General features: G+C 46.4%; 4 protein-coding genes across 4 annotated transcripts; all 4 read right to left on the reverse strand.

Annotated features, from left to right (window-relative positions):
• Nucleotides 1-8,374: 8,374 nt before the first annotated feature.
• LOC102268277 (keratin, type I microfibrillar 48 kDa, component 8C-1) lies at nt 8,375-11,838 on the reverse strand. The gene is made up of 7 exons (XM_005903481.3): nt 11,491-11,838; nt 11,211-11,293; nt 10,721-10,877; nt 9,785-9,946; nt 9,565-9,690; nt 9,173-9,393; nt 8,375-8,528 (listed from the first exon to the last, which is right to left on the reverse strand). The coding sequence occupies exons 1-7, from the start codon at nt 11,836-11,838 to the stop codon at nt 8,375-8,377; spliced, it is 1,251 nt and encodes a 416-aa protein (XP_005903543.2).
• Nucleotides 11,839-20,313: 8,475 nt separating this feature from the next.
• On the reverse strand, nt 20,314-27,454 carry LOC102271459 (keratin, type I cuticular Ha8). The gene is made up of 7 exons (XM_005903493.2): nt 27,026-27,454; nt 24,746-24,828; nt 23,615-23,771; nt 23,140-23,301; nt 22,926-23,051; nt 22,015-22,235; nt 20,314-20,434 (listed from the first exon to the last, which is right to left on the reverse strand). Exons 1-7 carry the CDS (start codon nt 27,452-27,454, stop codon nt 20,314-20,316), a joined length of 1,299 nt encoding a protein of 432 aa, XP_005903555.2.
• Nucleotides 27,455-39,281: 11,827 nt separating this feature from the next.
• LOC102271741 (keratin, type I cuticular Ha8) lies at nt 39,282-43,508 on the reverse strand. The gene is given in 8 exon segments (XM_014480708.2): nt 39,282-39,477; nt 39,479-39,514; nt 40,117-40,337; nt 40,805-40,930; nt 41,019-41,180; nt 41,545-41,701; nt 42,737-42,819; nt 43,017-43,508. Coding segments are annotated over 8 exon segments (1,473 nt in total).
• Nucleotides 43,509-59,519: 16,011 nt separating this feature from the next.
• KRT32 (keratin 32) lies at nt 59,520-67,460 on the reverse strand. The gene is given in 7 exon segments (XM_005903482.3): nt 59,520-59,649; nt 62,299-62,519; nt 64,107-64,232; nt 64,313-64,474; nt 65,993-66,149; nt 66,334-66,416; nt 66,978-67,460. Coding segments are annotated over 7 exon segments (1,362 nt in total).
• Nucleotides 67,461-70,855: the final 3,395 nt, after the last annotated feature.

Consider the following 70,855-nt stretch of genomic DNA (forward strand, 5'->3'; position numbering starts at 1 on the left):
GCAGTTCGTGAGATTGCAAAGAGTTGGACATGACTTAGTGACGGAACTACAACGGAAGATTCCTCATGCCTCAGAGTAACTAAGTCCATGCACCGCAACTACTGAGCCCATGCTCTCGAGCCTGTGCTCAGCAAGTACTGAAGCCACTGCAATGAGAAGCCCTTGCTCCAAACCTAGAGAGCAGCCCCCACTCGCCAAAACGTAGAGAAAGCTCATGTGCAGCAACAAAGACCCAGAGCAATCAGCCATAAAACAGAACGAATCTGAGTCAGTTCTAGTGAAGTGGATGAACCTAGAACCTGTTTTATAGAGCAAAGTGAGTCAAAAAGAGAAAAATAATTATCATATATTAACACCTATTTATGAAATCTAGAAAAAATGGTATTAATGAACCTTTGCAGAAAAGAGGAGAAGGCAATGGCACCCCACTCTAGTACTTTTGCCTGGAAAACCCCATGGATAGAGGAGCCTGGTGGGCTGCAGTCCATGGGGTCGCTAAGAGTCGGACACGACTGAGCGACTTCACTTTCACTTTTCACTGTCATGCATTGGAGAAGGAAACGGCAACCCACTCCAGTGTTCTTGCCTGGAGAATCCCAGGGACGGGGAGCCTGGTGGGCTGCCGTCTATGGGGTCGCACAGAGTCGGACACGACTGAAGCGACTTAGCAGCAGCAGTTGCAGAAAAGAATGGAAGCACAGATATAGAAAATAGACTTGTGGACACAGTAGGAGAAAGAAAGAGTGGGAAGAAGGAAGAAAGTAGCACTGACATATATACATTACTTTGTATTAAATAGATAGCTGGTGAGAAGTTGCTATATAACACAGGAAGCCCAGCTTGGCACTCTGTGATGACCTAGAGGGGTAGGGTCGGAGGAGGGGAGGGATGTCAGGGAATGTTTAACAGGAGGATTCCTACGTGCTGTTTCTCATAAATCCTCTGTTCCTTATCAGTTTCTGTTACCAGAAGCCGGTGGAACGGCATGCCGCTTCCAGGACTGAGGTCATAGGATGAAAGAGGCTCGAATCTCCTTCAGTAAACATTCTCCTTACGACAAAACGGCTTAGTCTCGATCCTCTTTCTTGAGATATGGATTGTCTCCTGACCTTGTGACCATTATTAATCCCTTATTCCCTTGGTAACGGTTGCTGTATGTTTGGTTTTCTGATCTTTATCATTGTCAAAGAAATTTCTTGTATACCAGCCTATATATACTCACAGAAAGATCATTAAAGCACCTTTGCTCCATAAGAGCTTGGGTCCCCATGTCTTTCTTTCTTTCTCTCTCTCTCTCCCTCCCTCCCTCCCTCTGGCTCTCTCTATAACTTTCCTACCACTGACTCCGAACCACCAGATTCCGGTCCATTCAGTTCAGTTCAGTTCAGTTCAGTTGCTCAGTCGTGTCCGACTCTTTGTGACCCGTGAATCACAGCACGCCAGGCCTCCCTATCCATCATCAACTCCCTGAGTTCACTCAGACTCACGTCCATTGAGTCTGTGACGCCATCCAGCCATCTCATCCTCTGTCGTCCCCTTTTCCTCCTGCCCCCAATCCCTCCCAGCATCAGAGTCTTTTCCAATGAGTCAACTCTTCACATGAGGTGGCCAAAGTACTGGAGTTTCAGCTTTAGCATCATTCCTTCCAAAGAAAGCCCAGGGCTGATCTCCTTCAGAATGGACTGGTTGGATCTCCTTGCAGTCCAAGGGACTCTCAAGAGTCTTCTCCAACACCACAGTTCAAAAGCATCAATTCTTTGGCGCTCAGCCTTCTTCACAGTCCAACTCTCACATCCATACATGACCACAGGAAAAACCATAGCCTTGACTAGACGGACTTTTGTTGGCAAAGTAATGTCTCTGCTTTTGAATACGCTATTTAGGTTGGTCATAACTTTCCTTCCAAGGAGTAAGCGTCTTTTAATTTCATGGCTGCAGTCACCATCTGCAGTGATTTTGGAGCCCAAAAAAATAAAGTCTGACACTGTTTCCACTGTTTCCCCATCTATTTCCCATGAAGTGATGGGACCAGATGCCATGATCTTCATTTTCTGAATGTTGAGCTTGAAGCCAACTTCTTCACTCTCCTCTTTCACTTTCATCAAGAGGCTTTTTAGTTCCTCTTCACTTTCTGCCATAAGGGTGGTGTCATCTGCATATCTGAGGTTATTGATATTTCTCCCGGCAATCTTGATTCCAGCTTGTGTTTCTTCCAGTCCAGCGTTTCTCATGATGTACTCTGCATATAAGTTAAATAAGCAGGGTGACAGTATACAGCCTTGATGTACTCCTTTTCCTATTTGGAACCAGTCTGTTGTTCCATGTCCAGTTCTAACTGTTGCTTCCTGATCTGCATACAGATTTCTCAAGAGGCAGGTCAGGTGGTCTGGTATTCAAGTGGGCCTTAGAAAGCATCACTACAAACAAAGCTAGTGGAGGTGATGGAATTCCAGTTGAGCTATTCCAAATCCTGAAAGATGATGCTGTGAAAGTGCTGCACTCAATATGCCAGCAAATTTGGAAAACTCCGCAGTGGCCACAGGACTGGAAAAGGTCAGTTTTCATTCCAATCCCAAAGAAAGGCAATGCCAAAGAATGCTCAAACTACCGCACAATTGCACTCATCTCACATGCTAGTAAAGTAATGCTCAAAATTCTCCAAGCCAGGCTTCAGCAATACGTGAACCGTGAACTTCCTGATGTTCAAGCTGGTTTTAGAAAAGGCAGAGGAACCAGAGATCAAATTGCCAACATCCACTGGATCATCGAAAAAGCAAGAGAGTTCCAGAAAAACATCTATTTCTGCTGTATTGACTATGCCAAAGCCTTTGACTGTGTGAATCACAATGAACTGTGGAAAATTCTGAAAGAGATGGGAATACGAGACCACCTGCCCTGCCTCTTGAGAAATCCGGTCCATTAAAAGACCGCAACAGAGAGACATTCAAGAGAAAGGTGATATATGTATAAATATGGCTGATATGCGTTGTTGTATGGCAGAAACCAACACAATATTGTAATTTTCCCCCAACTGAAAAATAAATTAAGAAAAAAAACAGTGCAGCCATTAAGTAAATAAATCTTTAAAAAGAGAAAAGGAAAAGAATGAAAAGGAAACCCACAGAATGGGAGAATGATATTTTCACCAATCATATATCTAATAAACGATTAATGTCAAGAATTTATAATGAAGTTCTACAACTTAAAAAAAAAACAGAAAATGAGTATTGGGGAGAAATTGGAATCTTTGCACATTGTTTCTGGGAATATTAAATGGTGCAGCTACCGTGGAAAAGAGTCTTAGGTTTTCTCAATTAAATATAGAATTACTGAGAAGTGAAGTGAAGTCGCTCAGTCATGCCTGACTCTTTGCAACCCCATGGACAAGTAGCCTGCACCAAGCTCCTCCATCCATGGGATTTTCAAGGCAAGACTACTGGAGTGGGTTGCCATTTCCTTCTCCAAGGAATCTTCCCAATGCAGGGATCGAACCCAGGCCTCTCACATTGTAGACAGACGCTTTACCTTCTGAGCCACCAGAGAAGTCCTGTATGACCCAGTAATTCCACATCTAGGTATACACACACACACACACACAAAATGGAAAGCAGGGACTTGAACAGAAGACATATGTTCACCAATGTTCATAGCAGCATTAGTCACAACCAAAAGTGAGAAAGACACAAAATACCATTGGTGGATGAACAAACAAACAAAAAGTTTTAGATATATAAAATGAAATCCTTATTCGCTCTTTAAAAGAACTCGGAGGTGATGGTGGCAACTATGGCAGTGGTCCTGGTTAAAGTAGTGGAGAAGGCTGTGGTGGTAGTGGATGAGAATATGGTAACCAAGGTGGGGGGTATGGTGGCGGTGGTGGAGGATATGCTGATTACAATGAAGGAGGAAAGTTTGAAGGTAATTATGTGGTGGTGGAAACTATAATGATTTTGAAAATTATCATGGACAACAGCAATGAAAGTATGGACCCATGAAAGGGGGAAGTTTTGGTGGAAGAAGCTCATCCAGTCCCTATGGTGGTGGTTATGGATCTGGTGGTGGAAGTGGTGGATATGGTAGCAGAAGGTTCTAAATACTCAGAAGAAAAGGGCTACAGTTCTTAGCTGGAGAGAGAGCGAGAAGTTGTCAGGAAAACTGCAGGTTAGTTTGAGACAGTCGTCCCAAATGTGTTACAGGAACTTTAAAAATCTGCCACAGAAGGAACCATAGTCAGAAAAGTTACTGCAGCTTAAACAGGAAACACTTCTTGTTCGGGACTGCCATGGCAACAGTTTGCAAAAAGTGCAGCTATTGATTAATGCGATGTAGTGTCCACTAGATGTACATTCCTGAGGTCTTTTATTTGTTGTAGCTTTGTCTTTTTCTTTTTCTTTTCATTATATCAGGTATATTGCCCTGTAAACTGTGGTAGTGGTACCAGGAATTAAAAAATGAAGGAATTTTTAACTTTAAAAACACAAAAGAGAAAAATTTCAGTACATGTTACAACATGAATGAACCTGAAACAGTATACAATGAAAAAAGCCAGATATGAAAGAACAAATAATGTACAATTCCATTTTTTTATACAAGGTACCCAAAAGAGTCAAATTCTTATGGACAGAAAATAGAATAGACATTACCAGGGGCTTGGGGCAGGGGAGTATGGGGAGTTATTGTTCAGTAAGTCCAGAGTTTCAATTTGGGATGATGAAAAATTTCTAGAGATGGATAGAGGTGATGGTTGCACCACAATGTAAGTATATGTTATGCCACTGAGTTGTACACTAAACCGGTTAAAATGGTAAATTTTATGTCATCTGTATTTTACCAAAAATGTGTTAAAAGTTGGGATGGTGGCAGGACTGTGTTCCTTTCTGGAGGCTCTCCATTAGAGTTAAATCAAGATATCCATTCTTGTTGAATACTGATGTCACGGTCAGCATTCTGAGATTTCCCTGCAGTGCCAGCCTGAGTATTCACAGTACCAGGGACTAATTTATAATAGCAGTAATTGGGGATTAGATTTAAATTAAAAATTAGATAAAAGATCCCTTTTAAGACTTTATAAACAATCTGCAAATAGATGGGGAAACAGTGGCAGACTATTTGGAGGTGGGGAGGGAGCGGGGTTCCAAAATCACTGCAGATGGTGACTGCAATCATGAAATTAAAAGACACTTGCTCCTTGGAAGAAAAGTTATGACCAACCTAGACAGCATATTAAAAAGCAGAGACATTACTTTGCCAACAAAGGTCCGTCTAGTCAAGGCTACAGTTTTTCCAGTGGTCATGTATGGATGTGAGAGTTGGACTGTAAGGAAAGCTGAGCACCGAAGAATTGATGCTTTTGAACTGTGGTGTTGGAGAAGACTCTTGAGAATCCCTTGGACTGCAAGGAGATCCAACCAGTCCATCCTAAAGGAAATCAGTCCTGAATATTCATTGGAAGGACTGATGTTGAAGCTGAAACTCCAATACTTTGGCCACCTGATGCAAAGAAATGACTCATTTGAAAAGACCGTGATGCTGGGAAAGATTGAGGGTGGGTGGAAAAGGGGACGACAGAGGATGAGGTGGTTGGATGGCATCACTGACTCAATGGATATGAGTTTGAGTAGACTCCAGAGTTGGTGATGGAGAGGGAGGCCTGGCGTGCTGCAGTCCATGGGGCTGCAAAGAGTTGATCACAACTGAGCGACTGAACTGAACTGAACTGAAAACAACCTGCAGTCAGGACTGTATCTTTCATAATGTGTCTCCCCTTCCCCACCATCCAGGGTCTACATAGAGTAGGTATCCAACAGGTACTGGTTGGATTGGATAGAGAAAGATAGGAGTATAAACAGAAAACCTGGTGGGGCCTCTGAGCCCCAGAGCCCGAGAGGAGGGGAAGCAAGCTGCTGGAGCCCAGGCTGATTATGATCCCCGGGAAGGAGATCAGGAGGAAGAAGGAAGTCCAGGGCACAGTAGGCAAGCCAGGGGGTCCCTTTATTGTGTGATCCTGAGGCTGCCTGGACCACCAGTAACACAGATAATACAGTGCTAGATCTAAAACTTCCTGCTGAGTACAGAGTAAAGTAAGTCAGAAAGAAAAAAACAAATATTGTACATTAATGCATATATATGGAATATAGAAAATGATGCCAATGAACCTATTTGCCAGGCAGGAATAGAGACGCAGATGTAGAAAACACACTTGTGGACATGGCCAGGGGGAGAAGGTGGGATTAACTGAGTAACATTATCATATATACACTACCATGTGTTAAAAAAAAAAAAATACACAGCTAGTGGGAAGCTGCTGCATAGCACAGGAAGCTCAGCTCGGTGCTCTGTGATGACCTTGAGGGGTGGGATAAGGGGTGTGGTGGGAGGGAGGCTCAAGAGGGAAGGGCTGTATGTGTACATGCAGCTGATTCACCTTGTTATTCAGCAAAAATTAACTACCGCACTCATCTCACACGCTAGTAAAGTAATGCTCAAAATTCTCCAAGCCAGGCTTCAGCAATATGTGAACTGTGAACTTCCAGATGTTCAAGCTGGTTTTAGAAAAGGCAGAGGAACTAGAGATCAAATTGCCAACATCCACTGGATCATCGAAAAAGCAAGAGAGTTCCAGAAAAACATCTATTTCTGCTTTATTGACTATGCCAAAGCCTTTGACTGTGTGGATCACAATAAACTGTGGAAAATTCTGAAAGAGATGGGAATACCAGACCACCTGACCTGCCTCTTGAGAAACCTATATGCAGGTCAAGAAGCAACAGTTAGAACTGGACATGGAACAACAGACTGGTTCCAAATAGGAAAAGGAGTACGTCAACGCTGTATATTGTCACCCTGCTTATTTAACTTATATGCAGAGTACATCATGAGAAACACTGGGCTGGTAGAAGCACAAGCTGGAATCAAGATTGCCAGGAGAAATAACAATAACCTCATGTATGCAGAAGACACCACCCTTATGGCAGAAAGTGAAGAGGAACTAAAAAGCCTCTTGATGAAAGTGAAAGAGGAGAGTGAAGAAGTTGGCTTAAAGCTCAACATTCAGAAAACGAAGATCATGGCATCTGGTCCCATCACTTCATGGGAAATAGATGGGGAAACAGTGGTAACAGTGTCAGACTTTATTTTGGGGGGCTCCAATCACTGCAGATGGTGACTGCAGCCATGAAATTAAAAGATGCTTACTCCTTGGAAGGAAAGTTATGACCAACCTAGACAGCATATTCAAAAGCACAGACATTACTTTGCCAACAAAGGTCCGTCTAATCAAGGCTATGGTTTTTCCAGTAGTCATGTATGGATGTGAGAGTTGGACTGTGAAGAAGGCTGAGCGCCAAAGAATTGATGCTTTTGAACTGTGGTGTTGGAGAAGACTCTTGAGAGTCCCTTGGACTGCAAGGAAATCCAACCAGTCCATTCTAAAGGACATCAGCCCTGGGCTTTCTTTGGAAGGAATGATGCTAAAGCTGAAACTCCAGTACTTTGGCCACCTCATGCGAAGAGTTGACTCATTGGAAAAGACTCTGATGCTGGGAGGGATTGGGGGCAGGAGGAAAAGGGGACGACAGAGGATGAGATGGCTTGATGGTATCACCAACTCGATGGACGTGAGTTTGAGTGAACTCCAGGAGTTGATGATGGACAGAGAGGCCTGGCATGCTGCGATTCATGGGGTCACAAAGAGTTGGACACGACTGAGCAACTGAACTGAACTGAATAAATAAATAAAACTTCCAGCTTAGAAAAGATGAGCTTTGCATAGCCTCTTTCCAGCCCCCAGCTCATGCCTCTTCATTTTAGTTTCAGATACAATCAACTCTAGGAGATATCCTGGTCAACAGGGGTGAAGGAGTAAACCCAAGAATGGCTGAGGGGAGATGGAGCCACACTTCAGTTGTCCTGCCCTCTTTCCTGCCCACCCCCACTCACCCACGGGACCGGCCATCTGCCTACCAGGCCTGGAGCAGCTTTCCTATCCAAGACTCAAGCCATTATATGTAAGGTTCTGCTTTCAAATGGCCTTTTATAGAATGCTCAAGCAACAGGCGTGGTGAGACAAATGAATACCAATGAGAAAGGCATGTACTTTGCCAAGGAAATTGAGTTTATTAGAAGGTTACAAGGGAGGGTTGCTGACACGTGGGCAGGCTCTCTGGACAAGCCAAGAAGAAACAGTCCCAAGGGAAGGAAACTGTGGGCAGGGATCATCTTGAGGAGGTTGCGTGAGCTTCTGGATTCCCCCCCTGGGGCAGCTCCAGGCATGCACATTGTGTTTTCTAACCCGTTTGTTGGAAAGAACCAGGGCCAAGTCACAGCTCCAGAACCCTGGGCCCTGTCTCCTTGCTCCTTGGGCAACCACTGGACTCTAGCGCACATAGGAGTTGCAAGGCCCACAGCGGGAGCGGGGGACACAGGGCGTGCAGGGGGCAGCAGGAGCACAGGGGGTACAGGGACTGGAGATGCAGGGTGTGATGGTCTTGCCGCAGGCATTCGTCGTGGCACAGGGATTGCAGGGCAGCCTGGAGAAAGGGAAAGATATAAATTGAGGGAGGCTTGTGATGTAACCAGAGAGACCCCGAGAGTGGACTGCCCACTGAGACTTGACCTGACCTATAATAGAGAAGGTCACAGGCTCACCTGATACAAAGCTCACTATCAATGCTAGTGGTCTCCCTGTCATATGCTATCAAAAGTGCTGGACAGAGACTCAGAAACTCTGGTCTCAGCTCCCAACACTGTCCATTCCTAGCTGGTGACCTTGGATAAGTCACTAAACTTCTTCAAGCCCCGATCCCTTCACCCACAGAATGACGAGAATACTGATCCTGTCGACCTCGTGGTAACTCTAGCGGCAGATGAGGTAGTATGTGGAAATGTACCCTCTACACAGTATGGTATTACAACATGTAAGAAATGTCATTGATCGCATATCAATATCATCACAGTAGACTGCAGAGTTGGCTGTACAATTTTAGTTTGTCCCTCAAGCAATTCGTGCCACTTTATTTTTTAATGTTAACCACATTGCTTTCTGTGCTCTGTTTGAGCATGTCTGGTGTGAAGGTATAATTTCCTCTCCAAGGTATGCAGTCTTTGCCTGGAGTCCAACTAAGAAGTATGCCTATGTGCACAAGGCTTCACCAAACACCTGCTCAGTACTCACTTGCAGTCCTCGCTGTCCAGCAGCCCACGGTACGTGTTGATCTCACACTCCAGCCGGGCCCGCACGTCCAGCAGCACCTGGTACTCCTGGTTCTGCCGCTCCAGGTCACTCCTGATCTCCGCCAGCTGTGACTCCACGTTGCCGATCAGGCCCTGCACCTGGGCCAGCTGGCAGCTGTAGCGGGCCTCCGTCTCCGTCAGGGTGTTCTCCAGGGAGTCTCTCTGTCAGAGGGAAGGGGAGGAAGGTCACAGAGCTGCTCCTTCAGGGACTTCTCCATCGCTTCCAAACAAGTCACAAGCTCCAAGAATTCAGGAGAGGGTGGTCTGGAGGGCAAACCAGTACCCCTGACTCCCCAACCTCACCTCCTCACCAGGAGTCTCATCAATACCCACCAGGTTGTGCTGGGCCTGAAGCTCCACCTCCAGGGCGTTGACTGTGCGTCTCAGCTCAATGATCTCTGTCTGGCAGGACTGCAGCTGCTCTGAGCTGGACACCACCTGCTTGTTCAGCTCCTCAGTCTGAAACACCAAAATGCGGAAGGCAGGATCAGACCCCACCTGAAGGGCCCCAAGGGGCTGAGGGTCCTGAGACACCACGTGCTCATGTACTCACCTGCCTGATGTACCATTCCTCCACGTCCCTGCGGTTGGTCTCCACCAAGGCCTCGTACTGAGCCCTGGTCTCATTGAGCACACGGTTGAGGTCCACAGTGGGGGCAGCGTCCACCTCCACGTTGAGGCGATCTCCCAGCTGGCTCCGCAGGGTGTTGACTTCCTGTGGACGCAGAAAATGCAAGAGCGACTATCCTCAATGAAGAGTGGAACCTAAGAAATGGCACTGCTTGTTGACATCCTATTCATCTATTTCCTTGGAAAAGGAACGTCTAGTGAAACAGCTATGACAGAAGGTAAAGTGGTCTGTGTTCCATGTGTTCAACTCCTTCCCACCATGACTGTGTCATGATCCTTGGATTAAAAAAAAATTTTCCAGGGGTTTGCCTGGGGGCTATTCAAGGATGTATAAATGCCCAAATTTCCCAGGTTGTAGACTGGCTGCAGACAACCCCATAAATAAAAAGAATTGGCTGTATAATTTCAGATTGTATATCAAACCATTCTTGTCATCAAGTAAGATATTGTCATGACCCCTCCCAGGAGAGAGAAGGAACCCTGGATCATTTTTCATCAAGACTTTGAAAGAATAGAGATGTTGATTCACCAAGACTGATATTTTGGCTTTGGGGAAGAGAGATGGCTTCAAACGGCATGATCAGAGCAGTGCTGGGACTTCTACAAATCAGCAGCCAATCACAAGCCCAGGGAGGTGCCCTGGGAAACAAAAGTGATGCCCCAATTTTGAGTGAAAGATACACCTTATCTGGGAACATGGATAGGTTTCATCTCACAATGTTTTCTTTCATCATGAAGTTTTGGTGTTTTCGAAGAAATCTGAAAGATTCTTATCCCTGATTCTACCACCCCAAGTCACTAAAGCCACCCTAGGCCTGAGGCTGAGTCAGATTTCTTCATTTCTCATCTCTGGTCTCACCTCCTCATGGTTGCTCTTGAGGCAGATCAGCTCCTCCTTCAGGGACTCCACCTGGGCCTCCAGGTCGGACTTGCACAGGGTCAGCTCATCCAGGATCCTACGCAGGCCGTTGATGTCTGACTCCACCAGCTGCCGCAAGCCCAGCTCCGTCTCATACCTGCACAAGGAGAGGGTCAGAGCAGTAACTGGCAGACCCTGAAGACTCACAGGAATGATCTTGGATAACCCCAATCACCTTGCCTTCCCCCTTTGGCAGTGAGTAGACCCAGGAGACAAAGGCAGGGTGCTAGAGGCTCAGTCAAGACCCAATATTAATCCCAAAATTGACTTGAGTCCTCATCTACTTTTGTGACTCCTTTGTTTGGTCCCCCCAATCCTCTGCAGAATCCTTCATGATTGATGGTTGACTGCTGTTCAGTCAGCCATGGAAAACCCTCTTCTTTCACTGAACAAAAGGAGCGGGCACCCATGCGAAATCTGAACCACTTACTTGGTCCTGAAGTCATCTGCGGCCAGCTTGGCATTATCGATCTGCACCACCAGCCTGGCATTCTCTGACTTGGCACACAGGATCTGGGGAATGAGAGGTTTCTGGGTCAGGACTGAAAATAACTATGAAATCATTAACTTCTTTAAAAATGCTTAAAAAGCCATTTTGAAGGTAAAAGGAGGAATCAAGATGGCCTAGATGCAAGAAACACAGTTCTCTCCCCCAGACTGAGAATCCTGAGACACTCCCCCTGCTTAGAGAGGACAGCAAGGCCCCTCACCTTCTGCTGGAGCTCCTCGATGGTCCGGAAGTAGGATTGGTAGTTGGGGCACAAGAGGGGCTCCTGCTGCTGGCTCCGCTCCAGGATGCGGCTCTCCAGCTCCGCGTTCTCCCGCTCCAGCTGCCGCACCTTCTCCAGGTAGCTGGCCAGCCGGTCATTCAGGAACTGCATGGTCTCCTTCTCGTTGCCATTGAAGGAGCCCTCGCAGAACCAGTTGCAGCTGCCCACGTTGGCGGGGATGTTGCAGGCCCCGGGCAGGGTGGTGCCACAGCAGCTGGGGGGCACACAGGGCCTGGAGGAGCAGCTGGAGCGGAAGCTCAGGTTGGGCAGGCAGAAGTTGTAAGACATGGTGCTGGAGGGAGTGAGGTGCCCGACTGAACACAGAGTCCAAGTTCTCCAAGGAGCTTGTGGGCCTTCTGCCTCTGTCGAGCATTTATACCCCATCCCCAGAGGGTGTGGACACAGTATGTAATGTCTTTTTTCTTTTTATTTTTTCACTGCTCTTCAAATGCCCTTCCCTTCAATCTGTTATAGGTCTTCCTCAGAAGAGTCCCTTGTGCCATAAATTTTTTTACTTGGCTTCTTGTTAAGTCAGGACTACTCTTCACGCTGTGCACCCATGAAATCATTGTCCTGCGGTAGACCTTCAAAGAAGCCACATGGTCTAGCCCGAGGATCTGCCCTTGTTAATTGGGAGTTAGTCCATCCAATGACATTCTTTTGTGTTACGTGATCTGGTAAAACCATGATCAAATTCACCTCCTGGCCCACCTGGCATTTCCAGGGAGGGACTAGGATTGAATCAAGGAACAAGTTGCATTAAGTCAGAAGTGTGTTCCCTTTCCATCTGCTTTGAGACAGAATCCTTCAATGATACAGAATCCTTCAATGATGTAGAATCCAAGCCTTAGAAGACGAGAGGTGGATAAGAATTGACTCGGGCCACAGCCAAGAAGGATGGACATCTATTTGTGTAATGCCACCTGTCTATCACTCAGAAGGACTGTAAAAGGAAAAGAATCTAAAAAAGAGTGGATGTATGTATGTGTGCAGGCATGTTCAATCACTTCAGTAGTGTCCACCTCTTTGTGACCCTAAGGACTGTAGCCTACCAGGCTCCTCTGTCCATGGGATTCACCTGGCAAGAATACTGGAGTGGGTAGCCTTGCCCTCCTTCAGGGGATCTTCCCAACCAGGGATCAAACCCAGGCCTCCCACATTGCAGGCAGATTCTTTACAGCTGAGCCACTGGGGAAACCCAGATATATGTATGTGCATAACTGATTCAATTTGCTGTACAGCAGAAACTGATATAACATCATAAAACAATTTTCCTTCAATTAAAAAAAAATTTTTTTAAGTAATGTTTTAATTAATTAAAAAAATTAAATTTAAAAAGGTCTGTAGAGAAGGGACTCCCCTGGTGGTCCAGTGGTTAAGACACCACATTTCCATTGCAGGGGCCATGGTCAGGGAACTAAAATCCTATATGCTTCCAGGTGCGGCAAAAGAAAAAGGAATGTAGAGGAATTTTAAAGATAGAGGCTTTGATAATTAGTTTGAGAATGAGAACAAGGAAGATTCTGGAAGAAGAGATCATTTAGAAAGAAGGTTGAGAAAATGCAAGCTGAGAAATCCATATAAATGCATTAAAATTAAGGAAGTCTCTGGAAGTGGGTGTGAGAAAGGAATACTGCTAGGCTTGCAAAACTTTTCCAGTGAGGTATCTAGCCATCGTGTTAGAATAGAGTGAGTGGTAAGTCTAGGAGATAGTCCAAAGGAGCCCCCTCAAGCATGAAAATTGCATGTTGGGTTTAACAGAAACTGTTTTTAAATTTCCAGTTAGAATTTCTAACATTTTGCCCAATTCTCCAAGTATAATTGTCACACCAGGAAGATGCATCATACCCTGTCCCAGGCTCCCACCATCAGCCTTAATGGGTTACCTGCTACCTGGTTTAAGAATCAAAGATTGAAAGATGCCAAGGGAGGGGGCTCCATGGTCATGTCATTGAATCCAAGGACCTCAGTGCCCAGGAGAGAAAATGAGGAAACACGGCTAAAGGGGATTTTGCAAGACAATCTTGGAGTCACTGAAGGCACTAGAAGGTCTGAGGAAGGGGTGACCAAAGTTCTGAACATATAAATATTGCACCACCAGGTACCACCTGCCCCTTGGGGAGCAGCACCCCAGCCTCTGCTGTGGTTTTGGCTGCCCTCCAGAGGCAGTTTTATTGACAGCTTATTGAAGTCCTTCCCCCCAGCAAGCTTTCATGATGGTATTCACGCAGCACTCCGCTTTGTCTCAGATGAAAGGTCCTTCATCTACCCTCTCCAAGGCCATTATCGCCACTTACTATAACGCCATTGACCAAAAGCTCCAGACTTATAATAAAATCAAAATCTCTTTGTTTTCCTCCAAGGCAATTAAAAGGGGAGAAATAGGTGGGTCCTAAGGCAAGCATCACTGAGACTTCCCAGAGGAAAGACTCAAGGCCAGGAGCTCCTGTCTCACTCATCCAGGCTTGGGACAAATGGAAAGCCCTGTGAATCAGACTGATGGGCATTTGCTCCTAGGGAACAGCACAAGCCTGCTTCCCAACTCTTGTCAGCCTGCTTTAAAACACTGGCTTTCCAGCAAGGCACCACAATCCTGCCTTCTTCCCCACCTGGGGAGCTCAGACTAAATGCCAGCAGCATCCTTCATGATCTTTGGTCTTATCTACTGATTGGCCAGCGTAGCATCATGGAGGCTTTACACAAAGGAGAATGCTTAGGTTCTAAGTATGAGAAGATTCAAGGATTGGGACAAAAAAAAGCAGACATATCTTGCATACAATGCAGAAAGAGCCAAGAAATGGGAAAAGAGGGAAGCAGGGAGAGATGTGTTTAATAAGAAAGATAAGAATGCAAAGAAGAGGCAAGGAGGGAACCTGGAAGGAATCCTCTGAACCACAACGGGTAATGTTGATCAGACGAAGCTAGCCCATCTTCAAGTGAGGGAACCTGGAGGATGGAAAGATGAGAAGTAACCAAGACAACCTAAATGAAGGTACGGAAGAGTGGTCCACCCTGATGAGTATCCTGAGAGATGTAAACGGAGACTCAGAAGAGATCTACAGACATGGGACCATAGTTTCTGAGGCCTCAGACAGAAGTGACATTGTTCCAAGGTGTCCAGACCACAGCATCAGCTCCATGATCCAGTCTGAGATTTGTTTGTGGCTGAGAAATTCACTGTTGTCTACATCCAGGCTGCAAAATGTCAAAAGGGGCCCTGCTACCTGTTTCTGAATGATAGGAGTGTGTAGAAGAGAAAGGAAGAAAGGAGCTGGGGTAGTCACACCTGTACATCTTCAAGGCACAGTCAATCAGCAACCACAAAGATGCAGCAAAGAACAGGTTACACCTGTTACCTGCTGGCTTCTCCTGGAGATTCCTTTTTTCCCTGCAGAAGGTGAAATGGCACAAGAATTCAGGAGAGAGACAGTGGACTGAGGAGCTGGTAAGTAAACAATAATGCTACCATCCCTTTTAAATCTAGCTTCTTTCTTGCAATGCTTTCAAAATATCAATAGGCTTATGTGAATTTACTTCTTGAATTAGTGGGAAAGATGGGACTCCAGGGGCTTCCCTGGTAGATCAGACAGTAAAGAATCTGCCTGCAATGCAGGAGACCTGGGTTTGATCCCTGGACTAGGAAGATACCCTGGAGAAGGGAATTGCTACCCACTTCAGTATTTTTTCCTGGAGAATTCCGTGGACAGCCTGATGGGCTACAGTCCATGAGGTTGCAAAGAGTTGGATATGACTGAGAAACTAACAATTTCATGGGATTCCAAGATTATAAGGTCTCCATGGCCTCACACAGATTAGCAGTAGACTTCATGTACTCTCTTGATCTCCTAATTGAAGTACTTGCAGAGTTTATTCACTCAGAGAGAAACTGAGCAGTCCAGGACTATCAAACCCACAATTTTACTTAGTTAAGTTTTTTCAAAGCACGTTTAAAGAGCAGCTTCTCCATGCTGGGCATGGGATGAAACTGAAATGGAATAATCACAGTTCCTGTAGCAAATTATCATTTTATGAAAAACTCAAACTAACATGGGTTCCCCAAATATATGAGAAATGACAAGAAGATGAGGAGAGGAGATATTTTAAAGGTATACGGACATTTGGAAATTTATTTGTATTTAATGGATTTAGAAGACTGTATATATGATGTTAAAGACAGTAATCACTTTTTGAACTTCTACCAAGTGCCTGGCATAGTCCCAGGACTGTGGGATTGGGGGTTGAGGGCCAGGGTGGGTGGAGAGGGGATACTTGTGGGGGACAAGCAAATGATGTGGTCTCAGTCCCGCTGAGCAGGCAGTCAAGCCTATAACTAACTCTAATGTACGGTAATATAATTGAGCCCTTCACCTCCTCTCCAAAAAAAAAACAATTCCTTCCTTCCCCCTCCCTCTTTTCCCACACTTGTTCCTGCCCCAAACTCCAGTCAGGCCATTTCAACCCAGTTCATGATTCTCAGCCAAGAGGTGACGGATGCAGCCATTTCAGATTATCTCCTTGTCCCCTAAAGGAAATTTATTGGTGACTCTACTCTCTAGGTGACTCAGAGGTTGGTTTCAAACAACTGATCTCACTAATCCCTAATCCCTTTAAGAATCTTTTCTTCAACCAGGCCTGGTAATGAGTTATTTTATTTTAATATCAGTTCTCATTTCTTGGTGGTTCTGAAGCATCCCTGTAGAATCTGTGGTCATTGAGATGAGTTTCAAAGCAGGTGAAGGAGGCTTCAAGGGATGGGGCATGGGACAGAAGATAGAAAAGAGGCAATGCTGAGTCAAGCAAGTGTAAGAGCTTCCTCTTTCTAGAAAAGGGAACAATATTAGCAGGGAGAAATAGAGGTGATGGGTGACCCTGCTGGTAGGTGGACACAGTGGCCACCCTCAGAATCAGAGAGAGATACTGGTGGTGGAGGCCTCTTGGCAGAGGGCCTTGAAGCTAATGTGAATGAACAAACCACATGTTTAGGATGTCTGACAAGCTGGGGGAGGAAAGGGGAAGGAAGGCAAGAGAAGTGTGGGTACAAAAACTAGCCTAAAGTGGGAGCCTCAGCTGAAGGAGGCCAGGAGACTCAGCCTGCAATGTGGTGGGCAGGGAGGACATTGCAGGGTGAGAGGATGCACTGGGAAGATTATCCTTTGGGGGATTCCCAGGCCCTGCAAAATCCATCTCAGCCAGCTCCCCCCAGACTTATTGCTGTTGTTCAGTCCCTCAGTCATATCCGACTCTTTGTGACCCCATGGACTGCAGCACACCAGGCTTCCCTGTCCTTCACCATCTCCTGGAGCTTGCTCAAACTCAAGTCCATTGAGCCAGTGATGCCATCCAACCATCTAACCATCCCCCCAGCCTTGGAGAGAGTCTAAATCTAAAGTTTTATCCAGAGGTACCTCAGTAAAATGCTTGGCAGTTTGGTTCAGGGTAATGCGCCAGGAAGGAGAAGACTTGGGCTTGAGTGCATCCCTAACTTTGAACTTCTTCTGCTGCAAAATGCAGATTGCGGAACCTGTTCTGTCTCTCTCAGGGTTTGGGGGTGGGGGCTCCAGTTGGATAACAGATGTGAAAGCACTTTGTAAATGGTACAATGATGAACATACATACAGGGTTCTATTTCTCTTCTCCTTCTCTACCTCAATGGACAAAGTGGTCCTAGTAATGGCGGAGAGTGACTAGCCTTCTTTGATGATTTCCCACCATCACAATTGCCAGGCTCCTCATGCTATTTTCATTTTATGGCATAAGTTCTCAGATATGAAAGGATTCTCAAGCATAAACACTGTCTTATTGCCTTCAAGGAAAACAAATCAAAACATTGGTGCGATTACGGTTCTGTTGTTCTGCTGACACAAACTGAGACTTGGCCTCTGTACAGCACAATGGTTGGAAGAACAGTTGCTGGAGTAAGACTACCTGGATCTGAACCCTGGCTTCCCCACTGAGTAGCTGTGTGTCCTTGGGCCTTTAGCCTTTCTGTTATTTAGGCTTTCAGCTGTTATTTAGCCTTTCTGAGCTTTGGTTCCTCATCTGCAAAATGGGGATAACAATAATATTGGCTTCATAGGATTGCTATAGGGTTAAATGAGTGTATGTATGTAAACTTATCCCTAACTTAAATTAGTGCCTGGCTAATTAGTAAGAGCTCAGAGAGTGTAAGCATCACTGATGATGATAATGATGAAGATACGTAATGATGATGATGATGGTAGCGATGGTGATGATGGTGATGGTGATGATGAAAAAGATAATTGTGGTGGTGGTGATGGTAGTGATGATGGTAATAAAGGATTGTTTGGTTTCCAGGGAAGCTCTTCACACCTTCCCAAGCATAATTATCTCCTTTACCCAGCATTTCTTCCCAAACCACTTCACACATTCACACACAGACACACACACAGACACACAATGTCTCATCAAAGCTAATATTTTAATTATAGATGACAAGGCATTGTATATGAACTTAAGAAACACAGGTCAGTCACCTTGAGGCCCCACTGACTCATTTCATGTCACCAGAAGAATCTTTCCACCACTGAATGACTCACCTCCTCTCCATCTCCTTACATGGGAAGAACAATGCTTCCCTCCTCTCTCATGGTGCGAGAGTAAGTGGCTTTATTTTGTTAAATGGCTTTGAACTTGTTGGATGAAAGGAGCTATATAAGTACAAAGGAAGAAGCAAAGGTGTTTGGGCTGGGGAGCTAAATTAAGACTGATTGAGATTGCTCTTTCTTATTGGGACCCACTCTTGGATATGTGTCTCAGGGATGTATCGCCTGTGCCCACACAGCTCTACACTTGGGAAAAGAGCAGAGGCACAGGGGAGGGGAGGGGAGGGGAGGGAAGGGTGAACAGCCTCTGACCTTCCAGAGCTTCCTACGAAGCAAGTCCTGATGGCTCCCAAGCAAATCAGTCCTGTTTGCAGAGACAGTGGCCAATAGGTAGGTTTCCAGGCTTGAGAGCAGTTGGAGGCACAGCAGCCAGGTTCTGACTTAAAACCATGGAGATCCCTGAGACTTGGGACTGTGGTCACTCCTGCAGAGGATGGGCTAGACTTTGTAAATTTCTCAGCAAGCTACTCTGATTCAGAGAGTTCAAGGGGTAGAGAGGGAAGACAAGAACCAGCTGCTGGATTCAGTGTTTTGGCTCTGCTTGTAGTTTCACTGATTAATAAGACCTAGAAAGCAGAAAGTCATCAATTTGAGGGGCTAGAAGACCCTCTACAACCATCTTATCCAGCTCCATCAGACACCTGAGTGACTTCCTCAGTGTCTTCACCATGTGGTTATAAAAGCCCTCTTTGAATGCTTCCAGTTATGGGGAACTCACTACTTACTACTTGGCCAGTTCTGATGCTGCTTTCTGGAGACATGCTCTTTTTAGCCATCACTGCCGAAATATGGAGCTTCTGGTTCATGTGTCTTGGAACCAGAAGACAGTTCTGGAGAATCCCAGGGACAGGGGAGCCTGGTGGGCTGCCGTCTATGGGGTCACACAGAGTCGGACACAACTGAAGTGACTTAGCAGCAGCAGCAGATTGATATAGCGATCAGCTCAGCAATTACCATTGCTCAACATGTTCACCACTAACTCAATGGGATCAAGAGTTCCTCATCCATGAGATCAGGGGTGTAAGGCCCATCCCTTCTGCAGTGATCTCACTTCCCAAATAAACCCCCTAACAGTGGTTCTTAAACTTGATTATGCATAGAATCACCTGGAAGGCTCAATGAAACAGACTGCTTACTCAGAAAGCCTGGGGGTGGGGCCCAAGAAGATGCATTTCCACCAAGTTCTCAAATGATGCTGGTATTACTGGTTGGAGGACCACAATTTTAGAACTACTGTCCTAAATTTTCTCATGTTTAATTTTTGCCTCTTCAAAGCTTCCAAAGTATGGACTTTGGATATAATTCAAAGAAACTGGGCTTCAAGCCTTGATTCAGCACCCCCGCTAAAAATGGTAATAGCCACTCCCTCTTTGCAGGGTTTTTGTGGGACCCTGTGTCCCAGTGTTTATAAAGCCCCAAGACGATGCCTTGCTCATAATGAGCATGTGATCACGAAAACTTACTTCAAGGAAAGTATTCTGGAGGGGCCAGCAGAAGTTCTGATCTGAGTTTTTCCTTTGCTCAAGGACCAGCTGGCTTCATCCAGATAAAAAGGTGGGGGCGTGGGGGGTGTTATTTAGTCTGTATGTTTGTATTTAGCTCTGCAGTTTGGCTCTGTGATCAGGCTTGATCAGGTCAAGAGCTAGGTATTTCTCCCCTGTGCCATTTTGCTGAACTTTCATATTTTAGCCACAGTCCTCACTGGCTTTGCCCTCTCCCAGAACCACCCTGTGAGTAAACCACAATCTCTGCTTCTACATGAATGCCTGGCTCAGGGAGCTCCGCAGCATCACTCTCAGTATCACTCAGCATGGGATGAAAGAACAGACCCGCAGGCACTGGGCTCTTTATGCTGCAGAAATGAAGTTTATTAGCAAATTAAAAGCAAGGTCTGAAAGACCAGGAGGCAGCAGAAGAGAGAAAGTAGAGCAGTCAGGACACTCTGAAAGGAGGAAGGACAAATCCAAGGGCCAGGGCTGAGTGGCTGGACCAGAAAGCCCATCAGTAGAGAAGTTCTTCCTGCCTTCAGTCTCCCCATAGGCTGACTGGGGCAGAAAGGCCTGGGGTGGCAGGCCTGGGGGATGGAGCCAAGGGACTACAGGCGTTTGCCATTTTCTGGCTCCTCCAGGTGAGGAGTAATTCAGCATCGAGGTGATGAGCAGGACCCAGCAGGCCCAGAAAGGCAGGGATAGCAGGAGGTACAGGCTGAAGAACCCACACAGGTGCTGGAGACTGGGGTTGCACACGGGTTGCAGGGGAGCCTGTAGAGAGAGAAAAAAAAAAAGTGTTTAAACATTGGCATGAATTGTGGTGCTGGGGAAGACTCCTGAGAGTCCCTTGGACAGCAAGGAGATCAAACCAGTCAATCTTAAGGGAAATCAACCCTGAATACTCATTGGAAGGACTGATGCTGAATCTGAAACTCCAGTATTTTGGTCACCTGATGCAAACAGCTGACCATTGGAGAAGTCCCTGCTGCTGGGAAAGATTGAGGATAGAAGGAGAAGAGGGGATCAGGGGATGAGATGGCTGGATGGCAACATGCATGCAATGGACATGAACTTGGGCAAACTTTAGGAGATGGTGAGAGACAGAGAGGCCTGGTGTGCTACAGTCCAGGGGGTCACAAAGAGTTGGACACAACTGAGAGACTGAACAACAAGAATGAATGAGAAGTGCATGAAAGTCCAAAATAAATAGGCACTTCAGAACTGGAAGAGCAGGGGATTTCTCTTGTGGTTCAGTAGCTGAGACTCCACGCTCCCAGTGCAGGGGGCCTGGGTTCAAGCCCTGGTCAGGGAACTGGATCCCACATGCCTCAACTAAGAGTCCTCATGCCACAATGACAGATCCTACATGCCACAGTTTGAGATCCTGCATGCCACAACAAAGACTGAAGATCCTACGTCCTGCAGCTAAGACCTGGTGCAGCCAAATAAATTTAAAAGAATTGGAAGAGCAAAGAGGAGCTTAGGCCATAGAGGTCCCTCTAAGCCTAGAAAGGGGAGGGACTGTTCCGAGTTCTCAGTGAGGCTACAGCCAGAGCTCGGAGCGCCTTGTGCAAAGCCAGTGTTCTCTCCCACGAGGAAAGGAACACAGCGGAGAGAAAGGCAGAAAGCAGGTGGAGCAGGAACAGGCCAAGGCCAGCCACCCTCTCAATTTAAACACGGCCACTGGGGGCTTCCCAGGTGGCTCAGCGGTAAAGAATCCACCTGCAGGCACAGGAGGCCCAGAAGATTCGGGTTCGATTCCTGGGTCGGGAAGATCCCCTGGAGAAGGAAATGGCTACCCAGTCCAGGATTCTTGCCTAGAGAACCCCAGAACCCAGAACCCCAGGAGCCTGGTGGGCTACAGTCCATGGGGTCAAAGAAAGTCAGACACAACTGAATGATGAAACAACAGCAAAGCATTTATAAACACAGCCCCTGACCCTGTTCCTGACTGCTCGGAGGGGTACACCATCTGTCCACATATGTCACAGTCCTACTGAGAGACTAAAAACGAGAGAATAGGTACCAGTGCTCCACGCAATATTTTTAAATGCTGAAAGTGACGCTCCTGGGATATTCCAGAAGGAATTTAGCAAAACCTAAATGTACTGAAGCCTGAGTATGTTAGCCCCGGTGGGAGTGACTAGCACCTGGAAACTTAACATGGATGGCGTGAGTTTCAGAATTCTTACACACCTTCCTCCATGTCCAAGCAGCACCAGGCTTCCTGGGGAGCAAGTCTGTCCTCAGAGGTAGAATCTGCAATGCCACTCCCTCCTTTTAGTTCATTCCCACTAAGAGGTCTCTGCTTTTACACATGATATTGATATAAACAACATCAGGCTACGTACTTGCAGTCCTCGTTTTCCAGAAGGTTCCGGTATGTGGCAATCTCACACTCCAGCTGGGCCTTGACATCCAGCAGCACCTGGTACTCCTGGTTCTGCCGCTCCAGGTCAGCCCGGATCTCAGACAGCTGCTCCTCTATGTTGCTGATGAGGCTCTGCATCTGGGCCAGCTCAGTGCCGAAGCGGGCCTCAGATTCACACAGTGAGTTCTGCAGACAGTCCTTCTGTGATACCAAAGAAAGAGGGAAGAGATTAAAAGTCACGGACCCTGTCCTCAACCCCTTCAGACCATGACACCCCAAGCCGTCATTAGGCTCAGAGAGCAAGTCCTCAGCAGCAACAACTAACAACACGCTGTGGCTCTTCATCATAGACCCTAGAAGATGTTTGCAGAACCTCCCTCACTGCATGAATGTTCACTTCCTCAGCATCCACACACACTAGAGAGCTCTTGCAAAGGCAAAGAAAGTGAAAGTGAAAGTCACTCAGTTGTGTCCAACTCTTTGCGACCCCCATGGACTATACAGTCCATGGAGTTCTCCAGGCCAGAATACTGGAGTGGGTAGCCTTTCCCTTCTCCAGGGGATCTTCCCAACCCAGGGATCAAACCCAGGTCTCCCACATTGCGGGCAGATTCTTTACCAGCTGAGCCACAAGGGAAGCCCAAGAATACTGGAATGGGTAGCCAATTCTCTTCTCCAGTGGATCTTCCCGACCCAGGAATCAAACTGGGGTCTCCTGCATTGCAGGCGGATTCTTTACCAACTGAGCCATCAGGGAAGCCCAAAGGCAAAGAAGTCAAGGTTAAAGCTGGGTCCTTGGACGATATCTAAGTGAGGCATGTACTGAACCTGGGGACTGCCCATGAGAAGCGGGAGCCCACCTGAGTCTTCCACGCTCCCAGAGGAACTCACCAGCGTGTGCTGAGCCTGCAGCTCCACCTCCAGGGCGTTCACTGTGCGTCGAAGCTCCAGGATCTCCGACTGGCAGCACTGCAGCTCCTCTGAGCAGGACATGGCCTGCAGGCTGATGCCTTCAGACTGTAGCACGAGCACACAGAGAAGTGATCGATCACCTCCCTGGCCAGATGCAGCCGGATCCCTCCCTGCTCCGCAGCACCTCCCTCACCTGAGTTTGGAACCACTGCTCCACGTCACGGAGGTTGGTCTCCACCATGGCCTCGTACTGGCCCCGCATCTCTTCCAGCACCCTGCCCAGGTCCACAGTGGGCTCCACGTCCAGCTCAATCTTGAGCTTATCTCCCAGCTGACACTTCAGAGTGTGGACTTCCTATGGACACAGGAGGACATCCCGTTGGTGGGGCTCCTGCTGCCCTCCACTCAGAGCCTCACCTCCCACTTCCCATTGGCTCCAATGATTTCCCTGCACTCCTCTGAGGACGAGGCACTGTCTGCATCAGTGTGGTAGTTTCTGAAGCCATTCAGTGGGCCAGTTCCCCGTGAAAGCCAGAACTCCCCTTTGAGGCTTAACCACAGAGCACAAGTATCTACCCCGAGCAGGAGGAAGAGCCTCATTGCTTCCTCTGAAGAAGCCTGAATTCACCCCAGGACATCTCCATGTGCCACCCAAAGGGCCCCAGCACCTGCTCATGGTTCTTCTTGAGGCAGAGCAGCTCCTCCTTCCGGGACTCCAGCTGGGCCTCCAAGTCAGCCTTGGCAAGTGTGAGGTCATCCAGCGCCCTGCGCATCCCGCAGACATCAGCTTCCACCAGCTGGCGGAGGGAGTGCTCCGTCTGGAACCTTCACCAGGGCAGACGCAGGGATTGGGGTTAAAGAGAAGAGGGCCCATGGGACACAACCCACAGGGTGACTCGCTGGCCTTCTCTCTGCTGTCCAGTCGTGAGTTGGCATTGCCTGGGTCGTGTGCTCACAGAAACTGCAGGGTGATTCTCACTCATTCAACACTAAGCACCTAGGACAACCAGGCAGAGCGGCCGGTCCTGAGGATACCAGCATGGCCCGCAGACACTGCTACCCTCGAGGGAAGATGGCCAAAGGGGAAGCGGCAGAGTAGACCCTCATCTTCCATGCCCCCCGACTGAGATGGACCTTGGACTCTGTCCCAGATTAGGAGCCAAACCGCCAGGATGGGAAGAAGCTTCTTTCACCCCGGGGGAGTGAGGCGTCCACAGTGCCCAGAAGAAAGACAATAGACTGTAACGTCCTTCCTGCTGCCCCGCTGGACCCTCTCAGGGAATGTAAACCCTCTGACCTCCACATGGCTCCAGGCTCCCGATTTCTATCATGAATTACTAGAGCTCACAAATTGGTGGAGCTGCATTGCAGAGATACATCTTTTACCAAGGCAGCAGAATTTCCTACAAAATGACCTCGGATAGGAAATGAGGGGGCGAGTTCTGGTTCTACTGCTCAACAGCCATGTGACTTCCAGTTGGCAAGTTCCCTCAGGGCTCTGGGCCCCATGTCTTCAGAAAGCAGACACCAGCACTGCCCTGCCCGCCTCACTGGGGTCTTCTTACACAGAATCAAGTGGAGGAAGCATTTCAAATCACACTGTAAACTATAATGGCTAAACAACTGCAGAAGGCCAGGGGTGTTTTCTCAAGACCTTGAACTTAATGCCCTCTGTTTATGTCAGCTGTAACTGTTGGTTTGGGCCCTTGGTTGATTGCATCTCTGATGCCAGGTGCATCACCAGAGAGGCATCAAGGTAGGCATCTGGATCCTCCCCCAAGCGTGCTACCCCAACTCACTTGGTCCTGAAGTCATCTGCAGCTAGTTTGGCATTGTCTATTTGCACCACCAGCTTGTTGTTCTCAGATTTGACGCACAGGATCTGAGGAAAGAAAGTACACTCAGGGATTCATTTATTCCCAGAGTCACCTATGGCCTCAGTCAAAAGAAGAGCCATTGGCTGGGTTCAATCTACAACATCACCTTGACAACACAAACTCCCAAACGTGTGAGCAATGCTGCTGTGGCATGGAAGGGGCACACGCAAGAGGGTGCATGGCAAAGGGGAACGTGTAGAGCCAAAGGAAGCAAGAGGTGGGAGATAGTAGCAAACTGAACACATAGCTAAGACTTATTATTTTGCCAGATCTGAGGCTTAATCTGATATAAACAAGAAGAGCCAGAATCTAGGCCACAGAACAATGGGCTGGTTATGAAAGTTTCAGGTAAGATGGGATCCATTCTTTTTTAACTTTCTTTTCCTTGAAGTATAGTTGATTTACAATGTTGTGCCAGTCTCTGCTATACAGCAAAGTGACTTAGTTATACATATATATACATTCTTCTTTATATTCTTTTCCATTATGGTTTATCACAGGATATTGAATATAGTTCCCTGTGCTATATATTAGAACCTTGTTGTTTATCCATTCTCGATGTAATGGTTTGTCATTACCAACCCCAAACTTTTAGTCCATCCCTCTCCCTTCCCGCCATTCCCTTGACAACCACTACTCTGCTCTCTATGTCTGTGAGCCTATTTCTGTTTTGTAGATAGGTTCATTTTGCCATATTTTAGATTCCACATATAAGTGATATGATATGGAATTTGTCTTTTTCTGACTTACTTCACTTAGTGTGATAATCTCTAGTTGCAACCATGTTGCTGGGAATGACATTATTTCATTCCTTTTATGGCTAAGTAATATTCCATTTTGTATATGTACCACATCTTCTTTATCCATTCATCTGATGATAGCCATTTATATTGTTTCCCTGATTTGGATATTATAAATAGTGCCGCTATGAACACTGGGGGTGCATGTATCTTTCTGATCCTGAATTATATTTTTGTCTGGGTATATTTCCAGGAATGGAATTACTGGATCATATGATAATTCTATTATCATAATTCTATTCTGTTAGAATTCGTTTTCTGGGAACCTCCATACTGTTTTCCATAGTGGCTATACCAACTTACACTTAAGGTAGGATCCAGTCTTAATAAGTTGTCTCTACCACTGGTTGGTCAACCTCCTCAAAGTTCTTCTCTGAATCTAGCCATAGCTCCATGGCCCTTATTCTGACATTCTCTGTCTTTCTGTTTCCAAAACTAAGTAAGCTCTACAGAAGCATTCTATTTATAATTGAAGGGGAGAGCAGATATACATAACAGATCAATGCTACTGAATACACTGGCTCTTAAAGGACATAGAACATATATCCCTGACCCCTTTAACGGCACCAGAACTTAACTTGCACTGTTTTTGCAACTACAATTGAAGAATTGTAAGTTATCATAAACTCAGAATCCCAGAGAATCAAATGCTGGATCTTATCCTTTACATATTCACATTCACCTTCACTCAAGAGACTCTCTTCCCCCCAAGTCTGGGGTTAGCAGGTGCAAACTATTATACAAAGACTGGATAAACTGTACAGCTCAGGGAACTATACTCAATATCCTGGGATAAACCATAATTGAAAAGAAAATTTAAAATAATATAGGGACTACCCTGGTGGTCCTGTGGTTAAGATTTCTGCAAGAGGTGCAGATTTAATCCCTGGTGGGAAAGCTAAGATCCCACATGCCTTGCAGTCAAAAAACCAAAACATTAACAACAGAAACAGTACTGTAACATTTCAATACTTTTCAAAAATGATCCACATCAAAAAAAATTTTTTAAGAATATTAAAAAGTATATATACATATGTATAACTGAATCACTTTACTGTACAGGAGAAATTAACAGAGCATTGTAAGTCAACTACACTTCAATTAAAAAAAAAAAATCAGCTACAGCTAATTCCATCATCAGTCCAGGCCCTGAACATTTAGTGCAAAGGTCAGTCATGTAAAAGAGCCAGACAGTTAATCTTTCAGGCTTTGCAGACCATGAATCTCTATCACGACTACTGGACTCTGCCATTGGAGCATAAAAGCAGCCAGAGACAGTACCTCTGTGAATGAGCATGGCTGTGTACCAATAGAACTTTATTTACAAAGTCAGGCAAGAGGTTGACTTTGGCCTAAGAACTGTTGGTTGCCCACCTCTGATGGGAAGCATCACAAACCTCACCTTCTGCTGCAGCTCCTCGATGATGCGGAAGTGGCTCTGATAGTCCGGACACACGGTGGACTCAGGGCATTTGCTCAGCTCTCGGATCTGGCTCTCCAGCTCCGCGTTGTCCCGCTCCAGCTGGCGCACCCTCTCCAGGTAGCTGGCCAGCCGGTCATTCAAGAACTGCATGGTCTCCTTCTCATGGCTGTTGAAGAAGCCTTCGCTGAAGGTCCCGCAGATTCCGATGTTGCCTGGAATGTCGCAGGTGCCCGGCAGAGGGCAGGCAGCGTTGCAGCTGTGGGGCAGACAGAGGCTGGGTCGGCCGAGGGGGGTTGTGCCCACTCGGACTCGGTTGGCGTGTGCCAGGGTGGCCGAGAGGCCCAGGGGGGCGGCCCCGGCCTGTGAGAGTGGCCCACTGAGGAGAGAACTGCAGCTGATGGAAGTCATGGCCAAGACTCTTGCTTTGTCCACGGTTGGATTTGTTCGAGTTTGAAACCTCCCTCTTTCCTAGACCTATCGTGGGCGCTGGTACAAGAAAACTGGCGTTTTCCTCATGAATATGTATATGGATTCTTAAACAACCGCGCTATTACTCAGTTGAGTTTGTCCCCTGTAAAGAGTTAATGAGCTCATGAAAGAGGCCATGACCCACACAGCCTCCCCTGACCGCAGGGTCCTAGAAAACAGGGAAAATGAGGTCATCTTTGAGCTGCCACGTCCTGCGGCTTTTGTCTCTCACCCCTCTGTCCACTGATCCCTGTGAAGGCACGGAGAACCAGAGCCTCCAACAATGTCCTCAAAATTGCTCTCACTTCCATACTCTTTTCCTGCCACTGAATGTTCCCATCATGGCAAGTTTAAAATATTAATCCAGTGGGCACACTGAGGAAAGGAAAAAGTCAGGAGTTCATTTCAGCAGATTGGTGTGGACTATGCATTGTGGGACACTGCTGGAGGGAGGGAGTTCTATTTTAATAAGAAGGATAAGAAATTTAGTGGTCTTGATATTAAAAAGGCAATAATAGAGAATGCTAGAAAGTAATTTTTTAATTAAAAAAATTCTTAAAGAACTATGATGATTTTAAGTAGAAGAAAACACACTGACAGACCAGAAAGACTTCATGGAAAAGGGAATAGTTAAATTATTTTTCTATTTATGTATTTTTGGCTGTGCTGGGTCTTCATTGCTGCAGATGGGCTTTCTTTGTTTGGTGAACAGGGGCTACTCTTTGCTGTGATGTGTGGGCTCTAAGAACACAGGTTTAATAGTTGTGGCGCACAGGCGTAGTTGCCCTGTAGCATGGGGGGTCTTCCTGGACCGGGGATCGATCCCATGTCCCCTGCATTGGTAGGCAGATTCTTAACCACTGGGCCATCAGGGAAGAGTCCAATAGGAACATTTAAAACGTGTTTTGGGGACTTCCATGCTAGTCCAGTGGTTAATACTTTGCCTCCAAATGCAGGAGGTGTGGGGTTCAATCCCTGGTCATGGAGCTGAGATCCCACATGCCTCATGGCCAAAAAATCAAACATAAAACAGAAGAAATATTGTCACAAATTCAATAAACACTTTTAAAATGGTCCACATCAAAAAATAAAAATAAATGTGCTTTGAATGATGGCTTCCAGAAAGGGTTGGGGGGAAGAGCATTTCTCATAGAGAGCGAAATGAACAGAATGAAACACGTTTGAGAAATGGAAAATAGTCTACCTGTGTTTGCACTTACTGTGAAGACTATATGCCAACACTGGAAAGCTGTGTTTGCTCCAGGTTGTTGGAAGCCGTGAATGCCAGGACCATTTCATATTTAGTCTTCAGTTAAGGGGAGTCAAAGACAGGACACTTGGCCTGGAAGCTGATTCTCCTCAGATCTAAGGAAAAATAAATATCAGGTTCCTTTAGAACGAAAGTAACAGAAAAGAAATGGAAGTTTCCTGTGTAAATATGAGGGGAAAACACTAGGCCAGACAATGAAAGAGAAACCTAAATTCCAAGCTGATTTTGGTGGTTGAAAACTGAATAACACACTTTAAAAAAAAAAAAAAACGTTTTATTTTGTATTGGGGTATAGCCCATTAAACAATGTTGTGATCGCCGCAGGTGAACAACGAAGGGACTCAGCCATGCATGTACATGTACCCATTCTCCCCCAAACTCCCCTCCCACCCAGGCTGCCACATACATTGAGCAGAGTTCCATGTGCTCTACAGCAGGTGAAGGGATAGTTAGGGAGTTTGGGATGGACATGTACACTCTGCTATATTTTAAATGAATAACTAACAAGGACCTGATAACACACTTTTTAAGAATCCATGCACCAAAGTCAAATGAGAAATTAAAGTATTTTAAACCAGATTAAAATGAAAATACAACTAATTTTGGCAATTTAGACGTTCCCTACACAAGTGTAAAGCATAATTTTTGGAATTGGGGGAAAAAACTAATGAATGAAACTAGGTAATTCAAGATTCTCAAGAACTTAAATTATGCTCCTGTGTATTGGCGTCCATAAACTAATTAAGGTGGGCATGGTTAGTATTTTTTGATGTCTGTTCTCAGATGTCTCCCCCTGCTTTCTGGCATCTTCCCTTGTTAGACACTGGTCCTCTCATTGACTGACTTCTTCCTCATCTTATTTAAGAAGATATACACTCAAGAACTTTGATCTTTCATCTTTTGAAACTTCCTGTGTTTTCTTTGAAAGTCACTTACCTTGGTTGTCTGTGACTCTAGGGGACTCTAGAACAAAATTTGAATGTCCTTGATCTTCAGACACACTCAGAGGATCAGAAGCTCTATGGCCTCTTCTATTCCTCAAACAAAGTGTCCTGTTGTTCAATAACCCCTGGAAAAGGGCAGCCAGCCAGCTTCCAGGCTATGCTAACGAAGATGCTACCTTGACCCCACTCCTAAGATGAATGAATTCACCACGAGGGCCCCTGAGGCAGCAGTACATATTTTGCTGTTGTTTAGTCACTCAATCTTGTCTGACTCTTGCGCAACCCTGTGGACTGTAGCCCATCAGGCTCTTTCTGTCTGTGGGACTTCCCAGGCAAGAATACTGGAATAAGTTGTCATTTCCTTTTCCAGGGGATCTTCCCAACCCAGAGACCCAACCCACCTCTCCTGCATTGGCAGGCACGTTTTTAACCACTGAGCCACCAGGGAACTTTAAAACATGGACTCTCCAAGCCCAAAGAGATCTCAAAGTCCTCTAGTCTAGGAGCCTTTAGCATTGTGTGTGTATGTGTGTGTTTTTTTTATGTGTGTTAGTTGCTTAGTCGTGTCCGACTTTTTGCAACCCCATAGACCACAGCCCACCAGGCCCCTCTGTCCATGGGATTCTCCAAGCAAGAACACTGGACTGGGTTGCCATTCCCTTCTCCAAAAGGAATTATAGAAAGAAAGAAAGTGAAGTCGCTCAGTCGTGTCTCACTCTTTGCGACACCATGGACTGTAGCCTACCAGGCTCCTCCATCCATGGAAGTTTCCAGGCAAGAGTACTGGAGTGGGTTGCCATTTCCTTTTCCTCCTTTAGCATTCTGCTGCTGCTGCTGCTAAGTCGCTTCAGTTGTGTCCGACTCTGTGCGACCCCATAGACGGCAGCCCACCAGGCTCCGCCGTCCCTGGGATTCTCCAGGCAAGAACAGTAGGTTCCCATTTCCTTCTCCAATGCATGAAAGTGAAAAGTGAAAGGGAAATCGCTCAGTCATGTCAGACTCTTAGCGACCCCATGGACTATAGCCTACCAGGCTCCTCCATCCATGGGATTTTCCAGGCAAGAGTACTGGAGTGGGGTGCCATTGCCTTATAACCTTCCAATTCATTGTCTCACCTACCACTTTCAAAGATGGCCCATCCTGTCACTGGCCACTTGACTCCTATAGCTCATGGTTTCCTAGGCTTTGTGCAAGGCACTGGAATCAAGAAATAAATATCTTTCCATCTGTTTGTATCATCTTCAATTTCTTTCATCAGAGTCTTATAGTTTTCAGAATACAAGTCTTTTGTCTCCTTAGGTAGGTTTATTCCTAGATATTTTACTTTTTTTGGTTACCAAGAAGAATTTTCTGGTCTTTCACTGTTAGTATATACACTATAGGAAGGCAAGAGTTTCTGTGTGTTACTTTTGTAACCTGAAACTTTACCAAATTTATTGATGAGTTCTACTAGTATTCTGGTAGCATCTTTAGGATTTTCTATGTATAGTGTCATGTCATCTACAAACAGTGATGGTTTTATTTCTTCTTTTCCAATTTAGATGCCTTTTATTTCTTTTTCTTCTCTGATTGCCATGGCTAGGACTTCCAAAATTATGTTGAATAAAAGTGGTGCCAGTGGACATCCTTGTCTTGTCTCTGATCTCAGAGGGAATGCCTTCAGCTTTTCACCAACTTACCATATAGCACAGGGAACTCTACTGAATATTCTGTGATAACTTATATGAGAAAAGTATCTAAAAAAGAATGAATATATGTGAACGTATGAGGGCTTCCCAAGTGGTGCTAGGGGTAAAGAACCCGCCTGCCAAAGCAGGAGACACAAGAGACTTGGGTTTGATCCCTGGGTTGGGAAGATCCCCTGGAGGAGGACATGGCAACTCACTCCAGTATTCTTGCCTGGAGAATCCCATGGACAGAGGAGCCTGGCGGGCTACAGTCCATAGGATCGCAGAGAGTCAGACACAATTGAAGCACCAACTAAACACATGTGCACGCATGTATAAGTGAATCACTTTGATGTGAAATTAGCACAACATTGTAAATCCAAACATTTTTTTGGAAAAAAAAAAAAAAGATAAATACCAGCTAGCTCTGCTTTAAAGGGGCTTTAAACGATATAGGAGATTGTTAGAAAGTTCTTTATGCAGAAACAAATCTACCTCCTTCCATGATATTTCTGACTATTGCTTTCATTTGTTCTTTCATTCATTCAATAAATATTTGTTGAATACCACCGCTGTGCCAGGCAGGTTTGGGTGCTGGATATTTGTGATATATTAGCAAGTAAGTCAGAGAGTTTGCCCTTTAGTTAATTTAGTTTCTACGTCTACCCATGGGAGCTTACAGAAGATAAGTACAGTCCTTCTGCCACATGGGCAGACCTCAGCTTTTCATGAAAGGTTGCAATTTCCCATTCCTGGTTCTTCCTTTAGCAAGGTTCTAAAGCCCCTTACCAGTTTGAAGCTATTCCTCTGAATACACTCTGTTGTTCCTATACTCTGCAGTGGGGGCCCTAGAATGAAATTTCTGATAAATTTGGATTTAGAGGCAACCAGTAGATTCCCCAGAAAAACCTCTTGTCCAAGCCTCTCATGTGAACTATGCTGACGTCACCACCATACTCCTGGGCACCAGCTGGTTCTATATACAGTTAATGAGACCCTTGGGGACATTTCCCCATAACTACACCATGTAAGCAATATTCACTGAGGTGCCTTGTCCCAGTGACCTTCTCCAAATGATTTATTACTCATGAGCTCCTATCCCAGCAAAACCCTTCCCAAGCACCAGAGGGAAAGCAGAGAACTCCCACCTCTCAAAAAACTCAGAGCAGAAAGAGGAAAAGGTCATGTAACTCAGAGAAGGAGAGGTCACGGAGAGATAGAAAGGTAGAGGGACATCAAAGAGATTGGATCTGGAACCTTAAAGATAAGTAGATTTGGACAGGCAAAGAGGATTTTCAAAGAAAAAAAGAGGCAAGCACAGGCACTCTCAGAAGCAGAGCTATGCACACGGGCTCAAGAGAAGCACTGTGCAACCTCAGAAATGTGAGGATGCAGCCAGCAGGGGTCTGCCCCTGAATGACACGAAAACACAGCTCTGAAGACTCACAGGTTGCGCTAGTGGTAATGAACCCACCTGCCAATGCAGGAGACATAAGAGACCCAAGTTCAATCCCTAGATCAGGAAGATCCCCTGGAGGAGGGCCTGGAAATCCACTCCAGTATCCTTGCCTGGAGAATCCCATGGACAGAGGAGCCTGAGAGGCTATACTCCATGGGGTCACAAAAAGCTGGACACAATTAAAGTAACTTAGCCCACACGTACAGAGTCACAGAGCATTTCTAAGGCCAATTTAAACAAACTCAGGCTAATTCATGGCTAAAAATGTGGTCTCCTATCGTTGTAACATCTGCACAGGTGATTCTCACACTTTTACCAACATCAGAATCACCTGGAGAGCTTACAAAATGTAGATTGCCAGGCCCCACATCAGAGTTTCTGATTCAGTAGGTCTGGGGTCAGGCCTGAGAGTTGGCATTTCTAACAAATTCCTGGGTGATATTGGTCTGGGGCCAACACTTTGAGAACAGAAGGGCTGCTTTAGGAAGATAGATAAGCTTTGTTGTGACTTTCATCCCGTGTAGATGAAGACCACTGTACCAAAATGGTGTTTGCTGAGTGCAGGAGAAGCCAGTGTTTGAATGATCACATTTAAAATCTGTTAGCCTGTGTTTTTGTCAATATAATAGGCAAGTTCTGTTTGTTTTCCTAGTTTTTTCTTCTTTACCAAGGTTTGTCTCATGAGAACATCTGAGATGGAAGAAAGGAGGGGCAAGAAGGGAAACCCATACAGTGCTTGTTAATCTTGTGGGTAAGAAACAGGTGCAAATGAAACAATGCTTGTAGAGGACAGACAGAGGTCAAGTTTGCACCTTCAGTTCAGTTCAGTTCAGTTCACCTTGACAAAGGTCAAGAAGCAACATTTATTTACATCTATTATGTGCTGGGAATCTCATCTGGCACTTAACATACAGGATGGCATTTCTTTTCTCTCTCTCTGACACACACATACCCCTATATATTCAAAGTTGATATACTGTATTTGACTATCTCCTATGTGCTTCCAAGTAAGGTACACCATGTGCTTTACATATAACCATCTCTCTTTTCTAAATACATTATTTTAATTAGCCTTTACCACTATTGCTTTCTTGCTGTTGTTTCTTTTGTGTATGTGCTCAGTCGTGTCTGACTCTTTGCAACCCTATGGACCGTAGCCCACCAGGGTTACAGAGGGTGCATGGGCTTTCCCAGGCAAGAATACTGGAGCTGGTTTCCATTTCCTTCTCTAGGTAACCATATCTTAATTATAATCACACTGCAGAGTAGTTTCAAGCGTCCCATTGTAGAATAAGGAAAAACTCAGAGCAATTAGTTAGCTTGCCTGAGCTCACAAACCTTGAAATATTAGCTCAAGTCTGCCTGACTCTCAAGTCCAGGTTCCTTGTCTCCGAACACCAAGTCAAAGCCACTAGATCTCAGCCACAGAATGTCCAACAGACCCATCTGATCATTCTAATCATTCAACAGACAGGTACCAATTTCCTGCTCTGGACCACACATTCATCTAAGCAGCTGGAAATACAGCAGGGGACAGAACAGAGTTCTCCGGTGGTTTTTGAGCAAAAGGGAGCAATGATGAAAACAGCAGTTCAGGAAACTTAACTAGTACTAGTACGCACCATGGGGTAGGAACACTAAATCTCCATTTTGTGTGCTCTCTAGTACACAATGCAGTGCCCGGTACATAATATATGCTTAAGACATGTTAAATGGAAGAGTAAAGGGCTGGAAGTGTGTGCAGGATGAACTTGGCAGAGAAGGGATGAGGCAGGAAGAGGCTTTTAAAGAATCCAGACAGCAAGTGATAGAGACCAAATCCAGCCACCTGCAGTGCCATCAGAAAGAAAGGGATGGAGAACAGAGATTACAAAAGAATGCTACAAGTCTGGGCCATGTACTCTATATGGGGGTGGGGGTCAAAGGAAGGACTTCCTCAGAGGAAGGAGGACCCCCAAAAGTGTGCTTGAGGTCACCTCTGGGTTCCTGGGACAATAAGGTAACGTGAAAGGAAACTGAGAAGTCAAGGCAGAGAGCTGGCTTGAGAAGAAGAAGCTGAGTTCAAGTTTGGAGCCAGTGAATGAAAGGTCACCGCCCAGCAGGGGGTCAGAGATAAAAGCCTGGAGCCAGGAGAGATCAGTCTGGATTCTTTGGAGGGACAGGGAAACTCTTTGAAGATGCAGATACTGATATTTATTACACCTAGCAGGCAGGTACAATGGCTAGATTTAGCCCAGGGGCTCGTATTCAAGCCAGCAGTGACGGTCAATGAGAGTCCCTCCTCCCCTTGGTAAGACTGGAGGGGTGGCAGTCTCCAAAACAGGTGGCAGGAAGATAGTTTGCTTAGAGGGCATGGCATTTGAAACCAATCACAATCTGTATTATAACTGAACTGTCACTAGTTTGTATTTATATTTTTGAAAGTTAAAACAATTTTAAGTAAAAAGGTGGGGTTTTTTCCCATATATATTAATTGAAAAGGCATGGTTGAGAAACATGTAATTAGATAGGAAAAAGACAGAAAAATGATTCAACAAGATGAGCTCATGGAAATTATTGTAAGTGGGCTTCAGAAGAGGCAAATTTGATTTTGTTCTTAGGAAGATGTTGTTCAGTGGCTAAGTTGTAGCCAACTTTTTGTGACCCCATGGACTGCAGCACGCCAGGCTTCCCTGTCCTTCACCATCTCCCAGAGTTTGCTCAAACTCATGTCCACTGAGTCAGTGATGCCACCCAACAATCTCATCCTCTGTTGCCCCCTTCTTCTCTTGCCCTCAATCTTTTCCAGCAACAGGGTCTTTTCCAATGAGTTGGTTCTTCACATCAGGTGGCCAAAGTGCTGGAGCTTCAGCACCAGTCCTTCCAGTGAATATTCAGGATGGATTTCCTTTAGGATTGACTAGTTTGATCTCCTTGCAGTCCAAGGGACTCTATAAAGGAGAGGAAGACGAAGTGGAGCCTCAGAGTCGCATATCAAGGGCCATCCAAAAAAATGGTGTCCAAATGAAAAAATGCTCGTATTATGGAAAGTCTAGAATTCCACCTCAGTTTTCTTGTCCTCCCAGCATAGACAGTGGTGGGAGCAGAAGTGTGAGTTCTTTCCCAGAGCTCTCTGCGTGGGCCAGCATCCACCACAGGGACCTGCAGGCAGTCACACTTACTCCCTTCCACTTTGCTAGGATTTGGGGTAAATGCCATTTGGAGTCAAAAAACAGGTGATGAATGGAGGGGCCGGCAGAGACTTAATTGGTATTATTACGTGAAGCTTGGAAAGAAATATTACAGATGAGCACCTTGGTAATACAGGGCTGATAAACAGAAAACTAATGGCCTTACTTACGAGGTGGCTCAAAACTGGATGTGGTCCCAAGCCAAAGGAGCAAAAATCTCAGGGGAAAAAAATAATCAATCCACATGGCCCAAGTAAAATCAGATACTGAATTCAGGGCCCATATCAGTCTAATCCATGAGGGTAGTGTGATACGGGGAGACCAGAGAGAGGAACCTAGTGGGCAGGTGGGAGAATCACCTGTAAGAAGAGGAGGGCTTGGGATTTGGTACCAAAGGGAGCCCTGAGTCCTCTGGTTGCAAGAATGGATGTGAGTGAAAGCACAATGTCCAGGTGTCCTGGGCCAGAATGGTCACCACCTGCCAGCCTCCCCGGCCTGCAGTCCCCTATATCTGAATAGCCTTTTCCTTCACACCTCATAGCCCTGGGGTCCCACAATTAGAGTTCATTCAGGATGTGGCCTGGTCAGGCAAGTGGGGTACAGGCCAGACTTCCATGGCCAATCACATGGTACTCATGGCCACTCCTTACAACTTCTGACATTTGAGTTACTTGTTAGAAGAAAGCCCACAAGAGCCCCCAGGACATTATTGTCCCCTGACTGCCCATAGAAAGCTTTTTGATTTTGGTCAGGCCACTTGGAGTGGAAAACTGAGCTCCCGAAGTGATAGTAGTTTATTTCATTATTGTTTATAAGTGGCCAAAGAATACAGCCAAGCTTCCAGTCCACCCACATGGGAATGTATGGCCCCCCGTGCTGCTAATGGGTTCTGTGACCACCTCTCTAGCTCCTCTGTCCCTCTAAGAAGAAAAACTATCCCTGCAGTTTTCCAGGGAACCCCATAAACAAATATGCCACAAGCACCTTCCATATGACAGGAGCACTATATGGATTATCCCTCAACAACAGCGAGAGGAAAGTACAAAGTTTCTAATTTTACCACTGAGGAATAGGTCTCAAGCACCTTCCATATGTCAGGAGCACTATATGGATTATCCCTCAACAACAGGGAGAGGAAAGTACAAAGTTTCTAATTTTACCACTGAGGAATAGGTCTCAAGAGTGTGTAGTGACCTGGCCAGTTTCACTCAGCTAGTGTCACAGAGGTCGGACTGGAGCCCAGGTCTGTCTGACTCTGGAGCACATGCTTTTTCCCCCACACTATGGTACTGTCACCAACCAGGGCTCGTGGCCTCCTGCAATCAAATTAAATTGATAAGAGGCCAGACAAGAAATTCAGGTAAGGCATTATGGGGCTCCTGCAGCCACGGGAGGGAGCAAAACAAGTTGACAGGTTCCCTTATTCACTGCCCAAGGAGGGGCAAGCTGGTTCCTTAACATGCAGTGAGAATAGGGGTGTGTCCAGGGGCCACACCAGAGTGGCTTAGATGGTTGGCCCACCCCTTTGGAGGTGTTGAGTGTAGGGGCATTTGCAGTACCCTGCTTTCCCGACACCCTGTTTTTGTCACCAGCTCTTCAGAAGCAACAATTGGTCTTTTTGGTCTTTTTGCTTCTTGTTGTCTAGGCTTTGCCTTAGCTGGGCATGCGCGCAGTTATTTTTAGTCCCTTATGGTTTCTTTGTATTCTGTTGCCTGAGGAGACATTTGTCTAGGTGCATGGCTTCCCAGATAGTGCTAATGGTAGAGAACCCGCCTGCCAATGCAGGAGAATGCAGGTTCGGTCCCTGGTCAGGAAGATCCTCTGGAGGAGGGCATGGCAACCCACTCCAGTATTCTTGCCTGGAGAGTCTGATGGACAGAGGAGCCAGGTGGGCTACAGTCCATAGCATAGCAAAGAGTCAGACGCAACTGAAGCGACTTAGCACACATGCATGCATTGCAGTCGAGGGTCCCAGGTCCCAGCTTGTCTCACTACCATGAAGAAGAATCGACTCTGCACTGGTCATTGGACCAGGGTTCAAGAGGAAGCGGAGACCTGAGAGTTTCATTCTTCTGGACACACTCAGCATAAATATGCCAAAAGCTAAATTGACTAGCACCGCAAGGAGAGAACAGAGCCTCTCGGGTGCTTTTCCCTGTCTGCTCTCTCACTGTGTCTGGCTGAGAACCATCTTGACCAGGGTCAGAGCCATGTCCAAAAAGCAGACAGCATTCATGCCAACTGCATTCCTCACTCTAGTACTTCGAAGGCAGCAGCAGAGGAGATAAGCCTATACAAAAGTGCCAGCATCTGTCTATAGAAAAATATAAACAAGAGGTGGGCCAGGACCAAGAAAACTGTCCCCGGAACCCAATCTGGGCTGCCATGTCTAAGAGAATCGATGAGGACCCCATGCCTTCATGAAAGTGTAGTAGTGCAGTGTTAGCTGCTCAGTCATGTCGAACTCTTAGCAACTTCACAGACTGTAGCCCACCAGGCTCCTCTGCCCATGGGATTTTCCAGGCAAGAATACTTGAGTGGGCTGCCATTTCCTCATCCAGGAGATCTTCCTGACCCAGGGATCGAACCCGGGTCTCCCACATTGCAGGCAGATTCTTTACCATCTGAGCCACCAGGGAAGCCTGCCTCTATGAAAAGGGCCAATTCAAACAAGAAGAAAAAACTTGGCAACTTGGCCAAGGCAGCTCTCAACACGACCTCCCTCTGACCAGACTGGAACTCTGAGTTGTGTGATTTTTGCTCTTGGACAAAATACTAAGAGGCTGAAGATGCCAAAAGCACAGTAGGGACATGTTAGTTCTGAGCTGTTTTGAAGGAATTCAGGTTTGGCAACAAACACCGCTTCCCTTCACCAGTCAATTGAGATTGATGGGCAAGGTATGTACACATCCCAATGTCAGCAAAGGGCCTCCATCCAGAGGCTAAGACCCCAGTGCCCCCAGAGAACTCCTGGCAGCGACATGCCAGGGCCGGTGACCACCCAAGGTCTTGACAGCCAGGACTCTTTATCACATCACATACATTGCCAAACACCAGAAGCATGTCATACAGGAAGGAGGTTTATTGACCACTGAATACAAGAACACAATTAAATTTGAGGAGATTCTGAAGCACTGGAGTAGAACCAAAATCCCAGAAGAGACACTGGGAAAAAACAATAGCTTTAGTGAAAGACCATTACAACATGGAAACAAAGGGAAAAAATACAGCTTAAGGAACAAACAGGAAACCACTGCTCAGAAGTTATCTGTTATCCTATGATTCAGTGAAAATGCCTCCAGTGGGTTTGGTCTTTTTGGAAGGAAGACTAAGCTGGTGAGGGCAATACTAGCCCCGGTACCAGCAGCCTGGATCTTCTGCACTGGGCACAGACCTTCAGAACTGGCTCTTAGTGCCGGTGCAGGCAGGCAGAGCACTGCTGGGATGAAGGGTTCTAGAGGCAGGCGTAGAGCAGGGATTACAGGGGAGTCTGCAGGGAGAGAGAGAGAAGAATGAGCTTGACCTGGGAGGTGAAAAGTATCTCAGTGATGGACAGAAAGGTAAGACCAAAAGTCTTAAGGACAGGTCCACCAGCAACAAATTACACAGCCCAGTGGAATCTACAGAGCAGTCCCACTTTCACTCTCACTATCTCTCCACATCCAGGAGTCCCTCGGTCAATGTGGCTTAGGGACCCTGCTATCATTCCTGAACATTCTATCAGCATTGCAGTCTGCACGCACCAGGAGAGGTGAATGTTTCACTGAGAGAGCACGCACAGGGAAGCTTGTTCTTTACGATGAGATCTTGAACAAGCTCTTGAGTGCTCTGTGGAATGGCATGGCCAGAAATTGCCTAGATCAGCGATCCCCAACATTTTTGACACCAGGGACTTGTTTTGTGGAAGACAATTTTTCCAAGGACTGGGACTCGCGAAGAGGGGATGGCTTGGGTGCTAATGGAAGCGATGAGGAACAGCAGATGAAGCTTCATTCATCTGCTGCTCACCTCCTGCTATATGGCCTGGTTCCTTATGGACCAAGAACCAGGATGGCCTGGGGCTTGGGGACCCCTGGCCTAGATCATACATACTTGCAATCTTCACTCTCCAGAAGGTTCTGGTATGTGTTGATCTCACACTCCAGCCGGGCCTTGACGTCCAGCAGCACCTGGTACTCCTGGTTCTGCCGCTCCAGGTCAGCCCGGATCTCGGACAGCTGCTCCTCCACGTTGCTGATATGGCTCTGCATCTGGGCCAGCTCGGTGCCGAAGCGGGCCTCAGATTCACACAGTGAGTTCTGCAGACAGTCCTTCTATAATGGGAAATAACAGGGTGAGAGACCTAGCTGCCCCCAAATCATGCAGTGAAAATCCTGGCCATGCTCAGCCACATGGGACAGATTCCAAGAAGTCATAGGACACTCCTGAGCTCTGGATAAACCACTGTCAATACGGCCAAGACTTTTCACCAAAAAAAAACCTAACTCAAATGGTGTCATGGTTACCCATGCATCCCCCAGGCCTGACATAGACATTCAGTAAAATCATGTAGAATGAGTGCCTAAACCACCACACCTGATTCTGAAGGAAGTGACTTTTAATGGAAAGCATCCTCTGGGTCAAAATAACCTTGATAACAAGGCATCAAGTTTCAGAGGACTCAGATCCTGAGCTCTGACTTAACTGTTAATGAAACTGATTAGTGAGACATCTAAGGGATGCTGCTGTGATCCCCGGGCCTGGGGCCCTCACAGCGTGGTGAGGGTGAGGAGGACCATACCAGGTTGTGCTGGGCTTGGCGCTCCACCTCCAGGGCGTTCACTGTGCGTCGAAGCTCCAGGATCTCCGACTGGCAGCACTGCAGCTCCTCTGAGCAGGACATGGCCTGCAGGCTGATGCCTTCAGACTGTAGCACGAGCACACAGAGAAGTGATCGATCACCTCCCTGGCCAGATGCAGCCGGATCCCTCCCTGCTCTGCAGCACCGCCCTCACCTGAGTTTGGAACCACTGCTCCACGTCACGGAGGTTGGTCTCCACCATGGCCTCATACTGGCCCCGCATCTCCTCCAGCACCCTGCCCAGGTCCACAGTGGGCACCACATCCAGCTCAATCTTGAGCTTATCTCCCAGCTGACACTTCAGAGTGTTCACTTCCTACAGAGACAGAGAGACCAAGACCTGCAGTAAGAAAAGGGCATTGCAGAGAGCACCTGAGCCCCCTCCCCAACAAGCAGCATGAGATGCGACACCACACACACTGATGTGAGACGTCTTGCCCTGGGTCCAGTGGGAAGGACCCACCTGGAGACCTGCCTAATCTTACAAGGCATACCTTTAGAGAAGAAACCCCACTCTGCCACATCCCGTTGGGCCAGTCTGACTCTCAGGCCCAGATCAGTCCTTTATCCTGCTGCCACCTGAGCCTAGACTCTAACCCTGGAGACCCTTGGTGGGAGGCGCTCCCTTCTCTGCCCAGCACCCTCCCCTCCCCATGATGTCTGCAGCTGTAGGACCAGACCTGCTCGTGGTTGCTCTTGAGGCAGAGCTGCTCCTCCTTCAGAGATTCCTGCTGGGCCTCCAGGTCGGCCTTGGCCAGGCTCATGTCGTCCAGGATCTTGTGCAGCCCGCACAGGTCCGCCTCCACCACCATGCGCAAGGAGCGCTCACTCTCGTGCCTTCCATCACAGAAGGCGCAAGTCAACCGAGATGCCAAGGAGAGCCCCTCTCAGCTGGCCCTGCCCCCACCCTCTTTACCAGCTTGGACCCTCGTTTGCTCATTTGGCTCAGCACTGGCCTTGGAGATGACTTAGACACAGTGCCCACTCTCAAACAGCTCACCGTCTAGTGAGACATTCACAGCACTTAATCATTTTCACCACTGTGAAATGACGCAACTTTGGTTCAGAAAGATTAACTGACCTGCCTAAGATCATGTACCTTAGGACCCAACACCGGGTTCATGCTATTGTATGAGCTCTTAGTTAACTAGGATAAGCAATAGCCAACTGCCTGGTCATTGATTTGCTCCTTTATCCCTTATGTTGGAACATTTTTCCATCTCTATTTTTCATCTTTGTTTAGTGGAAACACCTGGCACCTGAGAGCTCCATAGATTGCTCCATAGGTAAATCTGGACCCTGGCTTATCTCTAAGAGGCTCCCTTAACTTATATGTGAAATTCAGTGGCTGTCAATGCATTGCTCAGTTTATTCTAGAAATCACTTTATTTTGCTCCTGGTTAATGAAGTCAGACTGCCTTATCACAACCATTTTAGGAACCATAAATGAAGACAGACTAATACCAAACTATAGATACTCAATTCAATCTACCTTCTATTAGTTTGGTTTGTAAAAGTGAGAGAACCCCAGCAAAAAAAAAAAAAAAAAAATAATAAGGAAGAAAAAGGACAGTAATTCACTCATCCAGCAAGTATTTGGACATTGGGACTCACAGTGGAGGAAGGAGTCACTCTGAGCCCTCCTTCAACCTTACTTGTTAGTCACTCAGTCGTGTCTGACTTTTTGTGACCCCATGGACTATAGCCTGCCCGGCTCCTCTGTCCATGGGATTCTCCAGGCAAGAATACTGGAGCAGGTTACCATTTCCTTCTCTGGAGGATCTTCCCCACCCAGGGATTGAACCCAGGTCTCCTGCATTGCAGGCAGATTCTTTACCACTGAGCCAACAGGAAAGCCCCAACCTTACTTACTTGATTCTAAAGTCATCGGCAGCCAGCTTGGCATTGTCCACTTGGATGATCAGCCTGGTGTTCTCAGCCTTGCTGCACAGGATCTGAGCAAAGCCAGGAAGATAGTTCACATAACAGAGCATCACGCTCCAGGTTCCTGCTCTACGTGTGATGTCTATGTTCATGCTCAGGAGACTCCAAGAACCCAAAGCTCCTTCAGCTCTTGGTGGGTGTTTGCCTTCCATGCCCTTCTACCTCCCTCGGGCCCAGCACACCCCACCCAGGCTGCTCCACACCTCACCTTCTGCTGCAACTCCTCGATGATGTGGAAGTGGCTCTGATAGTCTGGACGCACGGTGGACTCAGGGCATTTGCTCAGCTCCCGGATCTGGCTCTCCAGCTCCGCGTTGTCCCTCTCCAGCCGGCGCACCTTCTCCAGGTAGCTGGCTAGCCGATCGTTCAAGAACTGCATGGTCTCCTTCTCGTGGCTGTTGAAGAAGCCTTCACTGAAGGTTCTGCAGATTCCGATGTTGCCAGGAATGTCACAGGTCCCCGGCAAGGGACAGGCGGTGTTGCAGCTGTGGGGCAGACAGAGGCTAGGTTGACCCAGAGGGGTTGTGCCCACTCGGACTCGGTTGGCATGTGCCAGGGTGGCCGAGAGGCCCAGAAGGGCAGCATTGATCTCTGCCCCAGGCTGGTCTCCAGTGTCAATGGAGGAGACGCAGATGTTTCTTGCTCCAGGAGTGTTGGTGCAGCCCAGAGAGTGGCATGAGCTGATGCAGGAGGAAGTCATGGTGGACTGAGGATACACAGGAGGTTCAGAGCCACTGAGAAGGCTGAGCCACTGCATCTGACAACCCTCTTCCCTCCCGGCCCTTTTATACCCCATCCCAAGTGGGTGTGGGCTCCATGCTTTGACCTCCCTGCCTTGATTCTCTACCTACTGTTGTACCGTCATCCTGTTACTCAGCTGTTGAGTTTACCATTAAGAGTTCCTCACCTCATTAGAGGAATGTTGATGAATCTGAGGTGCCTCCTGGCTCTTTGATATCAGATGAGCTGTTGGTGGGCTGTCAGAAGCTTTTCATTATTTTTAAAAGAACAAAAGCCCTTTCAGTCATCAGATGGTTGGCCTCCTTAGTGGTATGTCCACACTGAACACATGACTATTCCTGTAGGTCATCAGAGCAACAAGAGAGACAAACTTCTGTAACTACAGTGGCACTGACCTGGGCGAAGACTCAACCAGCCTTCCCTATCCAGGGAAGAAACTGGTTTTGGCAGATGTTATGGGCTTATTGGTTATCGAGAAGTTTTCTATTTCTTCTTTCTTCAGTTGTTTGACTTTCTGCTCCACTCTAAGGGGCAGTAAGACTTCTCTGATAAGTCCATTCATTCAACACACATCTCCTGATACATCCTATGTGCCAGGCTCACACCTGACACACAGTTGGTTAGGCACGATATCATTTCTGTCCTTCAAGAAGCACTATAACTTGGGTAGCCATGGGTGTTTTCAATAGTGTCTGGGAAATCATTAGTATAAGGGTGACTCTGAAAACCTGATCTAGACCAAGAAAAGTGAGCACAAAAAAACAATAACAAAGATTATTGATAATAATAATAATCTTTTTGAATCTCATATAAGAGATTCAAATAATCTTTTTGAATCACATGAACTTGACCATGAAATGCAAGAGTCAAAGTCACTGATGTCTCTCTTCCAGTCTTACTTGCTTGATTCTAATCTGTTTTGGAGCACTTATCATGTGTCTTACGGGATTTATCGATTATATTGTCCATATCCTTCCTACATTATGTGAGCTGGGTATTCTTATCTTAATTTTACAAAAATAAATAAATAAGGCTTTTTAATTTTATTTTATTTTATTTTATTTTTTTACTTTACAATATTGTATTGGTTTTGCCATAAATAAGGCTTTGGGGACCAGAGATGTGAAATTGTTTTTCTCTGGTCAGGCCAATTATAAAGTGTCAAAGCTCTCCTCAGTATGTTTCTTTCCACTCCAGAGCCTGTTCTTATTCCCCTTGATCCCCACCCACCCTAGCCCCCAACAGGAGAACAACTGGGTCATTGCTAGAGGAAGAAGGATTAAAAGGCTCAGAAACTGAGCAAGAAGTTGAATTTAAAAGAGAAAACAAGAATCTGATATTCTATATTGTTCTTTTTTTGTCTATATTGTTTCTCCCAGAAAACACAAATGCTGGGGTACCAAAGCAGTAGGGGTTCTCTGAGGACTGTGCAGAAAAATGCCCAGGGGAAACGTTCCATCTCCAAAATAGTTATACCTATCAAACACACCACTAGCTCTTAGTACCAGGGAACCAAAACAGCTGATGGCTAAGGTCTCAAATTTTCTCAAAATTTTTGGCAGACTATAGGCCCCTAGGACTGAGAAAGATCTAACATGGGCCCCCAAGGTGGTTGTAACTAGATCTTTGAGAAAATGAGTATTAGGCAGGGCTCTGAGCATTAAACAAGCACTGAACAGACATCTCTATAGGGACTACATACATAGAATAGAGACTAGATATATAGAGACATCTATAGGGACTAGATAACCCGCTCTCTCTCTCTCTCTCTCTCTCTCTATATATATATATATATAATATATATGAATATATATCTGCTTTCCAGATGCATGTGTGCATGCTAACTCACTTCAGGCATGTCCGACTCTTTGCAACTCCATGGGCTGTAGCCTGCCAGGCTCCTCTGCCCATGGGATTCTCCAAGAAAGAATGGGTTGCCATGACCTCCTCCAGGAGATCTTCCCATCCCAGATATAGAACCTGCATCTCTTTCGTCTCTTAGGTCTCCTGCATTGGCAGGCGGGTTGAGCCAGGTGCCTCAGTGGTAAAGAACCCACCTGCCAATTCAGGAAAATGAGGGTTTGATCCCTGGGCCAGGAAGATCCCCTGAGTGGGAAATGGCAACCCACTCCAGTGTTCTTGCCTGGAAAATTCCATGGACAGAGGACTCTGGCAGGTTGCAGTCCATGGGGTCACAAAAGAGTCAGACTAAACAACAACAACAAAATGAATTTAAACCTATCTCCTGTGAGGTTTTTATTAATTAGACTCACAATGTCAGGTATTCACATGTCAGAGCTTCAGACTATTCTGAAATGTATCTTAGTAGGTGAGAAAGAATTCACTTCTAAAAGTCCTTAACATCTTTAAAAGCAATTTACTAACTAAATGACTTGGAAGGAAATTCAGGAAAAAATAACGAATGAAACCTCTTTACTACTTTGCATTCTATCAAGAAGAAATACAGAATTCAAAAATTCCGTCTACATTCCCCAGAAAAGTCAGCTCTGGCCTAAGAGTCACTCAGAGTTCATCAATGAATAGCCCTTTCCAGACACCATAATTAGGAGGCATCACCAGGCCAGGCCATCCCATCCTTCAGAGGTCTCTGGATGCAATCTGCATAGGTTACATCTTCAAACACTCCTTTGTTACTCTCCTCCACTTCATCACATAGCAACTCGCTTCCCTATAAACCAGAGAACTAGACTTTTAAAGTCATTTCATTTGACTTGCTAAATAGAAGGTATCTTGACCTTATGCTCTGACAGGATTCATTCCATTGGCTAAAATGCATAATATCTTTCATCTCAAAGTACACTTATTACTGCACTACATCACTTCTGAAGATTTGTATGTCTGGATGATGCTCCTCCCTGCTAGAGTTTGACCATGGTCTTGACATGGGTTTCTACTGGATACACTATCTTGTATAATGACACTGACGTTCCCTTGTAAAATTGCTTGGTTCCACTGATCTGCATTTTTCTCAAAGGAAGTGAGTATGGTGAGAATCCTAGCTCTCATACCTAAGACTGCCTTCCTTCCCAGTTCTTTAAAAAGAGTCCCCGTGGCCCTTGGTGATCAAATGTGAACCAGGTTCCGTGACAAGAAGTGGTGAACACAGAGCATGAAAGAGGAGATTATGGCCCTCCTTCTTTCACCTATGTGCATGAAGTTCTCTGCACTGAGTCTAACTTTAAGAATACTGATATCCACAGCCAGGAAGTCTACTGCAGACAGAAGTGAGGAGCTGTGTCTTTGGGGTGCTATCTTCAGATACAGTGTTGATACACGTGGATGTATCTCAACCAGTGGGAGAGAAAGATGTGGAGTTGCCAGCTAGAACCTGGAAATGTGCCTCACCCACAAACCTACCTTTTCTATGCCTGCCCTTTGCTGCAGGAAGATGCATGAGGGCATCCAGGGGGTTGTTCCCTGAATAGGGACATCACCATCACACATTGTGATGGATGTAAAGATAAAAGACAACTATTATATGGAGAGCTTTGCATGCCATGTCTGCTAGGTATTAGGAAATGGTGTCAAAGGTAATCATAGGTCAAGAAAGCCATGAAGACTCAAGAGAAGAGGCTGAGCATAGCAGCCTATGATAATAGCATATCATACTATTATTCTAAGTATATGACACTTGAGACTTCAATTGATGGAAAAGGTGCTTCTTTTTCCAATTAGATAAAACTTTGCCATCTGATGTCTTAGGTCCAAGCCCCATAATCCACAAAGTTTAGTCATTTATCAATGTTGTTTTTCCACCCACCATGAAATAGCCTAGACGCTAGGAGTGTATCAACAAAAGCCATGGTCCCTTAGTTGAAGGGGAGACATTAGTAGCAAGTCTCCACCCTGGATCCATGGGGGTGGTGCCACACTTCTGAAGTCTTTAGACATGTCATCGTCTTTCTTCCCATTATTCTGTTCGTAGCCCAAGAGCAGATCAAGACTGAACCTAGCTTTCTTTGCAACTGTCTAGAGAAAATATGCCTGGTTTTTCTTTACTTGTCCACTTATAATATTTCTGGCTTCTGATGTATGGGTTTTCCACATGTTAGGCAATTCTCTGCAACACCAACTAGATGTCCTTATAATTCAATTCAATTCTGATACTATCTACCTGGAGTTAAGTGTCAGATCCTGAAAATTAAGGGCTCAATCCCACAAAACTTCTCCCACTCCAGACACTAATTCCAAGTCCCAGATTGTTACCTGTGCTTCTGACCAAACAACTAGAAATCAGAGTTCCCACAGCCTCCTCTGTGTGTTTAATAAATTGCTAACATGGCTCACAGAGCTCAGGGAAACACTTCCCTTTACTAGTATATTATAAAGGATATGATAAAGAATACAGATGAAAAGGTACAGAGGCTAAGGAAGGTAGGAAGGGGTTCAAAGCCTCCATCCCTCTCCAGATCACCACTCTCCTATCACCTCTGCATGTTCACCAAACTGAAAGTTCTCTAAACTTCACATTTTGGGGATTTTCATGGAGGGTTCATCATGTAGGCACGATCAATTATTAACCATCTCCAGTCCCTCTCCCTTTCCCAGAGCATGGGGATAAAGTGGAAAGTTCCAAGCTTCTAATCATGGGTTGGTCCTGCTGGTGACTAGCCATCATCCTAAGTTTTGCAGGGACCCGACAAGAGTCATGTCATTATAACAAAGAACACTCCTATCACCCAGGAAATTCCAAGAGATGTAGGAGCTCTGAGTCAGTAACTGGAGTAGAAGATCAAATAGTAGAACAAAAGATGCTCCCGATGTTCTTATCACATGGAAAATCACAAGAGCTTTAGGAGCTCTCTGCCAGAAAACAGAGACAGAGATCAACATATATATTTCCTGTTACTTCACAGGAACAGAAATAGAAAATACCAAAACCTCCATTTCTGAGCTGCCTGACCTCAACCACATTACCTAACCTTTAAAAGCAGCCAGTTTGTCCTACGTTGTCGTTCAGTCGCTAAGTTGCATCTGACTCTTTGCAACCCCATGGACTGCAGCACGCCAGGCTTCCCTGTCCTTCACTATCTCCCGGAATTAGCTCAAACTCATATCCACTGACTCGGTGATGTCATCCAACCAACTCATCCTCTGTCACCCGCTTCTCCTCCTGCCCTCAATCTTTCCCAGCATCAGGGTCTTTTCCAGTGAGTCAGCTCTTCGCATCAGGTGGCCAAAGTATTGGAGTTTCAGCTTCTGCATCAGTCCTTCCACTGAATATTCAGGGTTGATTTCCTTTAGGATTGACTGGTTTTATCTCCTTGCTGTCCAAGAGACTCTCAAGAGTCTTCTCCAGCACCACATTTCGAAAGCATCTATTCTTCGGCACTGAGCCTTCTTTGTGGTTCAACTCTCACATCCACACATAACTAGAGGAAAAATCATAGCTTTGGCTATATAGACTTTTGTAGGAAAAGTAGTGTCTCTGGTTTTTAATATGCTTTCTAGGTTTGTCATAGCTTTTCTTCCAAGGAGCAAGCATCTTTTAATTTTGTAGCTGCAATCACTATCCAAAGTGATTTTGGAGCCCAAGAACATAAAAATCTGTCACTGTTTCCACTTTTTCCCCATCTATTTGCCAGGAAGTGATGGGACCAGATGCCATGATCTTAGTTTTTTAAATGTTGCATTTTAAGCTAGCTTTTCCACTTTTGTCCTATGAACATTTACAGTAATATTTATACACAGGGCTACTGGTAGGAATAAAGGACACCAAGTGGCAGACCTCTAGCATAATACCTAGCACACAGTAAGTACTTAATAATGTCAGTTCCCTTCCTCTTCAGGATCTCCAACCATCACCATCACCCCCTTAAAAAAGTTTCATGTTTTCAGAAAAATAAAAATAAGAATGGCTTAATATATGAATGGATGTTCACTGATGATTAAGAAGTAGAAACTAAAATAGTAAGGAGATACTACTTTCTCCTTATAGGATTAATTTAATTGGATAGTGCACAATGTTGGTCAGAGTGTGGGAAACAGGTCTTATGGAATCCTGGAGATGGGGATGTTAACGGGTGCAGTCATGAGCTTGCACCTCCGCTCACAGGCAGAGGGAATGGTGGTGCCTGTGAGCCTCTGATTCCACCCTCTGCTCCTCCAGGTGATCTGTCCTCCTTGCCCTGGCCAAGATGATTGGAGAAAAGTCTCCAGAAGGTGGATTGGTAGAGTTGTGGTGTCCCCATTAATCAATGCTCCAGGGAGGGAGGAAACGCAGAATTGTGTTTCAGCTAGACTAAAAATAGATTTTTGACATAGATCAAAGATTTCGATGGTGGGAAATAGAAAGGTACTGGAAATGGCTTTATTTTGCTTATTATAGGTCCATTATTACTAGATATCCTGAGTTTGAAACACCTAGAGGGCAATGACTATCACGAATGAATGAGCTCGTGGGCTCAACCACACTCCCTGTGAAGCCTTCCTGAGCCTCCCGGGCAGGTAGCACACCCCTGCCTGCACACTCCTTCCATCCCTGAAAATTATGGGCGTGCCCCCCCACTACTGAGTGGGGAACTCTTTGAGGTCAGGGAGTCTATCTTGTTGCTTCTCTTCCTTCATTTCTGTATCCCTAGAACCCAGCACAGAGCCTGGTCATAGTCTATAGAGAGACTAAGTACTCGATGGATGTGCATTTAAGTGAGTAGAGAATGAGAAACATCCTGTGATCACTCGAAGGTAGTTGTATGTTGAACCAGTGAAGTAAAATCAGAGATTCTTAAACAACGTGGAAAAACGTATACACCCACCAGGGGTGCACCAGTAAATTAGCTTTCCCGGAGGGGTAGGAAGCCCCAATTTCTAGTGTACGCCAATTTCTGTGCTGCAAATACTTCCATAATAGCCAATATCAGGTACCCATATGATATCCCTGAATGTGGAGCTGGGAAGAATCCATAGGAGTCAACTCCATGTACCACTCAATGCCACTTGCCCAGCCCAAATTGACGGCAGTATATTTCTTACATATTCGTTTATTTTATAAACCTACATAGAAGTCAAGTCAAAGGTAGATCACATTGAATGCACATTCAACAGATCTGCCCTTAGAAAAACAGAAGGCAGTGTAGCCATGGGGCCAGCTACAACTGTTTCATCATTTTATCACCTACTGACGTGCCATGCTTCCCTTAGAGTCCAAGGTCCCAGCTGGGCCTGGAAAGGGTAGAATCCACTGGTTGGTTTGCGTGTCTCAAGAAACAGCCTTGCTCTGATAGTGCCATGTGCTCTATGCAAGGGCCGTCTTCTGCATTTCTCAGATTTTGACACTGACCCATGAAATGTACTAAACCAAGTGAGCCTTTGACAAGGGTAAGGCAGGGATGCACCAGCACAGAGAGGTGCTTTTTGATAAGAAAAACTCCAGAGTTATGTTGGTTTCCACACTGCGCTAAAAAAAAAACCCAGGGTCTGGACATTTTCTAACCTAGCTTTGTCAGCCTCCAGGGCAGTGATTCTCAAAGTCTGATTCTCTGGCCAACAGCATTAGGATCATCTGGGAACTTGTCAGGATACACATTTTCAGATCCAACTCCAGATACACAGAATTCAAAAACTCTGGGGTTGGAGCCAAGCAATTTGTGTTTCAAAAGCCCTCCAGGGGATTCCGAAGGATGCTCAAGTCTGGTAACCACTGCTCTAAGAAAGGGCAACTCTCCTGAATGTGGCAGTTAGAAACATCTGGAGCAAGTTCTCCCCCCTTAAAATCCCATCAAGAACAACTTCTAACCTTAACTGCGCAGTAAGATCTTCTAGGAAACATATAAAGATTCTGATACCCAGACCACACCCAGACCAATAACTTCAGAATCCCTGGACATGACAGGGACATCAGTATTTTTTAAAGCTCTCCAGATGGTTCCAGTGTGCAACCAAGGTTGAGAAGCAGTGACTTGGAAGAACAAGAAAAGAGACCATGGAAATGTGATATAATGAAAACCAGCACTTTGAAATCAAGCAGAAGTGTAGGTTCTGGCTTTAAGCCACAGAGCTTTCATTTTCTGTTGTAGGAAATGAAGATTATAAAATCTGTCCTGAGAGTTACTGGGGAAGAATCATATCCCAGAAAGCAGAATTCAGGGGAAGCAGAGAAAATAATGGTATAGTAGAGAGAGCAAATTCTTTATTTACCATAACAGGAAGACTAGATAGCATCTAAACTTGAAGACTCTAAAGTTAACCATATTCACATATTATTCAGCATTATAGAAATGTATACACACCAGAAGAAAGAGCTAAAGGCTGAAAACAGTTGCTTCTGGGAAGACCAATTGATGGGAGAGGTGAACTGCTATATTTTGATATATGCATTTTAGCAAAATTTGAAGTCTTAAACTATTTGCAATGTATTAATTGGATAAAATAAAAATTAATTATCTTTAAAATACAAACACTACTTTTCCTAAAACAGTAGAAAGCCACAAAGAGCTTATCTGCAATTCTGAAATCTAAAAAATTCTGAAGACTGGATGTTTCCTCGTAACTCCCTTGTCTTCATATGGTGTTTATTTAACCCACTTTGTATCACTAGCCACACCCTTCATAGGAGGAATTAGTCATGTTTTACAAGGTCTCCCCCGCCCCATCAAAGGTGAGGGAGAAAGAGCTCAGCATGGGAGCACAGACACTGGGACTCTGTGAGGAGCTGACTCTCATTCCGAGGGGACTGGAGTGTCGAATCCGACGTGTGGATGAGTCTGTGACTGTAGACCCACCCCCTGTGGCACGTGGGAGCCCACCTGACACGTCCTCACCTGCAGAGAAGGGTCATTCCCTGAAACAGAAGAGGCATTTCTGGACCCCCAGAAGTCTTGTTTCTGTAATGGAGCTCCTGGGAGCATCTTGGGCTGGGTACTGCTTCCTGCCCGCAGAAGGAAATGGGAACTAGAAGAAGGTAGGTCTTAAGACAAGCTTGTTTCCTGGAAGGACCAAGTGACTAGGACAAGACAGCAGCAAGCCAGCTTATCTAGACTTGGGATCCATAGATCCCCGTTGTTAATCCTCAGCATGGGCCTGAGTCTCCTGTCAACCACCACCCTCCACCAGCAGTGGGGGTCCTTTGTCCAAGTCCTGGATGGGATGCTTAGTGACAGTCCCCCGGGCAGGCACGACCAAACCACTCGGCCACTTCTCCCCACAGAGGAGAGTCTCCTTCGAGGGCAGACAGGGCGGGATTAGGGTTTTGTTCTCATTTAAGAGGCATCTCTGTACAGGGTCTGCTCCCAGCAAGGTCACTCACTAGCCAGATGGCCCAAAACTAGTCAGTGAGCTCTCTCTGGTCCCTGGTTTCTCATCTGAAAAGGCAAGTTCTGGAACAGACCATGAACTTGAACTCCTGGGCACAAATCAAGGAAGAATTACACTGTATGTTTTGCAACCCAAGACTAGTACATATACAGAAAGATTCAATTTCCCATAAAAATGCTTCTTTTCTAATTTCTATTGTTTCATTTCAATCTGTGTGTATGTGTGTATCTCAAGCTGATTAAAATCCAGTAAAATGACTTCATAGACCATCAGTGACTCACAGCCATCATTTAAAAAACACTGGACAAGTGCCCACTGTAACTCAGTGAAATAACCCAACAACGGTAGATTCAGATTCAACATGCAACCTCACTAAATTATTCATTTCATTTATCAGCTAGGATCCAGAAGAGAGAGATGCAACTCCCTGTGTGCTGCAGAAAGAAAGTGGCCCCGCTAATAAAACTTGAAAATCAAGCCAAGCCACAGGGAATCCCCCCGGCCCCCCATCAGAGATGAGCCACTTGCGAAATCGGCTTCAGTTGCTTCCCACCCTACTCTCATCTGCAGTGACAGGAGAGTCCCCACCAACCCCTGGGTGACCATTAGAAGGACCAGGCAGACCTGGCTATAAACCGCAGGCTCTGGGAAGATTCCTACTAGCCTGATTACTTTCTCAATTAGGTCCCATGCAATGCTGGAGGCTGAAGGTCTCCCTGGATCTTAGCCTTTCTGGAGCAGGCACCTGCCCCAGCCTCCCTGCAGTAAAGACAGCTTTTCACAGAGCCTGAAGAGCAGGGGTTCCTGCTGCACTAGAAGCCATGGTCCTAGAAAGCCCAGCTGTGGGTTAGTGACCAGGGCCAAGCAGGGCCAAGCAGACAGCTAATTTCTACTGTCTAGCAAAGAGATCCAGTTATACATATACATATATATATACATTATTTTTAATATTCTTTTCATTATGGTTTATCATAGGATATTTTATTTTAATTCTACAGGAATAATTTTTTAATATTTATTTATTTGGCTGTGTGGGGTCTTAGTTGCAGCACGTGGGATCCTCATTGCGTCATGAGGGATCTTTCACTGCAGCACACAGACTCTCCAGCTGTGATGCCCAGGTGTAGTAGTTACAATGCACAGGCTTAGTTGCTCTTTGGCATGTGGGATCTAAGTTCCCCGATCAGGGATCGAGCCTACGTCCCCTCCATTGCAAGGCAGATTCTTAATCACTGGACCACCAGGGAAGGCCATATCATAGGATATTAGTATGGTTCTCTATGCTATACAGTAGGACCTTGTTGTTTATCCACTCTCTATATAAAAGCAAAGCAGATTTTCCTTAAGCAACATTTACCGAGCACTTACCCTGTAGGCATCATGATAGGCCTTTTCACATGCATTCTATCCCAACAACTCTGTGAAGGAGGTAGAATTATCCCCATTACCACAGGGGAGAAGGAGACAGAGATGCACGGAGGTTAGGCTATCTGCCAAAATCACACAGCACGTTAGTAATAGAATTCGAACTCTAGCCCACGTTTTCTAAAGCCAAAGTCACTGATTATTTCCATTATGGCAAGATGCTAGTTTGTGTGTCTGTCTGGTTACTTATTGATGGCTAAAGAAGAGGACTATTTGGAAACACACTTATCTCAACCAATTTTTCAAGAAGATAGACATCAAACGATCTTAGGAACTTCCTGTTTTGCCAAACTGAGATCACTGCATTTATAGACTAAAATTTATGAAACCCAAAAAGAGAAATGTTTCATTGTGACTGATTCTCCCAGTTCTCACCTGGCATATCCTGTTTTGATCATATTGTGAAAGCTTTCTTAACAAAGTAGGCAGGGTACCATTAAGCATAATTCAGTCCACAAATCACCCAGCCTCTTCATCACTGTGTCTGACTCCTGGGCCCTTCTCTCTGCAAGTATCACCTTCTGGCCAGGCTTCTTGAATGGCTCCTTTGCCCCAGTGGGCCCCCACTGCCACCCCATAAGGAGGCCTTGTTCTAGGACCATGAGTGGTGGCAGATGTGAGGCCCAGTCTCCTTAATATTCTCAGGGAAAGTTGCATCTTTGAAACACAGGTCCTTTCTTTCCTAATCCCCACTCAGGGAGTATCCTGCTACCCGTGGGAGTTTCTCCCAAACATCAATTATGCCAGAGGCTTTATTACTTTGCTGTGGCCCTGCCAAGGTTCTTCTATAAACCTGAGTTAATTAAATCCAGAGGCTTTGATATGAGTTCCTCTGAGAATCCCCACATGTGTAGCCTTGGGTCCAGTCTCCAGGAGGTCCTGGTGCTGGTGGGCAAAAAGCCTTTCCAGAGTTTATGCCTGGGGCTTCCTCATCCATCAGACAAGAGAGATGGGTTGGGTGGGAGGATCCCTTGTGGTGTTTCTAACTTGGAAATTCAAAGCGTTAGTTGCTCAGTCATATCTATGTGACCCCATAGACTGTAGCCTCTGTCCACGGGATTCTCCAGGCAAGAATACTGGAGTGGGTTGCCATGCCCTTCACCAGGCATCTTCCCAACCCAGTGATCAAACCCAGGTCTCCCACAGTACAGGCAGATTTTTTACCATCTGAGTCACCAGGCAAGCCCATTGGAAGGACCATCCGAACGCGAAAGATAGTGGCCATCTGTGACCAGCAGGGGATAGCACTCCCAGCCCTGGGCTGTGGGCCTTGGTTTCATATTAAAAAGCTTGAATGAGCATTTGAGTGGTCAGACAGGTCTTGGCAAGTCAGAGTGACACACAGGTGTGGAAACAATGACCAGGTTGGATTAAACAATATGTGACGGGGGACAAGGAACCTACAGAGGCCCCCAGAATGTCTAGGGGCCTGGACTCCTGGTCCTCAACTCCCTGTATGATTACTTCTGCTGCAGCACTGGCTACAGCCTAAGGTCCAGGCACCTACTGAGTCAGATGTCAAAAGGATAAGGAGAGACAGAAAACAACAAAGTCTGTAAAGCTATTATCCTTCAATAAAAAATAAATTCATTTTAAAAAAGGATGAGGAGATTCTGGGTTTGGTGGTTTCTTTGTTTGTTTTTAATTTTTGGCTGCTCTTCGCGGCTTGCAGAATCTTAATTCCCCTACCAAAGATCAAACCCATGCCCTCATAAGTGAAAGCGTGGAGTCCTAACCACTGGACTGAAAGAGAATTCTCAGGTAGTTGCTAGCTCTTTCTGAAAGGAGAATTATATTCCCGGGAAAGAGTTTCAGCACCTCAGGGGGGAAATAAGTCTCTATTCTTAGAGATGTGAAAGCAGGAGAAAGGGGAAAATATTCATTAACCTGAAAAAATAATAAAACTAATTTTTTAGTTTTTATTTTATTTTTATTTTAAAAACTTAGCGCTTGGAGAAAGCATACAGAGCTTAGAGATACCTGCTAGGCTTGGCGGCGAAACCCTTGGCTCCAGTTTCCGCCTTTTGGTTGTGTATCTGTGAGCACATCTTTCCATTCCCCTAGGCCTTAGACTCCCTGTCTGTACATGGGAGAGATTGGACCAGCTCATCTGTAAGGCTCTTTGTGATTCTGACAGTTCAGGACTGTGGCATCCAGTAGAACTTTCTACAATAGTGGAAATATTCTATTTTCTGCACTGTGGTACCACCAGCCACATATAGGTATTGGGCACTTGAAATGTAGCTAGTACAACTGAGGAACTGAATTTTTCCATTTTATTTCATTAAAACTTAAATAGCCACATGGAGGTAGTGGCTACAGTATTGGACAGCAAAGACCCAGGATTCTAGAACTGAAGAAGATTTGGTTCTGTCCAGTCTGTTGTGTTTATCAAGCTAAGCACATTCTAGACAAATTTTGCACAGCAACAGAAAGTAAAAGGGCCTCCCTGGTGATAGCAATGGTAAAGAACCCACTTGCCAAGGCAAGAGATGTAAGAGATGTGGGTTCAATCCCTGGGTCAGGAAGAGCCCCTGGAGGAGGGCATGGCAACCCACTCCAGTATTCTTGCCTGGAGAATCCCATGGACAGAGGAGACCAGCAGGCTATAGTCCGTGGGGTAGCAAAGAGTCGGACATGACTGGAACGATTCAGCACGCACACATGGAAAGTCAGAAGGAAGTCTTGTTTGCACTCAGTTATTGGAGCATCCAATTAGGTAGAAGCCCCTGTCCCTTGACATTGCAGCTCACTGAAGTTACTCCAACCAGTAACCACAGCTGGCTAAGCAGTGTGTTTGTGTCTCCTGCCAGGCTTATGACCCAGTCTGCCAGGCATGCATGCAGGATCATGTCCAGAGAGTCCCAGACAGCTTCAGGATCCAATCCATTTCTCATCACTTCTTGGCAAGTCTTGAGGGCAGATCCTTAATAGAACTATCACCTCAGCTCATTAAAGAAGGACTATGTATTTGGAGGATGAGGTTCAGAAAGGTATTCAAGATTCCAGCTCTCTCCTCTTCTTCCACGGCCAATCTGTTGCCTACTTGGCTCCTTCACTGAGTTGCTCAGATTGACCCTTCATTTTTCCATTCCCACTGTCCTTTCCTTAGTCAAGACCCTGTTAGTTTCTTCCACTCACTTTTCTCTGCCTCTCAGCCACCCTCATTATATTCCTTGGTGGAACTTTCTAAAATATCACTCCATTCATGTCATCCTGGGGCCCAAATCCTGCAGCCCTCCCACTGCCTTCAGAATAGAGTCCAGGCTCTTCGAGAGGGTACCTGAGGCCTCCCAAGGGCTGATGCCTTCCTACTATTTGAACTTTATTCCCACCAGTCTTTCCCATGAGCCTGCTGCTTCAGTCAACAGGTCCATTCAAAGCCTCCTGGGCCTAATTCCTGTTTTCCTACAGACCCCAAATACCTATTCCTGTCCTTTGCTCTGTAGACATCCTAGTCAACTTTCCAGGCCCATCTCAAATACCACAGGCTACATGAAGCTCTTCTGCTCTCCCTCAAGCTAGTACCTCTCCCAATCTTTGTCTTTCTAGGTAGGAATTTGGGGGTGTAGCAGAGTGGCTAGAATAAGGCTGCAGTGGAGCTGGGTTCAAATCTTTGTCCGTGCCTATAACCTGGGGCAACTGACTAAACCACTCTCTGAGCCTCAGTTTTTCATCTGTAAAATGAACATGATGGCTGACGCCTACCTTACAGAGTGTTTGTGAAAACTGCATAAATCAGTTCACGCAAGGTACTCAACACAATACCAGGTGCACTGTGCGTGCACGCATGTATGTGTGCATACTCAGTCACGTCCAACTCTTTGTGACCCCACAGACTAACCAGCCAGGCTCCTCTGTCCATGGGATTTTTCAGGTAAGAGTATTAGAATGGGTTGCCATTTCCTACTCCAGGGGATCTTCCTGACTCAGGGATCAAACCCACATCTCCTGCAACTCCTGCGTTGGCAGGTGAATTCTTTACCACTGGCAGGAGGAGAAGGGGACGACAGAGGATGAGAGGGTTGGATGGCATCACCGACTCAATGGACATGAGTTTGAGTAAGCTCCAGGAGTTGGTGATGGACAGGGAAGCCTGGCATGCTGCAGTCCCTGGGGTCACAAAGAGTCGGACAGACTGAGTGACTGAACTGAATTCAACTGAACTGAGCCACCAGCGAAGCCCATCAGGGGCAATATAAGTGTTCAATAACTGGTAGTATAGTTTTTTTTTTTTTTTTTTGGTTCGTTGTGAAAGGAGTGTGGCCTTACACACACTGGTAAGCTCTCTCTAATTATATGTGTCTGGACTGTGAAAATTGCTTTGCTTGCATTTTTTTTATCCCCTGCTCTCAGCTGTGTTTGTGATTAGTGGGGACAGAGAATATGAATTGCTTGAGTATCTCTGGGACCTGAAAGTCTATATTTGAGTCCTGGGTGCACAACTTACAAGCTGTGTGACCTTGGGCAAGTTTCTTAATCTCTCTGGCCTCAATAATGCTACATTTTTCACAGACTGTTTCAAGGGTTAAATGAAGTATTAACAAGGTTCTGGAGGACTACCACAGTGGGTTTGTCAGCCCCTAATATGGAACCTGCATAAAGGTTTTTTGAATGAATGAATGGTCCCATTGTACCAGGTATAATGAGATTTGGGGGTGGGGTTATCAGATAGTCAATTAACAGTAGTCTGGCATAGGATTCTGGCATCATCACCACCCCCTTCTCTTTATTCTTTTATTACTTGGCTCTGGATGGATGGCCTGGTTTTAACTGGTTTGTGGCATGCAGGTCTTTTTAGTAAATGCTGCTCAAGTCCCTGTAGAAGCAGAAAGGGCATAAAAATTAAAAAAAAAAAAAATTGGCCACATTCTTCTGGAGCCCAACTGAGCAGAATTGGCTGGTGGATACAGCAGCATACGTGACAAGGAGAGGGAGACAGGTGTGCAGGTCACTGGGTGAGGCTTTATTTACTAGTTAACTAAGAACAGTGCTCCAAAGTGCAGCACGGACCGCCAGAAACACCCATGAAGAGAGCCATTAACCCATAGAAATAAGAGCAGCCATTTCTAAGAGGCGGGAGCTAGAGCGCCCCCTGCAGTATCAGAGCGCAGTTGCTGACGGCTCACTTCTGGTACTGCTAGTGGCCTTCCTTGCCCCCCAGGGGTTGGCCCTGCTCTTTTGGTGGCCGCTGAACTGCAGTCAGGCGCAGCCTCAGGAAGCACCAGCCACCCAGTTGGCATCCCTCAGGATCCAGCATCGCTGAGGGATTTCAGTGGCAGCTCAGGTGGCAGGGCACACAAGGCACACAGACAGTGCGGGGCACGCAGAGGGTCCGGGGCACACTGGGGGCGGGCGCACAAGGAGGCTGGGAGGGAGTGGAGCATGGGTTACCCGGCAACCTGAGGAAGAAAGGCATGTGGGAAGGTTTAGAAAGAAGCCCAGCTCGGCAACAAGTCCTGTCAATTCTGCATCCCCCACTCGCACCTTTGTGCCTTCCAACGGCTCCCAGTGGCCACCATCTCCACTGTTTTCCCTATCTTACTTCATTGTCTTCACCTATGTGAACCCAACAGCTTCTTAACTGGTCTCCCCAACCCCACACTCACCCCTCCTAACCATCCAAGCATCCTCAGTTTCTTAGCCAGAGTGATCTTCTAGCATGCCCCTCCCCTGACCAAGGAGAGTGGGGAGACAGAGGTTGAGATGGTTAGATAGCATCACTGACTCAGTGGACATGCGTTTGAGCAAACTCTGAGAGACAGTGGAGGACAAGAAAACCCAGCATGTTTCAGTTCAAGGGATATCAAACAAGTCTTAGCGACTGCACAACGATCTCTGTCCAAAACCTTAGTGGCTCCCCCTTGTGCCAGGAGGAAGAGCAGCCTCCTTCAACTCAACTGCCACAGCCTCCCTGAAGCCTCCCCTGATTTCTGACAAACCTCCCCAGGGCACCATGTCCCTCCTTCCGGAGATTTCTGTCATTGTTCTACTCTGGTCTGTCTCCCCACTAGCCAGAGAGATCAGCAGTCCCTGTGCCCACCCTGCATACCTGGCCTAGAGCTGGCACTTGATAAGAATATTTAGAATAAGATGAATTCATCAATTGCTAGAGAAGGAATACAAAAGGATGATCTCAGAGACTGACAGGTGTGGGTTCAAAACCAGCAACAACACACTGGACATAGGATGGAAGCAAATAGCCCAGAGACTGGATAGGCAGCCTAAGGACCACATCCAGCATGAAGTGTGTTCCATTTGGCCTGGATTTTTTTTTTTAATTTAATTTGAAAGCACTGGGTTGTTTTTTAATTTGTTGAAAATATTTAAAAATCATGAGGACTTAACATTTAAAAGAGAAGCAGCTTCCCTTGAATAATGGGAAGATCCAACAATACTGAATCTTCATCTCACGTGGTAGAAATGGCCCTGAGGGGGCAGCACTATCCTCATTGGACAGGATAGAGCTCCCTGGTTCTCCACCATCCCTCAGTGACCCACATCACTCTGGTATGTTCTTGGCCTAGTCCTTGAAAAAGATTTGACTCTGCAACTCTTTGCTCTGGAGGACAGGATTATAAATGATAGAAAAGCAGGGCTGAATGTCTACCTACAGTCATCAGCCCACCTGGTATCTAAGGCCCAGAGATATCCTGCATCCAGACAGCCACCAACCCTCCCAGTTCTACCTGTACCACAGCTGGGAGTGGATGGCTCCACTGCCTGGATTCAGACCCTCCCCATTTCTTATTACCTCCCCCCCATTTCTTATTGGAGAAGGCAATGGCACCCCACTCCAGTACTATTGCCTGAAAAATCCCATGGACAGAGGAGCCTGGTAGGCTGCAGTCCATGGGGTCTCGAAGAGTCGGACACGACTGAGCGACTTCCCTTTCACTTTTCACTTTCATGCATTGGAGAAGGAAATGGCAACCCACTCCAGTGTTCTTGCCTGGAGAATCCCAGGGACGGGCGAGCCTGGTGGGCTGCCGTCTATGGGGTCACACAGAGTCAGACACTACTGAACTGACTTAGCAGCAGCAGACCATACCCAAGGCCTCCTGAATGGCTCCCCGCCTGCTCCTCCTCCTTCTTTCCACTCAGTCCTTTCTGCTGCCATCTTCTTGAAAAGTAGCATTGAGCTCTCATTGGCTTGATCATTTTCTGAGCATTCACTATACCAAGTACCAGGTACAGGGAATGAAAATATCTTCTCTTGGGCTTCCCTGGTGACTCAATAGTAAAGAATCCACTGCCAATGCAGGAGACATGGGTTCTATCCATGACTGGGGAAGACCCCACATGCCACAGGGCAGCCACAACTGTGAGCCACAACTACTGAGCCTGTGCTCTAGAGTCTGGGAACCACAAAAAGAGAAGCCACTGCAATGAGAAGCCATGCACTCTGCAACTAGAGAGTCAGCCCCGCTCGCCACAGAGAAAAGCCTCCACAGCATCAAAGACCCAGCACAGTCAAAAATAAATAAATAAAAATAAGCATTAAAAAATAAGTATTTTTTTTCTTGTCTTTGAGTTCAAGGGAGTTAGTCAGTTAAGCAAATTTTATCATTTCCTCCTCAAAAAAGTAAGGCCTCCCAATGGTCTATTAAATAAAATCCTCCCTCCCCAGCATGGACCTTAGTGGTTCTCCATTGAATGAGGCCCAGTTGACCTTTCCTGTCCTCCCTCCCTCCACAGCTTATCACATGAAGTTACATCATCCTCCCAAGTGTCAAAGACATCCCCCCACACACACCCGTATGATCTCCAGTGGCCCGTCTGTCTCCCTGGAGATGGAAATGACCTGAGAATAGATGCTCTGTCATCATCCATCTCAGTTCCCCTGTGCCACCTGGCACATGTGGACACTTGGAAGGAGTTTGTCAGCTTGGAGCAGAATGGTCCCAATGGGCCAGGGGTGGGATGGCACCATGAATACCTGCCTGACGTCTTCGGATCATGCCAGCTTCCTAATCACTTCTTAATCATGGCTCTATATTATGGGCAATTACTTCCTATAATCTCTCCCAAACCTCACACATGCCACGTACTTGCAGTCCTCACTGTCCAGCAGCCCCCGGTACGTGTTGATCTCCACCTCCAGCCGGGCCCTCACATCCAGCAGCACCCGGTACTCCTGGTTCTGCCGCTCCAGGTCACAGCGGATCTCAGCCAGTTGGGACTCTACGTTGGTGACCAGGCCCTGCATCTGGGCCAACTGGGAGCCGTAGCGGGCCTCCGTCTCTGTCAGGGTGTTCTCCAGGGAGTCTCTCTAAGGCAAAGGGAAAGAAAATAACTAATAAGAATGGGCCTATTTTCCATGGCCTGGCTCAGAAAGAACCAAGAAGCAGTCACTGTGAAAGAGACAGTATGGAAGTTTCTCACAAAACTAAAAAGAGAACTACCATATGACCCAGCAGTTTCACTCCTGGGTATATATCTGAAGAAAACAAAAACACTAATTCAGAAAGATACATGGACTCCAATGTTTACAGCAGAATTACATACAATAGCCGAGACATAGAAGTAACCTAAGTGTCCATCAACAGATGAATGGATAGAAAAGATGTGGTCCATATATACAATGGAATACTACTCACCTATAAAAAGATAATAAAATAATGCCATCTGGAGCACCATAGATGGACCTGAAGAGCATTAGGCTAAGTCGTATGTCAGATACTGTATGATATCACTTATGCATACATGCGAAGCCACTTCAGTCTTGTCTGACCCCTTGTGACCCCATGGACTATAGCCCTGCAGGCTCCTCTGTCCATGGGATTCTCCAGGCAAGAATACTGGAGTGGGTTGCCATGCCCTCCTCTAGGGGATCTTCCCAACCCAGGGATCCAAACCACATCTCTTATGTCTCCTGCATTGGCGGGGAGGTTCTTTACCCCTAGTGCCACCTGGGAAGCCCATATCACTTATATGTGGAATCTGAAAAATACAATAAGCTAGTGAATAAAACAAAAACAAAGAGGAATCACAGATATAGACAGCAAACTAGTGGTTACCAATGGGGAGAGGAAAAGAGTGAGGGGCAATACAAGGGTAGGGGAAAAAAAGATTATTATAGGATTATATGAAATCATGTGTGTGAAACTATTGAAAATTGAAAAGCACTATAGAATTTAAAGAAACTTCCATTCAATTAAAAAAAAAAAAAAAGAGAGAGAGAGCCAGGGAGAACCTAGGCAGGGATGTTCTGCAGAACTGAGGACACTGAAGCCCAGAAAGGTCAAGGGACTTGTTCAAGGTTAAACAACTAGAGACAGACCAGGATTTGAACCCACGTTCATGTGACCCTAAATTCCATATTCCTTCTTCAACCTTAGGCTTCAGGCCTTAGATCTGAGGTTCACCAGGCTCCTTCCCTACAAGCGTCACTGAAATCAGTGGTCTTCAACCCTGGCTGCACGTTAGAGTCACATGGGAGCCTCTAAAAAGCACCCAGGCCCAGGCCCCACCTCCAGAAACTCTGATTAAATTTATCTGGGGAGGAACTTGGGCAGGGAGCACTTTTAAAGCTCTACAGGTAAGGGCGAAAAGCATGGGTTTGGAAGAGCAGGCTAAGCAGAGATCAAGCCTTCTTGGGGAGAGTAGTTGACAGTGGTCACTTAGCCCACATCAGATTTGAACCATGGCCCATTTATCTCTGAGCTGGGTCTTGGGAGAAACATTCCTCCAGGAGAGGTCAGCTGGGCAAGCAGCAGTGGCGGCTGAATCTGGACTTCCTCCCCATCCTCCCCTCCTCCTCCTCCTGCTGCCCCTCCTCCTTCCTGGAAGCCTGCACCCACTCTCCATGCTGCCTGGCATCCAGAGCTGGGGGAGAGGAGCCCATCAGCACACTTACCAGGCTGTGCTGGGTCTGCAGCTCGATCTCCAGTGTGTTGACCATTCGTTTCAAATCAATGATATCTGACTGGTAGCTCTGAAGCTGCTCGGAGCTCGTGACCACTTGCTGGTTAAGCTCTTCCATCTGCAATGGGGGAGACAGGAGAAGTCTGGGAGTGCCTCTCGGGGACCCTGGGGAAGCCAGCCCCCCTGCGAGAGACCCACCTGCTTGTTGAACCATTCCTCCACATCCCTGCGATTGGTCTCCACCAGAGCCTCATACCGACATCGCATCTCTTCCAGCACCTTGTTCAAGTCCACTGGGGACACAGCATCAACCTCAATGTTAAGGCGGTCCCCAAGCTGGCATCGGAGAGCACCAACTTCCTGAAAAGATGCAAGAGCACCGGGCAAATATGAAGTCACGTGATCCTGGCACACCTACCCAGGGAGATATGAGAAGATGAAGCAAAGGATGCTAAAAATCTCCACGTTAGAGGGGCCCTGTGAGGACTGCGGCCACTCTGAAGCATCCCAAGGGTCTTTCAGCTCCACCTGGACCTCTCTTTGATGGAAGAGGCTTCCTGTTGCTTTGGCAGAAGCTGAGAGCAGCATCAGGGTTTGCCTGATCCATTTGGACTAAAATGGGACAGCTGTGCCCTGTCTCCCCTGCCACCATCCCAGCCTGCATTTGTCTGGGAAGGAGAGCAGCGGGAGCCTGGCTTTACTTGGTTCAAGGCCCCAGTTACAGCAGGCACCTCCAGGGCTTGGCAGCCAAGGAGAGAAAGTTGTCACTGAGGCTGCCAAGACTCGGTGATAGCTCCTCATTAGCGGCCTCTTGGGGCAGCTCCCAGTTCTCTGATTTAGATGGGATGAGTCAGGTGCCTTCAGGCATTTGGCGAGTATGTGGTAACTGATGGTTACTTTTCACTTCAGCCTAGGAAACCCAGCCAGGATTCAGACACTTGTGCTTTTGCATCCCAAGTCAAGAGGTTGAGTGTCAACCCAGGGAACAAGGGAAGAAAACACCAGAGCTCAGGTAAGCTTCACAGCACACAGGTGCCCAGGGCAGAGGGGTTTCATACCAAGGACCTACAGTAGATGAGGAAGAGTCAGAAAGCAGAGGGTCGACCCATGCCTTTTGGATGAAGTATATTATGTATAAACACATGAAAGGAAGAACAAGGATGGGGAGAGAAAGCAGAAGAAAACCACTGCCTCTCCCTTAGAAGAGGCGGGGGCCACCTCACAGTCCAGCCTAGCAGAGATAGACAGCCATTTCATGTCAATTCTGGAAAATAACCCCTCCTCATCCCTACTGGGCCACTCTACTGCCGGTATGTAGTTCTTGTGAGAAAAGCCACCACAAGTACTTGGCAATCACAGAAGTCCAAGAAATGCAGAAGGGAAGGTTGTTAGCATTTCTTAGCACCAACCAAGAGACAGGTGTTTGAGAACCTGTGCGTGCGTTCGAAGTCACTTCAATCATGTCCGACTCTTTGCAATGCTATGAATGCAGCGCACCAGGCTTCTCTGTCCACAGAACTCTCCAGGCAAGAATACTGGAGTGGTTTGCCAAGTACTCCTCCAGGGGATCTTCCCGACGCAGGGATCAAACCTGCGTCTCCTGGGTCTCCTGCATTGGCAGGCTGGTTCTTTACCACTAGCGTTACCTGGGAAGCCCTTAAGACCTGTAACCTCACAGAATTCTCGCAGCAGCCTTGTTGATAGAGCCAGCCCCATTTTACAGATGAGGACACTCAGAAAGTTTTAATAAATTGGGCAAAGTCACAGATACAATCTGTGGCCAGCCTGGGAATTTCAACCCATGTCTAGCCAACCCCAAACCCCAGGTTCTCCCCACTGGGCTCCCCAGGGCCACCTTGGTTGGACTTCAGGCCTCACCTCCTCATGGTTCTTCTTGAGACACATCAGCTCCTCCTTCAGAGACTCCACCTGCATCTCCAGGTCAGCCTTGCACAGGGTCAGCTCGTCCAGGATCCGGCGCAGGCCGTTGGTGTCGGCCTCCACCAGCTGCCGCAAGCCCAGCTCCATCTCATACCTGTGTAAGAACACGGTCAGCCACTGAGGGCTGAAACTGAATACCAGACCCAGGGATGACCTGGAGCCGCTGGCACTTTTCCAACTGTCTGTGAAAATAACAGAATGCTGTCCCCAAGCACATGCCAGGAGAGAGGGCTCTCCCTCTACCCCACACCCAACCCCATCCCCTGGGCCAAACTCACTTGCTCCTAAAGTCATCTGCAGCCAGCTTGGTGTTGTCAATTTGCACGACTATCCTGGCATTCTCTGCCTTTGAGTACAGAATCTGGGGCCACAGCACACAGAAGGGATCGATCCAGGACAAGAAGAAGCAAAAAGAACCCAAGTGAGTCCTGCAGCCAACCCTGCCAAAACCCCTGGGACTCTGGGGGATAGTCATGGAATCTGAATGCCTTGCTTTGCAGGCAATGAGCAACAAGGAAGGACAGACTTTATTAGACATGACATAAGGGTCCTTAACAAGCCTTCACGTTTACTGAAAATTCACAACACATCAAGGGCTATGCTAAGCACTTTACCTGTATTTGCCCATAGAATCTTCTAGACATAAGGACCCTTATTATTCCCATTTTCCAGATGAGGAACCCGAGGCCCAGGGAAGGGACCTCCTAGAGTCAGGTAATGAAGCAATGACAGAACTGAGACTAGATCCCAAGCCTCTTTCCACATGAAGGACTCTGGCTGAGCACTCGAACTATGAGAAAATGCTGCGCCCTAGGGAGGTTTCTTTTCCTTGAACATAGCTAAAGAAATGAATGAGATTCAAATCTGGATCTCAGCTCTTTGGGTCGCCCTCCCAGCGAGTCTGTTCACCACTTGCCCTTACCTTCTGCTGGAGCTCCTCAATGATCTGGAAATAACGAAAGTAGTTAGGACCCACAGTGGGCTCTTGAAACTCACAGGCCTCTTGGAGTTGTCTCTCCAGCTCCACATTCTCCCGCTCCAGCTGCCTCACCCTCTCCAGGTAGGCAGCCAGGCGGTTGTTCAGTAACTGCAGGGTCTCCCTCTCATTGCTACTGAAGACACTTTCATAGAACAAACTGTTGGAACCCATGGAGCTGAAGATGCTGCTGGTTGGGTGGTAGGTGGTGGACACAGACAGAGAAGGTACACACGTCCCAGGCTGGCAGATGTAACCCAGATACCACTCTGGCCGGCAGCTCACGCAGCTAGAGCCAACAGAGGAGGACCAGGGTCAGCTCTTGATGGAGGCTGGGGAGCAGTCAGGTGGCTTGTCAGAAAGGCTGCAGCTACCTGAATTGTAATGTGGTCTGCCAACTGCATTCTGCTCGAGCCTTTTTATACTCATGGAGTGAGGGGCCTTTTGCTACCAAATCATTGTGGAGGGGTGTTGATGTTTTGACTCAATCCCAGAGGAAGCCACTAATTAATTTGTAATTTGGTTTCCAATAAGGGGTTCCTTTCCTCATAAAAGAGGCCAAGCTTGTCATTTGGCTAACGCGGGACTCTGGTCTTCTATCATTGATCAGGGGAGAGAGCTCCAGGATATATCTTCAAAGGACCAACTCCAGGCCCCGGCCCTCATTTCCAGTCCAGGGCTGCCAGGCCTGACCCTGGGCTGCCAATGACCTTGTCCCCTACGCCCCTGCCTTCTCCAGCCCAGAGACAGGCCACAGTTCTGGGGCAGAGGCTTTTAATGAGAGCATCCTTTGTGAGAAGAGGAAGCCTGGCCCCTTAAGGAGGAAATGTGTGGGTGACAGAAGCTGCATGGATCCTGGCAATGGTATAAATCCAGGGAGGAAGGAAAAACAGCCTCTGAGTCTCATTCATGAGCATCATCTTCCTCCCAAGGGAAGAAAAAAATTAGAGGAGAGAACAAACTCAGCACAGGGACATCATTTCAGCTGGACACTACTGAGGAAGAAAGAGGTGAGAACTGTACTCTTGGGAAAGGAGGTCAATGTCATGAGTACCTCTGTGAGCAGAAGCTCAATTTAGACCTTCTCTGGATCCTCCCCTTTGTTTCTCACTGCTCCACATACAGAGAGTTCGATTACTGTTTGTTGAAGAGGCTGAAACAGGTTCTGCTCTCACTTTCTGCAAAAGCTGGACAGGCAGTGGGGTGGTTTACTTTGGGACCTCAGAGACCAGAGGCAGAGTGAATCAGCTTTCTCAGGAAATGACACTGCAGCACTGGGATGAGTGGAGCCAGGAGAACAGAAGCAGGTGTCTCTGATTCTAGAAGTCCTTGAGCACTTCCCAAGAAAGCAACCTAAGGAGAGACCAGTGGTTTTTAGGCCCAAGTGCAAAACTCGTGGGCTCATACACTGTGTTTAATATGTGTGTGTTATGCAGTCACTTTTTATTCATGCACCTTCTCAATATAATATTGAAGTAAAAGTATTTGTCTTATTTTTCATGTATTTCTAGAAGAGTTGGTGAAGGGGCAGGAAAGGGAAAATGCCACCCAGTGCTATTCCCTGAAATATATTGCTTAAGAAAAGTCAAGATAGAGACCTATCTCCCTGTGTGACTTGGGAAAGTCACTCTACCTCTCTGGGCTTCAGTTCCCTCCAGAAAATTGAAAGGGTTAGATTAAATCATCCCTCAGTTTAATTTTTTGCAACAACCATAAATTCTAGGTCAAGAAGACAGAAGGAAGGGTGATATAAATACCAGCTACATGGAATGAGACACATCAGACCAGGCTTCAAAATCATCACCAGTGCTTATGGAATGTGTGCAAGTACCGGGTACTGTGCTGGGTGTTTGGCATTAAATTGTCATCTGATCCTCACCCCCAGGGTTTCCGTGGCGGCCCACTGGTTAATAGTTCACCTTCCAATGTGGAGACACATCCATGGTCAATCCTGGTTCAATCCCTGGTCAGAGAGCTAAGATCCCACATGCTTTGCAGCCAAAAAACCAAAAACTGTAAATATAGTTTGTAAAAAATGCTAACATAAAACAGAAGCAATATTGTAATAAATTCAATAGAGACTTTAAAAATGGTCCACATCAAAAAAAATCCTTTTAAAAGTCCTCATTCTCAAAATATAAGATATAGTTATACCCTGAAGATATTGCAGGTTTAGTCTCAGACCACAGCAATCAACAGGTCACAGGTTAATGATGCAGTTTCTCGAGTTCATCCCAGACCAGCTGAATCAGAAATTCTGAGAATGGGACCCAGTCATCCATGTTTAACAATCCTCCAGGTGGTTTTGAGAACCACTGAGTGATTGGAACATAAATATCTCTAATTTTTTAAAGTATAATTTCCATTTTATTGTTTTTTCAGAGAACAATATTTCTTCAGTCTTTTAGGGCTTAGCTTAGCTCCACAGGTCTAAATGGGAGTGGAGGTGCTTGGTCCTTCCAGGTTTCACAAGAAATGATGCCTGACTACCCTGGTGTGAATGGCGCAACTCACAATGTAATGAAATTCCACATCTAGCTTGGGAAGTGCATAGGTGTCAAAAATGCTCACTTCAGAAATGTCCTTGCTGGTACCATGTTTGGAGCTTCCCAAGTGGCGCTAAAGAACCCACCTGCCAATGCAGAAGACATAAGAGATGTGGGTTCGATCCCTGGGTTGGGAAGATTCCCTGGAGGAGGACATGGCAACCCACTCCCGTATTCTTGCCTGGAGAATCCCATGGACAGAGGAGCCTGGCGGGCTAGAGTCCATCGGGTCGCAGAGTCGGACACAACTAAAGCGACTTAGCAGGTACACACAGCACAAGGTGAACTCTACTGGGTACTCTTAAGGGCTGGGGGAGTCTCAGGATCACCTCAGTCAGCATCTTTCATCAAACTGTTCTCCACCTCTGGCACTGTCACAAGTGATGTCTCTTGACATCACTGAAGTTCCTTAGTGGTGCTCTTCACATCTTTTGAAGAGTATGTGGCTATCTGGGAACAACTTTTCTTCCTTTATGTCTCAAGGAGTTTAGCCTTCCTCCTTCTCCATTTCCAACTGGGATTGGCAGAGCTTGCAATTTGCCTGGTCTGTTGAAGAAGGACATTCTGGGCACAAATGAGTCTTTGGTCCAAGAGACTGAGAGCTCCCACTTCCATGTGGAAATTCCTTGGGACCCAAAGGCATCATGTACCTCATCAGAGGTCAAGAGAACTCCAGAGCATGATGAGTCTCTTAGGAAGAAGACTCTCTGAACTGTGGGAGGAAGCACAATGGCAGGCTCACTCCCCCATCTCCTGATTTGGATGAGCTGTGGGGTTTGGTTTGGTTTTTTGTTTATTGATTTATTTGGCTATACCAGATATTAGTTGTGGCACTCAGGATCTCTGATCTTTGTTGCAGCATGCAGGATGTGGGATCTAGATCCCTGACCAGGGATCGAACCCAGACTCCCTGCATTGGAAGCACAGTCTTAGCCACTGGACCACCAGGGAAGTCCCTAGGCTGCGGGGTTTTAGAAGAGATGCTGAACTGGAAGGGTTGTGTGAGGGACTGAAGATAACGCATTTCTAAAAGCATGGGACTCTGGTGTGAGATTCCATACTGCTGCTCTTATGGCCACAGGCATGAGGCCAATGAAGTGGCCTAAAATGCTTCACATTATACTGATATCAGTGTTAACCATCTTCCCCTGGAACCCCAAGTCGACCATGTATACTAAGGGGGTAGGAGGGGCTTGTAACACATGTCACCACAGTAGAACCTTGGAAAGACAACGTTAGTCGCTCAGTCGTGCCCGACTCTTTGGGATCCCATGGACT

The sequence above is a fragment of the Bos mutus genome, chromosome 19 (genome assembly GCF_027580195.1).
Source record: "Bos mutus isolate GX-2022 chromosome 19, NWIPB_WYAK_1.1, whole genome shotgun sequence".
NCBI lineage: Eukaryota > Metazoa > Chordata > Mammalia > Artiodactyla > Bovidae > Bos > Bos mutus.

Coding starts and splice junctions, on each gene's coding strand:
- LOC102271459 (XM_005903493.2), bottom strand. CDS start 27,454: ATGACTTCCATCAGCTGCAGTTCTCTCCTCAGTGGGCCACTCTCACAG. Junction 23,302..23,614: donor TCAAGAAGAACCATGAGCAG/GTGCTGGGGCCC, acceptor CTGTGTCCATAG/GAAGTCCACACTCTGAAGTG. Junction 23,052..23,139: donor AGCAGTGGTTCCAAACTCAG/GTGAGGGAGGTG, acceptor CTCGTGCTACAG/TCTGAAGGCATCAGCCTGCA.
- LOC102268277 (XM_005903481.3), bottom strand. CDS start 11,838: ATGTCTTACAACTTCTGCCTGCCCAACCTGAGCTTCCGCTCCAGCTGC. Junction 9,691..9,784: donor AGGAATGGTACATCAGGCAG/GTGAGTACATGA, acceptor TTGGTGTTTCAG/ACTGAGGAGCTGAACAAGCA. Junction 9,394..9,564: donor TTCAGGCCCAGCACAACCTG/GTGGGTATTGAT, acceptor TCCCTCTGACAG/AGAGACTCCCTGGAGAACAC.